Source organism: Carcharodon carcharias, chromosome 1 (assembly GCF_017639515.1).
Source record: "Carcharodon carcharias isolate sCarCar2 chromosome 1, sCarCar2.pri, whole genome shotgun sequence".
NCBI classification, from domain to species: domain Eukaryota; kingdom Metazoa; phylum Chordata; class Chondrichthyes; order Lamniformes; family Lamnidae; genus Carcharodon; species Carcharodon carcharias.
In genome coordinates, this window is record NC_054467.1 from 4,084,498 (window position 1) to 4,156,586 (window position 72,089).

Consider the following 72,089-nt stretch of genomic DNA (forward strand, 5'->3'; position numbering starts at 1 on the left):
CAGAAACCTAACAAGGCCCATTTCCAAAATTCTGCACAAAAACTGTATCTTCTACAGTGAATCCTTTAGCTTTGTTATGAATATCACAATTCAATTTTTGTTCACTCTGATTCTCTTCTAACTTCTCCTTTAAGTTTGGAAACACCAGATTTAACCTTGTACATTGGCGGTATTTCATCAATAACTCAGACAGCATTGAACCCATAGTTGAATGAAGCGTATCCGATAACTGAGAAGAAAGTGGGCAAGCTGAGTTTCTAGAGGACCTTCTGATAACCTCTTCATTCCAGATTTGAAGGTTTGCACAGCTCTCTCAGCTAAACCATTTGATGAGGGATGATATGGGGCTGTTTTAACATGACTGATTCCATTTAAGCTCATGAATCTCTGAAACTCTGTACTAGTAAAGACTGTATCATTATTGGAAACAACGAATTCCAATAAGCCGTGTAAACTAAAACATTGACGCAGCTTTTCGATAGTTGCAATTGATGTCGGTGATCTGGCTTCATATATACCCAGCCATTTAAAATGCGCATCGACAATCAATAAAATCATGGTACCTAAAAATGGTCCTACATAATCAATCTGCAGTCTAACCTAGGGTCAACCAGGCCACTCCCATGGATGCAGTGGAGCTGAAACAGGCAACTTCTGTTGTTGCTGACAGTGGAAACAGTGTTTGACCATGCTTTTAATGTCACCGTCAATGCCTGGCCAGCAGACATAGCTTCGTGCAAGCATTTTCATCTTTGATATGCCTGGATGCACACTGTGGAGCTCTGTCAAGAGTGGTTCTCTACCTTGTGACAGAATGATAACTCTTGATCCCCATAACAAAATTCCACCTTGACAACTTAACTCTGTTTTTCGGGCATACAGGCGAATTTGACCACCCTTGCAGTAGAAGGTCTCTGACTTTCAACAAAATTGGATCTCTGTTCATCCAATTTCAAATTTGCTTCGCACACACAGATGAAGAATCGAAGAAGTTCAGTGCTAGCACAACTTCTTGTGGCACTGAAGCATGTACAATGCTATCTGGTAACAGGAGATGACTGAGTGCATCTGCATTTGCAATGTGTAAGCCAGGACAGTGCATAAAGGTGTACTCATACACAGATAGTATCAGAGCCCAACGTTGTATTCTTGCTTATGCGATTGGCAGAATGACCTTATCCTCACTGAATAAACCCATCAATGGTTTATGGTCCGACACAATGGTGAAATGTTGTCCATGCAGGTACTGGTGGAATTTCTTCACTCCTAATACCAACAATAAACCTTCCTTTCCTAGCTGGGAATAACCCTTCCTGGCAGTGGAGAGGGTTCTTGATACATAGCCAGTGGACCTTTCTGATCTGATTTCTGTCTTTTCTTTTTCTGTTTGCCGTTGAGCTTTATCTCATTTTTCACTTTGATTTCACAGTCGGCCGAATTTCTCTCTGATGAAATCTTAACTTGGTTCAGTCCAGTAGTTGAGCTGCCCTTGGCTTCATTATCCACTCACACCTTGAAAAGTTCAATGACTTTTCCCTCTAACGCCTCTTTTGTTTCATTCAGCTGATTCTTCAATTCTTCAGTCTCTTTCTTGTATCCCTTGGCTTCCTCCTAGAATATTGAACGTTGTTGAATCTTCTCTGCCAACTGGTTCTTCAGTTTGTTCAGATGCTAAATTCGTTTTGTTTCTCTTCATGATTTTCCAGAGGAACCAACACTGACCTGAGAGATCCTTGTAGCATGTGAAGATCCTTCAATTCTCCCAACTCATTCTGAAATATTGAGAACTCCCCCTGTTCTCAAGTGAAATATTTCAGACCAGTTGAGTTTAATGTTTTGTAACCATTCTTGGCCCAGAAGACTCAGTCCTTCACTAGTCACTATTATCACTGGAAGCTGGGCTGTCTGTTGCCTGTAGGACACAGGTACTGTGGCAATGCCCTTTACCTGCATAGATTCCCCAGTGTGTGTCTTCAATTGAGCCATTGCTCGCTCCAAATTCAATGGCTGGGTACCTTCAATTAGGTATTTAAATGTGTGCTCTCCCACCTCTGTGGGTGAAGCTCCCGGATCCACCTCTATTATTAGTGGCTTCCCGTTAACTTGGATTGTGACAGTGATAGGTTCAGTTTTTACAGCGGTGACATTATACAGGGAATGGACATCTGTGTCGGCAGCTTCAGGTTCTGTTATATTATTCACTTCAGACATGTTGGTTTGCTGTTTTATGGGCTGTTTCAACTTTGCCCTGCATTGCCTTACTATGTGACCTTTCTTATGATAGTAAAGGCATTCTGCCTCCCTGAATTTACATGTGTCTGGTCCGTTGTCACCCCCACATCTATAACAGATTTACCTCGGAGTTGCTGCTGAGACGCTTCCACTAGGCCTTTTGGTGTTTCTAGCAGCAGAGACTGCCTCTCTCTTTGTTGCTGTGTCTCTGGTTTTCACTCCACGCCCGGCGGTAGGTTTGTGCCCCACATGCAGAACAACGCCATGTTGTATGTGTTGTGTAGCCAATGAGTCTGTCACCGCACTCTCCACGGTGAGTGATATTTCGAGGGTGCGCTTCAAATCGATGTTGACCTCTGCGAGTAAAACAACGCTGAATGGCATCGTCTTGAACTCCACAAACTAATTGGTCCCGTAGCAGATCAATGAGTGTGTCCCCGAAGTCCCAGTGCTCAGTCAACTGCTTCAACTTCACCACGTAGGTTGTGATAAACTCTCCTGAGGCCCTAACTCTGGAGTTAAACTTAAACCTCTGCGTTATTATGGATGCCTTTGGCTGGTAACATGTCTCCATGAGGTCCACTAATTCATGAAAAGATTTAGAATTGGTTTTGTTCGGGGCTGACAGGCGGTGGGTGAGATTATATGTCTTGCTACCGCAGACACTCAAAAGGATTGCTTTCTGCTTCTCCTCCATGGTAATTTCATTTGACACGGAATAAAATCTGAGGTGCTGTACATACTGACCCCAGTATTCTGTAGTTACGTCATAAGGATTGATTCTGCTGAAGTGTGGCTTGACTGGTGAGTAATCTTTTCTTTTATTCTTCAGGTCTGATGTACTCACATTGACCAGGTGAGGTGCAGCGTCAGAGCCACTTTACCCCCGTCACCAAATGTAACATCTCGACGTACCGGACAGGTTTCAACAAGAAACAGATAAACTTTATTGCAGAGAGCTTTTCAGAAGCCACATGCTTGTACCAGGTCCTCGACTAGAAAACCACGCTCAGGGCTCATAGGCCTGAATCTCCAAGGACGGCCATGTGACCCCTGTTAGGCAGTAGGAAAGACTTTGGGCAGAATATTGCGCTGGTGGGGTGGGCGAGCACCTGACCCAAACAAAGGTAAAATGATGCACGATGCTGTCGGGCGAGTCTCCTGATGTCATTGCGCACTCACGCGATATTTCAGCTGGTGGGCGTGCACAGGAGTCAACAATGTGCCCACCAACAATTAAACAGCCTCTTTAGGCCCTTTTAATGAAGTAATTGATTCAAATTATTCACTGTTCAGTTGGTGGGCGGGTGAAAAGGCCAAGCGGCATTTGTGGTGAAACCTCATCCATGGGCAGGATGATTAAAAAGAAAAACCTTTTTGCACTCATCTCTGACATGTCCCTGCTCACATGACAGAGTCAGGTGAGAGAGCATGTTTTTTTAAACATTTTTAATATCTTTATTTTTAATGTGAAGATTCTTCAGCTCCCTGACGCAGCTCTGTGCCTGAGGGAGCTTTTACTGCGCACACACACCTGCACATGTGGACAGCTCCTCACCTGCACTCCTCCTGCCCTCCACCCCAGCAGCGCTGGGCGCCTGTTTCACACTGGCTGCCCACTAACTGGTCAGCGTGGAATCCATGTCGGGGACCCAATCGGGAGGGTCAGTCGGCTTCACGGTTGCTCTGGGCCCACCTGCTGTGCCCGCCAATGAGGGCAAAATCCTGCCCCACACCTTCCATCACTAGACTGAGATATTGTCATCCAACTGTATTCTGCTCTTCACTTTTATACTAGGCTGTGTTAACAATTCAACTAAAGTTGTGGACATTCTGGTGAAACTATTAAGTGTCCTTAAAACAATAGATTCCAATTGATAGAAAACAGAATTTTCGAATGAGTCAAACTCGACTTCCTTCGAATTCTATCTCAAACCTCCAATTTTGACAGCAGTTAATGGGACTTTTTTTATTGGGAACAGAAAGATTCTCTTCTGAAAAGTGGAAGCAAAAGTTATTGCTCAGGACAATGATTCCATCCAAAGAGAAGACGCACAGGACTCTCTTTAAGATTCTTTCAGTGAGAGAGACCCGAGTGGGAACATTAATTTATTGTCTCCACTGCCAGAGGGTCAGTACTGAAGGAGCGCTACACTGTCGGAGGGAGTGCATTGCTCCCTCAATTCTGACTCTCCAACAGTGCAGCACCCCCTCAGTACTGACCTTTCCAACAGTGGTCTACACAGTAATTGCCCTATCCTAAAATCAGCAGTGATTGGCTCTGTTAACGGATTATAGGCAGGTAATTTCAGTCAAATGATGAATCATCTGCAATGCTGGAGACACCAAATCAATGGCTGTTGAGCAGGGTCGATTGTGAAGCTCTTCATTTACTTTCCCATTAGAGAGGCGCAGGATGACTTCTATTATAAACATTCAGTCCCTAAGGCTTGGTAATTGTCTTCAAGTCGCACTGGGAAAGACAATTGATCAAGATGGTTCTTGGCATAAGTGGGAATATTGAAGTTGGCTGTACATAAAGTAGAAAGCTATCTGTAAACAGATGAGAGTGTCTCTGAAAGAAAGCCGCATCCTGTTTGTGTTCAATTCAGAAAATTGCCAGTCAGCCAATTTGAAAATATATCCCATCGTTTCCCTCAGTTGCTGTCCAATGGGGCAGTGTGAAAGGTCACAAATGGTCTGTCACAACTAGTTCTCTCTTTGTTCCTGATTTGATCATTGTTGCTGGATTCTCATGGCTCATTGCTCCTTTGTTGACTGTAAACTCTGACAGATAATCAGCTCTGTCTTGCTGAGAACTTGGTAAATACAACAGAAGCTTCCCTAAAGAACCACATTTTAACACGTGTCACACACATTCTTAAAGCTTCAGTGTCAGATTTAAATGTCAGCTTGGTCCGGTGTGAGCACTCTCCCCTGCATTCGGAAAATTCTGAGTTCAAGTCTCACACTTTAGCACAGAACCATAGGCTGACATTGCAGTGCAGTACTGACGGAGCGCCGCACTGTCAGAGGGTCAGTACTGAGGGAGTGATGCACTGTCAGAGGGTCAGTACTGAGGGAGTGCTGCACTGTCAGAGGGTCAGTACCAAGGGAGTGCTGGACTGTCAAAGGGTCACTACCGAGGGAGTGCTGCACTATCAGAGGATCAGTACCAAGGGAGTGATGCATTGTCAGAGGGTCAGTACCAAGAGAATGCTGCACTGTCAGAGGGTCAGCACCAAGGCAGTGCTGCACTGTCGGAGGGTCAGTCCTGAGGGAATGCTGCACTGTCAGAGGGTCAGTACTGAGGGAGTGCTGCACTGTCAGAGGGTCAGTACCGAGGGAGTGCTGCACTGTCAGAGGGTCAGTACTGAGGGAGTGCTGCACTGTCAGAGGGTCAGTACTGAGGGAGTGATGCACTGTCGGAGGGTCAGTACTGAGGGAGTGCTAAACTGTCAGAGGGTCAGTACTGAGGGAGCACTGCACTGTTGGAGGGGCAGTACTGAGGTTGTGTTGCACTGTCAGAGGGTCAGTACTGAGGGAGCACTGCACTGTCAGAGGGTCAGTACTGAAGGAGTGCTACACTGTCAGAGGGAGTGCATTGCTCCCTCAATTCTGACTCTCCAACAGTGCAGCACCCCCTCAGTACTGACCCTCCAACAATGTAACACTTCCTCAGTACTGACCCTCTGACAGTGCAGCACTCCTTCAGTACTGACCCTCTGACAGTGCAGCACTCCCTCAGTACTGACCCTCTGACAGTGCAGCACTCCCTCAGTACTGACCCTCTGACAGTGCAGCACTCCCTCAGTACTGACCCTCTGACAGTGCGGCACTCCCTCAGTACTGCACAGGAATTGTTAACCTGGATTATGTGCTCAAATCCCTGGAGGTAACTTAAATGAAGCAATTAATGTAATGCTGTGTTGAACCAGAAGGAATGGTTCAGTTTATCTTGTATAGAAAAGTTGTGGACAGTTTCAGAACGATTGTTTCTACTTTTCTGCTCTGAGTGATGATGGCTGGAGCCAAGCTCATTCATTTTGTAATTCTTTGGACTGAGAAATGGTCAGATTCAATATTTCCCACCTCATTAGGTCCAGACATAGTGCATAGCTCAGAAACCCAGGGTCTAATTGCTCAGAACAGGAAGACAGTTTGATGGAACAATAACTTTTAGTACTTTAAGCACAGCTGATGTGTTTGAGTTTATCATGGACTTGGGAGACTTAATTAGAATTGAAGCTGGATCTCAGCATTCTACAGGGACAAGGGGTTTTATCAGGACAATCCTTACTGCAGCCTTCCTATTTTTATTTAAAAAGGAGTGGTGCACTGTATTCCCACCCCCTCCTCCCCCCTACTGATTTGTTGTAAATCATTTAAACAAAATTTTCCTCTTGGCTGAATGTCAATGGCAAAGATTTCCGGCTGCGATTTATCAGAGGAAGTTCTAAGTTAACCAGGAGTCTTCACTGTTGGTTTCAAACCTTTTCCACCACTCGGTGACCTGCACACCGCTGGTTTCAAAAAGAAAATAACAAGCCTTGACGTCCCTGGATAAAGGCGCCAGAAAATGAGGTCCTGGGCTGTAAGCGTCCTTTTGCTGATATGCTTTTGTCACATGTTTGTCGGTAAGAAACCCTCCCCATTTCTTACTTTGTTTCCTTAGAATCAGATGCGCGTGGCGGTGATTCTCGAAGGTTTTAGGTTGATGGGCTGTTATCGGCCGATCCATCAGATGCGCAGGGTGTACTAAAGGGCAAATCTGAGGATGTTCCCAGATACGAACCAGGAGGTGGACGACCATTAAAAGGGAGTTACCTACAAATCAGGAAAGTTCGGGAGGCACATCTTACAATGAGAGATTTGTACTTGTTCTGCCAGGAAACATTTAAAGTAGAGTTTCAGTTGCCCCTCCCTCCAGTGTTATCAGAAGCAGCTTTAAATAAATCAGCGACAGGCCCTGATATTTGTGATGCTCAGTTGATCATTTCCAGTTGCCAGATGCTGGAATGATGGGCTGCAACAGGACTTAAAGTTGGGAATAATTGTTCCAGGATTTTGCACCAGGAGTTTATGTTTTACACCAGCAGATGTATAGCGATGTTGCTAGTGGAATGTGTTGAGAATGGGATGATCCCAATAGAAAGGCAAGTTGTTAGGGAATAATGTTCTCTAGATTGGGTGAGTAGGCATGTTGGTCTAATGAATTCCTGATAAAGTGTCCACCTTTTCTGTAAGAATTGCAGATATTCAACAAACCGATGACTGGTACACCAATGAGAACCTTTCATACAATCTACTGACCCACCAGGTGTTCATGGTGTAATAATGATGGTGCCTCTTTGTTAGCAGTGACACAGTGGGAAGCACTCTCATCTCTGAGTCAAATGTTCAAGCCTTACTCCAGAGACTTGAGTACAAAATCTAGGCTGATACTTCAGAGCAGTACTGAGAGAGGGCCGCATTGTCAGAAGGTCAGTATTGAGGGAGCGCTGCATCGTCAGAGGGTCAGTACTGAGGGAGTGCTGCACTGTCAGAGGGTCAGTACTGAGGGAGTGCTGCACTGTCGGAGGTGCAACATTAAACTTACACCCCACCTGATACCTCAGAAGTCACTCATCTCTGGTGCTATTTCAATAAATCTATTCCATAAAATCTTCCTAAAGTGTGGTGCCCAGAATTGCACACAATACTCCAGATAAGGCCGAACCAAATGTTCTTTAAGGTTTAGCATGACTTTCTTATTTTTTTAATTCAATGTCTCAATTTACAAAGATGACATTGCCTCTTGTAACTTTCTGGTTTGTATGTTCTGTAGCTGCCTGTGAAATGTGCGTGGCTGAATTATTGACACATTTTAAGGATTCCGGTACAGATGTCTTGAATTGCTGGAAGATTTCACCATGTGCTGCAGACATGGACCATCTGTTACTGCCACTCCCCATTGTCTAAGGCGAATATTTAGTTGTTCATTGCTTACATTGATATTGAGGATGCTCTCGTGGATGTACTTAGAAAGCTGTAATAAAAAAGCCCAGATTCCCCTCAAAATATAAAGTTCTGATTTAATTGGTAAAGAATGGCAGCATTTATCCATCCACACAATGTTTACATTAAATTTAAGGCACAAAAACATTTGGCCCCAGTTGTCTCTGGAGGTCTTTATGCTCCATATGAACCTCCTCTCACCCCTTTTCATCTCCCCCTATCACACCCTTTCTCCCTTGTGCGGCACCTATGCAAGTCGCCTTAACCACTCTCCATTTTGTAGTTAGCTTACTATCTAGTTTGGTGTTTGTCTCCATCTTCACATGAAGTTAGGCATGAGTCTACCAAGCTGTACCTTACTGAAGTCCTTTAGAAAATCTAAATATATTACATCTACTACATTATCCTTCTCTAATCTTCCTGTCACTTCTTCAAAGATTTCAATAAGTTTGGTCAAATGTGACCTTCCCTTTTGAGGTCCGTGCCAGCTCCTATGTTATATTTTGAATTATTAGATGGTTTTAATTACACCTTCCAGTAAAGATTCCATTATTTTGCTGACTTCAACATTAAACTAACTGCTTCATATTACCCTGGATTTGTCCCATATCCCTTTCTAAATTTAAAAATATCATTGGCCGTTTTGCTGATACTTGATATTCAAATTTCTAGTGATTTTTATATACGTACTAGTGCCTCTGCTCCCTTGCTTTTTTTAGTTTGACTGTTCAGCCCAAAGGTTCCTTGTCAGTGTTGAGGATCCACTCAGATCCTGTATCCGCCCTCACACCTTCCTCTCCCTCCCAGAATCATGATAGGGTCTCCCTTATCCTCACTTATCACCCCACCAGCCTCCGCATTCAAAGGATCATCCTCCAACAGGTCATTTCCGCCAACTCCAGCATGATGCCACCACCAAACACATCTTCCCTTCACCACCACGACCACCCGCAACCCCCCCACCCCCCCCCAACCCCCAACCAGTGGCATTCCGCAGGGATTGTTCCCTCCGGGACACCCTGGTCCATTCCTCCATCACCTCCTACACCTCAACCCCTTCCCACAGCACCTTCCCACGCAACCGCAGAAGGTGCAACACCTGCCCCTTTACTTCCCCCCTCCTCACCGTCCAAGGGCCCAAACACTCCTTTCAAGTGAAGCAGCATTTCACTTGCACTTCCCTCAATTTAGTCTACTGCATTCGTTGCTCCCAATGTGGTTTCCTCTACATTGGAGAGACCAAACGCAGACTGGGTGACCGCTTTGCAGAACACCTTCGGTCTGTCCGCAAGCATGGCCCAGACCTCCCTGTCGCTTGCCATTTTAACACTCCATCCTGCTCTCATGCCTACATGTCCGTCCTTGGCCTGCTGCATTGTTCCAGTGAAGCTCAACGCAAACTGGAGGAACAGCACCTCATCTTCCGACTAGGCACTTTACAGCCTTCCGGACTGAATATTGAGTTCAACAACTTTAGATCATGAACTCTCTCCACCATCCTCACCCCTTTTCCAATCCCCCTTTTTCCAATAATTTATAAATTTTTATTTTATATATATTTTTCTTTTCCCACCTATTTCCATTATTTTAAAATTTATTTCAATCTATTGTTTTATCTCTACCTTTTAGCCTATTTCGATCCCTTCCCCCCACCCCAACCCCACTAGGGCTATCTGTCCCTTGCTCGTCCTGCTTTCTACCCTTAATGTCCCCATTAGCACATTCCTTAGCTAATATCACCACCGTCAACACCCCTTTGTCCTTTTGTCTATGACATCTTTGGCAATCTCTTCTTTGCCTCCACCTATCACTGGCCCCCTACCCAGCTCTACCTGTCCCACCCCCCTCTACCAGCTTATATTTCACCACATTTCTCTATTTCCTTAGTTCTGAAGAAGAGTCATACGGACTCGAAATGTTAACTGTACTCCTCTCCGCAGATGCTGTCAGACCGGCTGAGTTTTTCCAGCTATTTTTGTTTTTGTTTCAGATTTCCAGCATCTGCAGTATTTTGCTTTTAGCCCCTATATCTTTGTCTGTTCTCTTTATTTATTTGTGCTTATTATTTGGAAGCTAAACTCGCTGATTCATTTATTCATCTCAATGACCACATGACCCTTGTCGACAGCTACAATTGCTCTCCCATCACCCAATGCTCTCACCCCGGTCAGTCAAAAAATCATGCTCTCTACAGTTAGATTTATTCGTTACTTTGATAATTATGTTCAGGTCTTATTCCCCTAAAACTCTTTTGCAGGACCTTTTTGGGTTATTTTTTTCCACCAACATCGGTGCAATTCAGCCACCACCCCCCAAGCCCACCACCCTAGCCCCCCCCGACCCCCCCAATCCAGGCAGCACTGAATTCTGGTGAAAGGCAAAATCCTTGCTGAGATTGTGTAGCTTTGCACAGGAAGGAGCAGTAATGAGTTTTGAACTCCCACTTAGAACAAGGATGAGTCATGCAAAAGGTTGATATGTGGATATTTTGGAGACAAGTTAGTATTTGTTGGTGAATGGTAATCGGGGACAGATGTGGGCGAATGTGGGGGACATGATCTGATTTCAGTTTTACTGACAATCCCACTCAAACCAGTGGAGAACATAAGAAAATGTGGAGCATAAAAAGATGGAAAGAAATGGAACACGTTGGAATCAAGGATTATCCAAATATTTTTCAAGGACTTTCATCAATGTGACAGAACTAGTAGAGGAAAATCCACAAACCGGAGAATCATAGAATAGAATCATAGACAGAGACAGCACTGAAGGAGACTATTCAGCCCATCAGACCTGTGCTGGCTTTTTCAAAGTGCTTAGTCCCAGTGCACCATTTCTTGTTTTTAACTATGTAAAATTCTCGCCCACCAAAACCTGTCAACTTCTTTTGAAAATGATCTGTGGAATCAGCTCCCAGCGTCTTTTCGGGTCGAGTGTTCCAGATCCCAACAAGTCTGAGTGGAAACAATTCTCCTCATCTCCCCCTAAATCTTTTTTCCAATAATTTTGAATCCGTGACTCCCAGTCATTGACCCACTCTACAGAGGAAAACATTTATCTTGATCCAGTCGATCAAAACATCTCAACATCTTGAAAATCTCTACTTGGTCACCTTTTAACCTTCTCTGTTCCAGGACAGTGGTCTGAACCTTTCCACCCCCTCCCCAGAATTAAAGTTCATTCTTGGAAACATCCTGATAAACTTTGTCTGTACTCCCTCGAATAACTTTACAGAGGAGTTTACAATCAAACATAAGATAGTTCTGCTGCTGTTTCTCATCTCTCATTTCCCACAGCCAAGATGGTTACTCTCAGAGATAATTGAGAGATATAAAAGGACAAATGACAAACATTGATGGAGAACCAGTCCTGTACTTAGAAATCTTTGTGTTTGCTTCGCTTTCTTTTTCAGTCAGCCATGGTTCAGTAGGACCCACACTCAACAGAGTCAGAAAGTCATGAGTTCAGGTCGTATCCTAGAGAGTTGAGTGTAGAATATAAGCTGACACCCAGCGTGTCAGAGGGTCAGCACTGTCAGAGGGTCAGTACTGAGGGAGTGCTGCACTGTCAGAGGGTCAGTACTGAGGGAGTGCTGCACTGTCAGAGGGTCAGTACTGAGGGAGTGTTGAACTGTCGGAGGGTCAGTACTGAGAGAGTGCTGCCCTGTTGGAGGGTCAGCACTGAGGGAGCACTGCACTGTTGGAGGCGCTGCCATTTGAATGAAACATTAAGCCCAGACCCTGTCTGCCCTTTTAAGTCAATGTAAAAAATTCCTGGCACTATTTTAAAGAAGAGTAGGAGAATTCTGCCCTGCGTCCTGACCAATATTTATCCCTCAACAGATAGCACTAAAAGCTGATTATCTATTCATGATTATGATGCTGTTTGTGGGATCTTGCTGTGTGCAAATTGGCTTCCATGTTTCCTACTTTACAACAGTGACTACATTTTTAAAAAGTACTTTATTGGCTGTCACACAATTTGGGACATTCCGTGGTTGTGTACAGTGCTATGGAAATGCGAGTTTTTCTTTATAAATAGTTAAACGTATGTTAGCTAGTTAGTGATTCCGTGTAAATAGTTAAATGTATGTTTTCTTGTTAGTGATTCAGTGCAAATAGTTAAATGTATGTTACCTGGTTAGTGATTCAGTGCAAATAGTTAAATGTATGTTAGCTGGTTAGTGATTCCATGTAAATAGTTAAATGTATGTTAGCTGATTAGTGATTCCATGTAAATAGTTAAATGTATGTTAACTGGTTAGTGATTCTGTGTAAATAGTTAAATGTATGTTAGCTGGTTAGTGATTCAGTGCAAATAGTTAAATGTATGTTACCTGGTTAGTGATTCAGTTTAAATAGTTAAATGTATTCTAGCTGGTTAGTGATTCTGTGTAAATGGTTAAATGTATGTTAGCTGGTTAGTGATTCAGTTTAAATAGTTAAATGTATCTTAGCTGGTTAGTGATTCTGTGTAAATAATTAAATGTATGTTAGCTGGTTAGTGATTCAGTGCAAATAATTAAATGTATGTTAGCTGGTTAGTGATTCCGTGTAAATAGTTAAGTGTATGTTAGCTGGTTAGTGATTCCATGTAAATCGTTAAATGTATGTTAGCTGGTTAGTGATCCAGTGCAAATAGTTAAATGTATGTTACCTGGTTAGTGATTCAGTTTAAATAGTTAATTGTATCCTAGCTGGTTAGTGATTCTGCGTAAATGGTTAAATGTATGTTAGCTGGTTAGTGATTCAGTTTAAATAGTTAAATGTATCTTAGCTGGTTAGTGATTCTGTGTAAATAATCAAAGGTATGTTAGCTGGTTAGTGATTCCGTGTAAATAATTAAATGTATGTTAGCTGGTTAGTGATTCCGTGTAAATAGTTAAATGTATGTTAGCTGGTTAGTGATTCCGTGTTAATAGCTAAATGTATGTTAGCTGGTTAGTGATTCCGTGTAAATAATTAAATGTATGTTTTCTGGTTAGTGATTCCATGTAAATAGTTAAATGTATGTTAGCTGGTTAGTGATTCCGTGTAAATAGTTAAATGTATGTTTTCTGGTTAGTGATTCCGTGTAAATCGTTAAATGTATGTTAGCTGGTTAGTGATTCCGTGTAAATAGTTAAATGTGTGTTAGCTGGTTAGTGATTCTGTGTAAATAGTTAAATGTATGTTTTCTGGTTAGTGATTCAATGTAAATAGTTAAATGTATGTTTTCTGGTTAGTGATTCAATGTAAATAGTTAAATGTATGTTTCCTGGTTAGTGATTCAATGTAAATAGTTAAATGTATGTTAGCTGGTTAGTGATTCTGTGTAAATTGCCAGGGGTCTTGCTGACATTCATGGGAAGTGACTGTTTCCTGTTTTTGGTGACCAAGCACCGGATTTGACCTGGCCAAGGTTTCACTGCACTAGCAAAGATCAAATAAAACTGAACAGATCCACTATCCTAGTCTGTCCCAATTCCCTTATCTGCATATATTCCCATTCGTATAATTTCCTGCATCAGTAACTGGCTTATTTCTGTTGGCTGCTGGTCAGGCCTCTCATCCTTGTTTTCCATTGAGAAATCTGTTTGAATCAAGGATTGGCTGAACGGGAAGGGGGGTGGGACTAATTGGATAGCCCTTTCAAAGAGCTGGCACAGACATGATGGGCCGAATGACCGCCTTCTGTGTTGTAAGATCCTTATAATTTGACTATCATTGTAAGAAGGACACCATTGTCCAACCAGTTCTAACTGGTGGGGCAGCATACTCAGTGGAAATCTGTCTGTCTGCTTAATGGATCTTCACTTCTCTCTCTGAAACTCAGTTCAACTAAGGGATGACTTGTTGAACAATCTCAACCCTTCACATAACTTACTGACTGACCAGCAACTCATTGTCCTGTCTATTTTATTAGGCTAGTAACCTTCTCTGAACTGCTTGCAACGCAATTACATGCTTCCTTAAATAAGGAGACCAAAACTACACACAGTATTCAAGGTGCGGTCTCACCGATGCCCTGTATAACTGAAGCATAACGTCCTTACTTTTATGTTCAATTCCTCTCGTAATAAAGGAGAGCATTCCATTAGCCTTCTCAATTACTTGCTGCACCTGCATACTAACTCTTTGTGACTCATGTATTAGAACACCCAGATCCCTCTTCAGCTCAGAATTCTGCAGCCGTTCACCATTTAACTAATTCTCTGCTTTTTTATCCTTCCTGCCAAAGTGAACAGCTTCACATTTTCCCACATTATATTCCATCTGGCAAATTTTTGCCCACTCACTCAACCTATCTATATCTGTCTGCAACCTCCTTGCATCCTCTTCACAACGTACTTTTCCACCTATCGTTGTGTCATCTGCAAGTTTAGCTACCAAGAGTTCACTCCCCCCAGCTAAACCTTAGACCCACTCTTCTTCCTTTCTAAGTGGATGTAAAATTCAATCATATTGTGGCTGCTGCTACCGAGGGGTGTCTTCAATCTGAGGTCATTAATTAATCATGTTACATGACACAATACCACATCTCTCTATCCAGGATCTGTTTATCATTTCCCAGATTAGTACCTTTCTCTCTTGCCTTGTCTCTACTCTTTGATTTACCACATCCTCCCAAATTTGATTCCCTTGCCCCCACTATTTAGTTTAAAACCTTCTCTACTTCCCCAGTTACCCAGCTCGCTAGAACACCAGCCCCAGTATGGTTCAGACCTCTGCCTTTCCCCAGTGCTGGTGCCAGTGCCTCACGAACTGGAACCCACTTCTCCCACATCGGACTTTGACACGCGTTCATCCCTCTAATTTTACTTGCCCTATGTCAATTTGCACACGGCTCAGGTAATAATCCAGAGATTTGGTTGTGCCTTTGAGGTTGTGCTTTTTAATTTAATGCCTAACTCTGCATACTCTCAATGCAGAACTCCTTTCTTAGTCTTACCTATGTCATTTGGTACCTACATGTACCACGACCACTGGATCCTCCCCCTCCTACTGCAAGTTCATCTTCAGCCCTGAGCAGATATGCTGAGCCCTGGCACCGAGTGGGCACCACAGCTGTCTGTACTCGCACTCTTGACTGCAGAGAACAGTATCTCTCCACCTGTACTGTCTCCTATCACTACCACATTCCTCTTCATTCCCCCCAATTGAGTGGCATCCTTCACCATGGTGCCATAGTCAGTCCACTCATCCACCTTGCAGTCCTTCTCCTCAACCACACAGGTACCAATGTACATCATGTCTGCTGGACAAAGTCAGGGACTGAGCCTCCTCCATCACTGGTGGATCCCCTTACCTACCTGACTCGCAGTCACACCCTCCTGTCCCTGACTACTGACCAACTCTAAAGTCCTGCCTAACATAAAAGGAGTGACTGCCTCCTGGAACAAACTGTCCAGGTAACTCTCACCAGCCCCGACGCTCTCAATGTCTGGAGCTAGGCTCTAGCTCAGCAACTCAGAGCTGAAGTTGCTGAAGCAGCAGATACTCTCTGCGGATGTGGTTCTCTGGGATTGCAGGTGCATTCCCCGGATTCCCACACTCTGCAGTCACACCATGGGATGGGCAGCACGACCACTGCACCTGCTGGATGCTGTGTGGATTTGGGCCTCCAAAAGTGAACTAAGATTCCTGTTGCTCTTAGATTTTGCAGCCCTGGGTGAGAAATCCAGACAGAGATTGGCAGGGCTTCGAGCAGCACCTGAAAAAGGAGGGATATAAGGGGGCAGCAGACTGAAGTGGCAGAGAAAGACAAAGAGGGTAACAATCAGCGGAAGGGCATTGTACCTAAAAGCCCCCAAAATAATGAAGAAAAGGTCACCAGTAGATTCGCTTTGAGCTTTAACCAATTCTGACCCCTTTAAGTAGCACCAGAAATGTCCATTGGGCGGAATCCTAATCAATACAGCCCAGGATTTTGGGAGCAGCATTGGCATGGACACAAAAGTAGTGTTTGGGTTATAACGTTCTCAAATATCCTTCATAATGTTACAATCCCCTTTGTCATGTACATTTTGACCACAGAAAATGATTCATCTTCAAGAACTAAGAACATTCCAGAGGAGTTTGTGTTTTCTCAAGGACACTGTCCATTAAAGGGTAAATGCAAGGACTCTGATGGCTGCTGTTCCTGGAAAAGACAGCATTTTACATGAAAAGGTAATTCAGCAGCTTTAAAGAAGCTGGAAACCTCTTGACCCCAGTGGACTGTTTACAAAAGGCTCACATGGTGGTTTATGGCTTTGAAGAGAAACCCTCATTGGAAAAACCATGTTCCAAAAGCTGGTTTTGGCTTTGCTTTTTGGGAAAAGCAGGATCAGCTGCTGTGGAAAGTCCTTAGCTCTTTGCAGTCCAGAGCTGGCCCAGGGTTGTAAGTGAATGGAATCTGCTCCGTAGTCGCTCTCCATTCTGCAATTGATGCCCCCGAGTTTTCTTCGAGTCCGCCCGAAAAGTCATCGATTGTTCCGCAGAGCGGAGCTGAGGGACCAGCTGTACAACCCGGACACCACTTCAGGAACTCTGCCATCTTATCCTTTTCCCCTGAATCATTGACTTTTAACCCTTTAGCAGAATTCCTCTATTTTGTTTTTTTTTAAGTGTATGGGTGTGTGTCTGAGTTAGGGTATTTAGAAAGAGTTTAAAGCAAAAAATTGCGGATGCTGGAAATCCAAAACAAAAGCAGAAACAGAAATACCTGGAAAAACTCAGCAGGTCTGGCAGCATCGGCGGAGAAGAGCACAGTTAACGTTTCGAGTCCTGTTCAACAGAACTGTTGAAGGGTCATGAGGACTCGAAACGTTAACTGTGCTCTTCTCCGCCGATGCTGCCAGACCTGCTGAGTTTTTCCAGGTATTTCTGTTTCTGTTTTTGTATTTAGAAAGAGTAATCATTCCACTTTCACACTTCATACTGTATTGTTAATAAGCTTTGCCTCTCCACTTGACAACACTGGTTTTATAATAAACGAATAATTCTGTTGTTTGTTGGAGAAACCTGGGCGTTGCATGGTCATTCTGTGATTAATAGATAAAGCACAGATTTGGCTGTATTACCAGCAGGAAACTCATTTAAATATATGTTGTGACCTGTGGAGTGGTGGAACTGGGCTGGGATTTTCTGTGCCTGGCAGTATCGGGCGTGTTCAGTGGCGTGAGTGGACAATATGGTGTGAAACCCGATCAAAATCGTCTGCTCAGCTCAGCCTGCAGATGGTGGGTCACGTTTCCTGTCATTGGATGCTGGGAACCTCATCAGCCTGTCATTATTAGGCCTGCCCAGTGGAATCATTCCTCCCACCCCCCCTCACTGGATCGTCCGCCCACGTCAGTGCGATAACACACCAACATGTTTCAGAACAGCACATAAACCACCTGCACCTGGTGAGCTGCACTTCACTCGGGACTTTGAGGTTTGTTTGCCTACCTTGCTTAAGGCAGCGCTCGCAGTCACCAGCCCCAGGCTTCACAGGCAGCACCACATCACTTTTAGGGGGGCCCACGGGCAGCTCTCTACCTACCAGACCAGCTGTAAGGTGGGAGTGACTTTTCAATGGCTGCAGGGCTGGGGATTGCTTGGGGAAGAGGGAGAAGTGGCCTCGGACAAGGGAAGAGGCTGCAGGGTGGGGTTTGTACTGGGGAAGGAGGGTATCCCAGGGTGTGTTTGGGGCACATGTTGATCTGTGCAAGTGGCTTCAAGATGGTGAGGACTGAGGAGGCAGTCTCCAGAGGAGATGAGGTCAGATGGAGATGTGAGGGTGTGTGTGAGAGAGTGAGTGGTGAGCTGGCAGTGAGTGAGATGCCAGTGAATGTGTGATGGGCTTGTGAGTGGGTGAGTTTAGATGATGAATTGGTTGCCTTACCCTGGTGGCACAGATGAGATCATTCATCATCTATCTGCATTGGATGGCCAACCTCTTCTGTGCACCATTGGCACTGAACACCACTGCCATCACCTGATTGGTCAGGCTGCTGCCCATCCTGCGACCAGAGCAGGGGTAGAGGACATTACAGCAGGCCTCCATGGTGTCCAAAAGGTATTCCAGTGATGTGTTTCTAAACCTGGGGGCTGCAGTCTTTTTGCTTTTCATGGAAATCTTCCCTGCAGTAGTCTTGGGCTAGAAGCACTGAGATGTGTGCGTGTGGCTGGATTTTAAATATGGCGCCCGCCATGATGAAGTGGTGAGGTGATGGTGTGTCGGACGAATGAGAACCTGTCCGCCATGGAAACAGCGCATTTCCCGGGGATGCATAACTAATGTGACGGGTTTGGGACTATACGGTGTGAAAACCTGCCATTGCAACCAACAGGTAAAACATGGTTTTACCTGCCCACTACTGCACTTAGTGTAAATCTGGGACAATTCTGTCCAGACAGCGCACTCCTCCCATCTTGATCGTAACTTTGTAGAGACCAACAACATTTAAGAACAAATTGAAACTTCTGGGTAATAGCTGAAAAGGATGTCACAACAGGATTTCACGTTTTCAGATTCTTACTGTTATGTAACAAATGACTAAAAACGCTTTAGCTAAACACTGTTTTTGTAAGTAACTTATACTTTAAACTACAGAGAGTAATGGTCCACTTTTATACTTAGCACACACCCAACTCACTACAGAATTACAGTCCTTGTAACAAACTGTCCACAGTTACCACCAGCTCCTAGATAAAAGCAAAAAACTGCAGATGCTGGAAATTCAAAACAAAAACAAAAATACCTGGAAAAACTTAGCAGGTCTGACAGCATCTGCAGAGAGGAACACAGTTAATGTTTCAAGTCCGTATGACTCTTCAACAGAACTAAGTAAAAATAGAAAAGAGGTGAAATATAAGCTGGTTTAAGAGGAGGGTGGGAGAAGTAGAGCTGGATAGAGGGTCAGTGATAGGCGGAGATAACCAAAAGATATCATAGACAAAAGGACAAAGAGGTGTTGAAGGTGGTGATATTATCTAAGGAATGTGCTAATTAAGGGTAGAAAGCAGGACAAGCAAGGTACAGATAGCCCTAGTGGGGGTGGGGTGGGGTGAAGGAATTGAAATAGGCTAAAAGGTAGAGATAAAACAATGGATAAAAATACCTTTAAAAATAATGGAAATAGGTGGGAAAAGAAAAATCTATATAAATTATTGGAAAAAAAGCGGGGGGAAGGAATTTCCATCATCATTTTCATGTGGTCCATCTCTGACACTTCCCTTCCCTTCCTTGACCTCTCTGTCTCAATCTCTGGTGATAGACTGTCCACCAATATCCATTACAAACCCACCGACTCCCACAGCTATCTCGACTACAGCTCTTCACACCCTGCTTCCTGTAAGGACTCCATCCCATTCTCTCAGTTCCTTCGCCTCCGTCGCATCTGTTCTGATGATGCTACCTTCAAAAACAGTTCCTCTGACATGTCTTCCTTCTTCCTTAACCGAGGTTTTCCACCCACGGTGGTTGACAGGGCCCTCAACCGTGTCCGGCCCATCTCCCACGCATCCGCCCTCACACCTTCCTCTCCCTCCCAGAAATGAGATAGGGTCCTCCTTGTCCTCACTTATCACCCCACCAGCCTCCACATTCAAAGGATCATCCTCCGCCATTTCTGCCAACTCCAGCATGATGCCACCACCAAACACATCTTCCCTTCACCCCCCCTGGCAGCATTCCGCAGGGATCGCTCCCTCCGGGACACCCTGGTACACTCCTCTATCACCCCCTACACCTCAACCCCTTCCCACAGCACCTTCCCATGCAACCACAGAAGGTGTAACACCTGCCCTTTTACTTCCCCCCTCCTCACCGTCCAAGGGCCCAAACACTCCTTTCAAGTGAAGCAGCATTTCACGCCACTTCCCTCAATTTAGTCTACTGCATTCGCTGCTCCCAATGTGCTTTCCTCTACATTGGAGAGACCAAACGCAGAACGGGTGACCGCTTTGCAGAACACCTGCGGTCTGTCCGCAAGCATGACCCAAACCTCCCTGTCGCTTGCCATTTCAACACTCCACCCTGCTCTCATGCCCACATGTCTGTCCTTGGCCTGCTGCATTGTTCCAGTGAAGCTCAACGCAAACTGGAGGAACAGCACCTCATCTTCCGACTAGGCACTTTACAGCCTTCTGGACTGAATGATGAATTCAACAACTTTAGATCATGAACTCTCTCCTCCATCCCCACCCCCTTTCCGATTCCCAACCCCCCCGTACTTTTTATCTCCTCCACGGAGATTTCATCCCGCCCTGGATCGAGGTCTGAGCAAAAATGGGAATACCGCCTGAGAGAATGGCCCGTCTGCCAACTGTAAATGTGGACCAGCTACGTGAAATCGCTGTTAATTGCGTCGCTAATGGGCTTAATCGCCACTTAATCGTTGGCGGGAGCGCTTCTGACTGTCGTGTGAAATATCGCACGAGTGTGGGATGATGTCTAGAGGCTTGCCCGCGGGATGTACAATTCTGGCCTCAGAGGATCCTTGGCTTTGTAAGCTTTATAAAAAAGACAAAAGCAAGCAATTTATACAAAAGCTGTATAAAAGAAACTGGTCAACCTCAGCTGGAGGATTGTGTCCGGTTCTGGGCTCCACACTTCAAGAAGGATGTTGAGGCCTTGGAGAGGAGATTTATTAGAATGGGACCAGGGATGAGGGACTTCAATCCCTGTGGAGAGATTGGAGAAGCTGGGATTGTTCTCCTTAGAGCAGAGAAGGTTAAGGGGAGATTTAATAGGGGTGCTCAAAATTGTGAAAGGTTTCGACAGAGTAAATAAGGAGAAACTGTTTCCAGTGGCAGGAGGATCAGTAACCTGAGGGACACTGTCAGTAATTGGCCAAAAAAAAAACCATGGGAAATGAAGGGGCAGAAACAATGCATAGAGTTGTGATCTGGAATCTGGTAGGGCGGTGGAAGCAGATTCAATAATAATTTTCCTGAAAAGGAAAAAGTTGCAGGGGTACAGGGAATGAGCAATGGGGGGGGTGGGACTAATTGGATAAAGAGCAGCGTTAAGCATGATGGGCCGAGTGGCTTCCTTTGTGCTGTATCACTTTATGATTCTACCTATTCTTTCCTGCATTCGAAGAAATATGAAGGATGTTAAACAATTACTGAATGCCCAGGATGGTACTAATGTGGAATATTGTACACTGCAGGGGGACAAACAGAATCATCACCATCACCAACAAACAGACCATCATCTGAAGCTGGGACAAGCAGTTTAAATACATCTGATTCTGGGACTACAACACATGGTAATGGTTAGTAATCAATATGCAGAGAGGAAAACATGTGACTAATGACTTGATCAACACTGGTTAACAAGCTATAACTATGCTAACCTGTTCACGGGGTCTAGACAGGCTAGATAGAGAGACACTGGCCCAGATTTTCACTCGGTTGTTGGGTGTACCGGGATGGGGGAATTCCGGGCTCTGAGAACCCAACATTTAAAAATGATGGCCTACAGTTCTAATTTTCACTCAGGGTTCGGGCTGGATTAGAAGTCGGACCAGCTGCCCCTCGAGCCAGTGTGGAGGCTGTTGGGTGCGAGGCTGACTGGGCAGAAGGCTGTCTCTGTGCCCCGGCACTTTATTGAATTAAATAAAAAAAGACTGAAACAAAAAATAACCCTCCAGCCCTTACCCCTCAACCCCCATAAATACCCCATGCTCCATCCATGCCAACCTATGCCACATCATGGCCCCAAACACCCTTCCCATGGCCCCTCATCTCCCATGCCAACCCATGCCTCTCTACCTACCCTCTATGGTGTCTCATAACCCCTATACCCCCCACATCCTCATGGCCCTTTATAGTCCCCATGCCAACTTAGAGCCAACTCATGCCTCCACTCACCACCTTTTGCCATTACCCTCTCAATGCCAACTCACGTAGTATCTTTTGACAGTTCTTGACAGCTTTGACAGTTCCAATGAATTTATGTAATTTTTACACACAATCTTGTTTACTTTTAACAATCCTAAAGGGTACCTTACCTCCCCCAAAGGTTTCCTGGGACCCTATCCAAAGGCGTTCTCTGCCTATCCAAATGAATCCACCAAGTTCAGAGCTCTTCTTGCCTGGTGTTATCTGCATTCTCTGGGTTTCACACTCCCTGTCTACCAAATCCCACTTTAGTGGAAGCAGTTGGTGATTCAAGTGTCTTGTTGCCTCTGTAAACCACATGTGCGTGAACACGGGCTTAACTCCAGTCCCGCTCCCGCGAAAGTAGGAAGCGCCATGTTCAGGGATGGGATCTAGGATTTCAGGGATTCTCTATCATGGCAAAAACCTGGTTTCCTGTTCCTTTTGGTGGAAGGATTGAGAGCCAGGGGGCACAGATTTAAAGTCATTGGCAAAAGAACCAGAAGTGACATTGGGTGAAATCTTTTTCATGCAGCGAGCAGTTAGGATCTGGAAGACACTGCCTGAGAGTGTGGTGGAGGCAGATTCAATCGTGGCTTCTAAAATAGAATTGGATAATTAGCTGAAGAGAAGAACTTTGTAGAGTTATGGGGAAAAGGCGGAAGAGTGGGACAAGGTGAGTTTGTCCTGTAGCGAGCCAGCACAGGCTCAATGGGTTTGAATGGCTCCTTCTGAACTTTACTAGTTCTATGATTCTATTTAAAGACAGCCCCACAGTGGCTTTGTGTTTAATTAGCAGTTTAACATAGGCTGCAAACACTGGTGCCCACACTTTGATGAATATTGAATGGTTGGTCACAAAGCAATGTGAACAGTCACCGTTTTACCATACATCCCACACTACTCGACAACAAAACCCAAATTCCTTCATTCATTTGGCCGAGAAGCGTTGTTGGACTTTGATGACCGAGGAATTCTATTAGAAAATCTTAATTTACAAAATGTAAAAATGTTTTTTGGAACATTAGATACACAATTCACAAGACTCTGTGTCCCTGTCTCTGTCTCTCTCTCTCTAACTCTGTCTCTGCCTGTCTGTTTATCTCTCTCTCTCTCTCTCTATCTCTCTGTCCCTGCCTGTCTGTTTATCTCTCTCTCTCTCTATCTCTGTCTCTGCCTGTCTCTCTCTATCTCTCTGTCCCTGCCTGTCTGTTTATCTCTCTTTCTCTCTCTCTCTCTATCTCTCTGTCCCTGCCTGTCTGTTTATCTCTCCCTCTCTCTCTCTCTATCTCTCTGTCCCTGCCTGTCTGTTTATCTCTCTCTCTCTCTATCTCTCTGTCTCTGCCTGTCTATCTCTCTGTGTCTTTCTCTCTCAGGGAGCTTTGACCAAGAATGAATTACATAATGTTTCTTATCCTCAGTGTGAAGCCTTGGAGTTTTTTTTGAAAAATATACTTTATTCATAAAATACCTGGAAGAACATTCCAAATGATTTCAAAATCACCATCACAAATGTACAATCAGATTCAACTTTTACACATGGATCACAAAGTGCATCAGTACAATCAATGAATATTACAATCATTTCAATATGGTCATTGCAGACAATCAGACAATGGGATTGGAGTTATCAACATACATCATGTTGCACTCTGAGGTGCTTCAATATAATTATAATACAATTAGTATTCACTGCATACATTTATTGTGAGCTGTACAGCCTGAGGGGCTCTCAACAGTTCCCAGTCCCTCAGTGCACTGTAGCAGAAAGGTCTTAGACAGCGACCCTTCCCCGTTGCGCCTTTGCGGCGGCTGCCCCAAGCTTTAGTGCATCCCTCAGCACGTAGTCCTGGACCTTGGAATGTGCCAGTCTGCACCACTCGGTCGGGGACAACTCTTTGCGCTGGAAAACCAACAAGTTTCGGGCAGACCAAAGAGCGTCTTTCACCGAGTTGATGATCCTCCAGCTGCAGTTGATGTTTGTCTTGGTGTGTGTCCCTGGGAACAGCCCGTAGAGCACAGAGTCCTCTGTCACAGAACTGCTCGGGATGAACCTCGACAGAAACCACTGCATCTCTCTCCAGACCTTCTTCGCAAAGGCACAATCCACAAGGAGGTGAACAACGGTCTCTTCCCCACCACAGCCACCTCGAGGGCAACGTACAGAGGGGGTGAGACTCCTGGCATGTAGGAAGGATCTTACAGGGAGGGCCTTTCTCACCACCAGCCAAGCTACATCTTGGTGTTTGTTGGAAAGTTCTGGCGATGAGGCATTCTGCCAAATGACTTTGTCAGTCTGCTCAGGGAACCATCCCACAGGATCCACCCTCTCCTTTTCCCTCAGGGCCTTTAAGACGTTACGTGCCGACCACTGCCTGACGGACTTGTGGTCAAAGGTGTTTCTCTGCATAAATTTTCCCACGAGGGACAGGTGGTACGGCACGGTCCAACTACTTGGAGCGTTCCGCGGCATCGTGGCCAGACCCATCCTTCATAACACTGGGGACAGGTAGAACCTCAGCATGTAGTGACACTTGGTGTTTGCGTACTGAGGGTCTACGCACAGCTTGATGCAGCCATACACAAAGGTGGCCATCAGTATGAGGGCGATGTTGGGCACGTTTTTTCCCCCTTTATCTAGAGGCTTGTACATCATGTCCCTGCGGACATGATCCATTTTCAACCTCCAGATAAAGCGGAAGATGGCTCGGGTGATCGCCACCACACAGGAGTCTGGAATGGGCCAGACCTGTGCCACGTACAGCAACAGCGAGAGTGCCTCACACCTGATGACCAGGTTCTTACCCGCAATGGAGAGGGAGCGTCGCTCCCACATGCCCAGTTTCGTTTTCACCATAGACACTCGCTCCTTCCAGTTTCTAACGAGTGCCCTGGCCCCTCCGAACCATATCCCCAGCACCTTCAGGCCGTCAGCTCTGACAGTGAAGGGGACAAAGCCTTGGAGTTCAAGTTAAAAAAAAGCCTGTAGCATTGACGCTTTCTTTCTGAATATAGGCTCGGGTTCACCCCGTGATACTCGGCTGACTCCACTTTAACAGCCTGTCAAGTGTTACAGAAAGATGTGCTGTAAAAAGGGAAATAGGCAGAGGATCAGCCAGGGCAGAATACATTTTATTTTAAAAAATTTACTCAGGTATTCAGGACAGCGTCCACATGTTACCTTCACTGCTCCCAGTTAAAAGACGCTTTTCCTTGTTATTCAAATGAGCAGCCCAATGTTAACTATTCACCTCTCATAACCTCCTGTGTATACTGTGCTCCATCTACTGGAGTCTGGCTGGGAAATCATTTAAGATTTACTCAATCTCACAATGCAAAAGGAGAACATTTAGCCCATCATGCCTGTTCTGGCTCTGTAAATGATCTATCCAATTAGTCCCACTGCCCCCACTCTTTACCCCACAGTCCTACAAGTTTTTCCCCCTTCAAGTATTCACCCAATTCCCTTTTGAAAGTTCCTATTGAATCTGCTTCCACCGCCCTTTCAGGCAGCGCCTTCCAGATCACAGCAACGCACTGTGTAAAAAAAGAAATTTTTCATCTCCTCTTTAGTTCAACAATCTGTGTCCTCTAGATATTGACCCCCCTGCCAACGGAAAATTGTTTCTCCTTATTTATTCTTATCAATACACTTCATAATTTCAAAACCTCTAATAAATCTCCCTTCAATCTTCTGCTCCAAGGAAAACAATCCCAGCTTCCCCAGTCTTTCCACGTTAACTGAAGTCCCTCATCGCGAGGACCAGTCTAGTAAATATCCTCTGCATCCTCTCCAGGCTGAGAACTGCATGTTCTACCTCCAGAGGTCCAGAACTCAAACCCATGCATCCCTCAGTAACCAATGAACTGCTTCCACCATTAACTTGTTCATTAGAAATTTCCTTTGATGTTACTGCATTAGGTTAAGTAGAAAGGACTTTAAACATTTCAGCAAGTGTTGGACTAATGTATGCTGTACCATAGGAGAAAACATTGATTCACAACCAGAGTCTCCAACAAGCTCAGGATTTCCATCGGCTGCCAGCTCAACAACAAAATCTGATAACCTGGGAGTAGCTTCCGATTCCACAGCACATTCTGCAACTGAAGCACCCACAACTGGTAAGATTTTTGCATAGGATTACAGAACTAGAATATTACTGAAAAGAGAGACATGTTGTCAAAGCTTTTCATCTTGCACTCATCAGGACACAGGCAAGAATGCCAAATTTTGAACAATCACAACTATTTCTACTACAGGAGAAAAGGGATGTTGATTGGTTGGCAAGTTGGCTATGATTGGCCAAGTTGTTGACATGGAGAAAATAGTATGGAACTATAGGCTCCCCAAGCTCCCGGGTAATACAAATAAGGCACAAGGCTTAAGCATGTTCCTTTTGTTTGCAGAGAACAGATCCCTGTGTATGAATGTATGTCACTTCTAGCATGTGTAAATGAGCCACATTATGAGCTTAACTGATTAGCTTAAATTGGTTAGGTATAGCTATTGGTGCACTCAGGATTGTCCATCAAGTGCTGCCCAATTGTGGAATCACACCAAAACATCTAAGGTGTTTCATTTTGGGCTTTGCAAGTGCAGGCTGGCTGAGTATGGTCTGTACTCTGCCTATTGTGAACAACTAAAAGAACATGTAGTTTGATTGGGCCGTATGACTTATGTACATGGCATTGCACTGGCACTGAAATTTACATAGGATTACATGGGATGTATGACACTAAAACAGGCCATTTGCCCAACAAGTCCATGCGGATGTTTATTCTCCATTCGAGTCTCCTCCCATCTTTCCTCACCTAAATCCACTTTTGTAACCCTCTACTCCCTTCTCCCTCGTGTGTTTGTCCAGCTTCCCCTTAACTGTATCTACGCTATTCACTTCAGCAGCTCCCTGTGGTAGCGAGTTCCACATTCTCACCTCTCTCTGGGTAAAGAAGTTTCTACTGAATTCCCCATTGGATTTCTTGCTGACTATCTTATATTGACGGCCTCTAGTCAGCCTCTTCCACATTTGCATTGGAAATCTCACTGGGTTTCTTTCCCCAGGGGTTTATTGCTCACAGCCTGGGTATGTTTGTAAAGCTATAAAGAGGGCTTCAAAATACCTCTGCCCAAAAAAAGTGTCTTAACCCGGCAAGAATCTATGGTTGGAATCATCCTAGATTTGCACTAAGTGTGGTAGCAGGAGCGTAAAAGGACATTTTACCACCCCCAGCCTCTATGGCAGCCTTTCACACCGTATCGCCCCAATCTCGCCTCATTAATGATGCAGCCACAGGAAACACGCCGTCTGGCCAGCAGGCGGCCTCTGAATTGCCCGCCATGCCATTACCTCACCGTTTCCTCACTCCGGGGGCCATATCTAAACTGCAGCCGCGCACACAGTTCTCAATGCTGCAGCCCAGGACAGCTCCAGTGAAGACATGGCCCTGAAAGGCCAGAGGAGTTCAGTGACCTGTCACTGGAATGCCTTTTGTCTTCCACCTCTGCTCTGGCTGCAGGAGGTCCAGCAACCTCACCAGTCCGGCCTGGGAGGCGGTGACTATGGTGGGCAGTGCCAATGCTGCACAGGAGAGGTTGGCCATCCAGTGCAGAGAGAGGTTGAATGATCTCACCCATACCGCCAGGGTAAGGCAACCACCTCATCACTCTAAACTCACACACTCACCCTCACATCTCCATCTGGCCTCATCTCCTCTGGAGATGCCTCCTCAGCCCTCACCCTCTTGATGCCAATTGCACAGATCAACATGTGCCCCCCCCACACACACCCTGGGATACCCACCTTTCCCAGTACAACCCTCGCCCTGCAGCCTCTTCCCTTGCCTGGGGCCGCTTCTCCCCCTTCCCCAAACAAGCCCTAGCCCTGCAGCCATTGAAAAGCCTCCCCTGCCTTACTCTGGTAGGTAGAAACCTGCCTGTGAGCCCCCCTAAAAGTGATGTGGTGCTGCCTGTGAAGCCTGGCGCTGAGACTGCGAGCGCTGCCTGAAGCAAGGTCGGCAAATAAATCTCAAAGTCCCGAGTGAAGTGCAAGCTCACCAGGTGCACGTGGCTTAGGTACAGTTGTGAAACACATCAGCCTGATTGCTCGGATGATCCAGTGTTGGGGGCTGATTCCAGCAAACTGGACTTATAATGATACGAGAGAGACAGAGGCTGGGAGTTTAAGTGGAGTCGGTGGGGTTACTCACCAAGGCTGAGCACATGTCTACCGGCCTGCAAACTACAACTCAGTTTTACATTGCCCAGGCAATTAATTGCCTCCAGTTGTGTCTTATGCCCCTCTTGAGGCAGGATGTCCCACCCTTAGGATCCTCCAGGAACAGTGACCACTGCAGCAAGCCTAGCCTGGTGATAATGGAGCTGGCCAGGAGTGCAGGTAAGTGGGGTTGGGGCTCGCTGTGGCTGATCAGGCCGGCCCTGGTGAGAGCTGGGGCTTGATCACGAGGGAAGAGGTGGTTTTCCAGTGGGTGTGGCTCTTTCCACTGGGGGCCCCTGAATGGGACACATGGTGTTCAACCAGGTGCTCTTGTGCCCCCAGTACCCAAGAACCTGTGAGGAGCCCACTATCCCCCACTGGGAAAATACCAGCTGTGGTGGGTAGGCGATGAGTGTGGCACCTCCTGCCGCCCCACCTAATTATAGACGCCCCCCCCATAACCCCTAACCAGCCAACTCCCAGGAGTTGGGGAAAGATACAGGGAGAAGAGGGAAGCTATTGGTGTATAATCCCACTCAAATGGAAATTAGACAGGTTTCTCTCAGAAAAGGACATTTTGGAATTAATTTAGAAACATGGGCCTGAATTTATCAGATGACAGGGTTCCCCGCCCCACCTCCGAGTGCCCCGCAGCCACTCTCCCTCTCTCACACACTCTCCCTCACTAACACACACTCTCCCTCTCACACTCACTCTCCCTCTCACACACACTCTCCCTCTCTCTTGCTCACTCTCCCTCTCTCACATACTCTCCCTCTCTCACACTCACTCTCCCTCTCTCACACACTCTCCCTCTCTCACATACACACCCACAGTCATTCTCCCTCTCTCACACTCATTCTCCCTCTCTGACATTCACTCTCCCTCTCTCACGCTCACTCTCACACTCTCACACTCACTCTCCCTCTCTCACACACTCTCCCTCTCTCACACACACACCCACACTCATTCTCCCTCTCTCACACTCACTCTCCCTCTCTCACATTCACTCTCCCTCTCTCACACTCATTCTCCCTCTCTCACACTCACTCTCCCTCTCTCACGCTCACTCCCCCTCACTAACACTCACTCTCCCACTCTCACACTCACTCTCCCTCTCTCACACACTCTCCCTCTCTCACACACACTTTCCCTTTCTCACACTCAGTCTTCCTCTCTCACACACTCTCCCTCTCTCACGCTTACCCTCTCTCACACACACTCTCCCTCTCTCACACACACTCTCCCTCTCTCACACACTCCCTCTCTCACACACACTCTCCTTCTCTCACACACACTCTCCCTCTCTAACACACTCCCTCTCTCATGCTTACCCTATTTCACACTCACTCTCCCTTTCTCATATGCACTCTTCCTCTCTCATGCTCACTCTCCCTCTCTCACACACTCTCCCTCTCTCACGCTCACTCTCCCTCTCTCAGGCTCACTCTCGCTCTCTCACACACTCTCCCTCTCTCACACAGTCACCCTCTCACCCTCACTCTCCCTCTCTCACACACTCTCCCTCTCACACTCACTTTCCCTCTCTCACACTCACTTTCCCTCTCTCACACTCACTCTCACTCTCTCACACACTCTCTCCCTCTCTCACACTCACTCTCCCTCTCTCACACTCACTCTCCCTCTCACACTCACTCTCCCTCTCTCACACACTCTCCCTCTCTCACACACACTCTCCCTCTCACACTCAGTCTTCCTCCCTCACTCACTCTCCCTCTCTCACACACACTCTCCCTCTCTCACACACTCTCTCTCATGCTTACCCTCTCTCACACTCACTCTCCCTTTCTCATATGCACTCTCCCTCTCTCACACACTCTCCCTCTCACACACACTCTCCCTCTCACACTCACTCTCCCTCTCTCACACACTCTCTCTCACACACACTCTCCCTCTCTCGCACGCACACCCACACTCACTCTCCCTCTTCACACTCACTCTCCGTCTCTCACGCTCACTCTCCCTCTCTCACACACTCTTCCTCTCTCACACTCACGCTCCCTCTCTCACACACACACCCACACTCACTCTCCCTCTCTCACACACTCTTCCTCTCTCACACTCACTCTCCCTCTCTCACACACACTCTCCCTCTCTCACACACTCTCCCTCTCACACTCACGCTCCCTCTCTCACACTCACTCTCCCTCTCACCCTCACTCTCCCTCTCTCACACACTCTGCCTCTCACACTCACTTTCCCTCTCTCACACTCACTCTCCCTCTCTTACACACTCACTCTCCCTCTCTCACACACACTCTCCCTCTCTCACACACTCCCTCTCTCACACACACTCTCCTTCTCTCACACACACTCTCCCTCTCTCACACACTCCCTCTCTCATGCTTACCCTATTTCACACTCACTCTCCCTTTCTCATATGCACTCTTCCTCTCTCATGCTCACTCTCCCTCTCTCACACACTCTCCCTCTCTCACGCTCACTCTCCCTCTCTCAGGCTCACTCTCGCTCTCTCACACACTCTCCCTCTCTCACACAGTCACCTCTCACCCTCACTCTCCCTCTCTCACACACTCTCCCTCTCACACTCACTTTCCCTCTCTCATACTCACTTTCCCTCTCTCACACTCACTCTCCCTCTCTCACACACTCTCTCCCTCTCTCACATTCACTCTCCCTCTCTCACACACTCTCTCCCTCTCTCACACTCACTCTCCCTCTCTCACACTCACTCTCCCTCTCACACTCACTCTCCCTCTCTCACACACTCTCCCTCTCTCACACACACTCTCCCTCTCACACTCAGTCTTCCTCCCTCACTCACTCTCCCTCTCTCACACACACTCTCCCTCTCTCACACACTCTCTCTCATGCTTACCCTCTCTCACACTCACTCTCCCTTTCTCATATGCACTCTCCCTCTCTCACACACTCTCCCTCTCACACACACTCTCCCTCTCACACTCACTCTCCCTCTCTCACACACTCTCCCTCTCACACTCACTCTCCCTCTCTCACACGCACACCCACACTCACACTCCCTCTTCACACTCACTCTCCGTCTCTCACGCTCACTCTCCCTCTCTCACACACTCTTCCTCTCTCACACTCACGCTCCCTCTCTCACACACACACCCACACTCACTCTCCCTCTCTCACACACTCTTCCTCTCTCACACTCACTCTCCCTCTCTCACACACACTCTCCCTCTCTCACACACTCTCCCTCTCACACTCACGCTCCCTCTCTCACACACTCTCCCTCTCACCCTCACTCTCCCTCTCTCACACACTCTGCCTCTCACACTCACTTTCCCTCTCTCACACTCACTCTCCCTCTCTTACACACTCACTCTCCCTCTCTCACACACACTCTCCCTCTCTCACACACTCTCTCTCTCATGCTTACCCTCTCTCACACTCACTCTCCCTTTCTCATATGCACTCTCCCTCTCTCACGCTCACTCTCCCTCTCTCACACACTCTCCCTCTCTCATGCTCACTCTCCCTCTCTCACACACTCTCTCTCTCACACACACTCTCCCTCTCTCACACACACACCCACACTCACTCTCCCTCTTCACACTCACTCTCCCTCTCTCACACACTCTCCCGCTCACACACACTCTCCCTCTCACACTCACTCTCCCTCTCTCACACACTCTCTCTCTCACACACACTCTCCCTCTCTCACACACACTCCCACACTCACTCTCCCTCTTCACACTCACTCTCCCTCTCTCACACACTCTTCCTCTCTCACACTCACGCTCCCTCTCTCACACACACACCCACACTCACTCTCCCTCTCTCACACACTCTCCCTCTCACACTCACTCTCCCTCTCTCACACACTCTCCCTCTCTCACACACACTCTTCCTTTCTCATACTCAGTTTTCCTCTCTCACACACTCTCCCTCTCTCACGCTTACCCTCTCTCACACACACTCTCCCTCTCTCACACACACTCTCCCTCTCTCACACACTCTCTCTCTCACACTCACTCTCCCTCTGTCACACTCACTCTCCCTCTTACATTCACTCTCCCTCTCTCACACACTCTCCCTCTCTCACACACTCTCCCTCTCTCACGCTTACCCTCTCTCACACTCACTCTCCCTCTCTCACACACACTCTCCCTCTCTCACACACTCCCTCTCTCATGCTTACCCTCTCTCACACTCACTCTCCCTTTCTCATATGCACTCTCCCTCTCTCACACACTCTCCCTCTCACACACACTCTCCCTCTCACACTCACTCTCCCTCTCTCACACACTCTCTCTCTCACACACACTCTCCCTCTCTCACACGCACACCCACACTCACTCTCCCTCTTCACACTCACTCTCCGTCTCACACGCTCACTCTCCCTCTCTCACACACTCTTCCTCTCTCACACTCACGCTCCCTCTCTCACACACTCTTCCTCTCTCACACTCACTCTCCCTCTCTCACACACACTCTCCCTCTCTCACACACTCCCTCTCTCATGCTTACCCTCTCTCACACTCACTCTCCCTTTCTCATACGCACTCTCCCTCTCTCATGCTCACTCTCCCTCTCTCACACACTCTCCCTCTCTCACGCTCCCTCTCATCCTCTCTCACACACTCTGCCTCTCACACTCACGCTCCCTCTCTCACACACTCTCCCTCTCACCCTCACTCTCCCTCTCTCACACACTCTCCCTCTCACACTCACGCTCCCTCTCTCACACACTCTCCCTCTCACCCTCACTCTCCCTCTCTCACACACTCTGCCTCTCACACTCACTTTCCCTCTCTCACACTCACTCTCCCTCTCTTACACACTCACTCTCCCTCTCTCACACACACTCTCCCTCTCTCACACACTCTCTCTCTCATGCTTACCCTCTCTCACACTCACTCTCCCTTTCTCATATGCACTCTCCCTCTCTCATGCTCTCTCTCCCTCTCTCATACACTCTCCCTCTCTCATGCTCACTCTCCCTCTCTCACACACTCTCCCTCTCACACACACTCTCCCTCTCACACTCACTCTCCCTCTCTCACACACTCTCTCTCTCACACACACTCTCCCTCTCTCACACACACACCTACACTCACTCTCCCTCTTCACACTCACTCTCCCTCTCTCACACACTCTCCCGCTCACACTCACTCTCCCTCTCTCACGCTCACTCTCCCTCTCTCACACACTCTTCCTCTCTCACACTCACGCTCCCTCTCTCACACACACACCCACACTCACTCTCCCTCTCTCACACACTCTCCCTCTCACACTCACTCTCCCTCTCTCACACATCCTCCCTCTCACACACTCTCTCCCTCTCTCACACTCACTCTCCCTCTCTCACACACTCTCCCTCTCTCACACACACTCTCCCTTTCTCACACTCAGTCTTCCTCTCTCACACACTCTCCCTCTGTCACACTCACTCTCCCTCTTACATTCACTCTCCCTCTCTCACACACTCTCCCTCTCTCACACACTCTCCTTCTCTCACGCTTACCCTCTCTCACACTCACTCTCCCTTTCTCATACGCACTCTCCCTCTCTCATGCTCACTCTCCCTCTCTCACACACTCTCCCTCTCTCACGCTCCCTCTCATCCTCTCTCACACACTCTGCCTCTCACACTCACGCTCCCTCTCTCACACACTCTCCCTCTCACCCTCACTCTCCCTCTCTCACACACTCTCCCTCTCACCCTCACTCTCCCTCTCTCACACACTCTGCCTCTCACACTCACTTTCCCTCTCTCACACTCACTCTCCCTCTCTTACACACTCACTCTCCCTCTCTCACACACACTCTCCCTCTCTCACACACTCTCTCTCTCTCATGCTTACCCTCTCTCACACTCACTCTCCCTTTCTCATATGCACTCTCCCTCTCTCACGCTCACTCTCCCTCTCTCACACACTCTCCCTCTCTCACACACTCTCTCTCTCACATTCACTCTCCCTCTCTCACACACTCTGCCTCTCACACTCACTCTCCCTCTCTCACACACTCTCTCTCTCACATTCACTCTCCCTCTCTCACACACTCTGCCTCTCACACTCACTCTCCCTCTCTCACACTCACTCGCCCTCTCTCACACACTCTCTCTCACACACTCACTCTCCCTCTCTCACACACACTCTCCCTCTCTCACACACTCTCTCTCCCTTTCTCATATGCACTCTCCCTCTCTCACGCTCACTCTCCCTCTCTCACACACTCTCCCTCTTTCATGCTCACACTCCCTCTCTCACACAATCTCCCTCTCACATTCACTCTCCCTCTCTCACACACTCTCCATCTCACACTCACTCTCCCTCTCTCACACACCCTCCCTCTCACACACACTCTCCCTCTCTCACACACTCTCTCTCTCTCATGCTTACCCTCTCTCACACTCATTCTCCCTTTCTCATATGCATTCTCCCTCTCTCACGCTCACTCTCCCTCTCTCACACACTCTCCCTCTCTCATGCTCACTCTCCCTCTCTCACACACTCTCCCTCTCTCACACACTCTCCCTCTCACACTCACTCTCCCTCTCTCACACTCACTCTCCCTCTCTCACACACTCTCTCTCTCACACTCACTCTCCCTCTCTCACACACTCTCCCTCTCTCACACACTCTCTCCCTTTCTCACACTCACTCTCCCTCTCTCACACACTCTCTCTCTCACACTCACTCTCCCTCTCTCACACACTCTCCCTCTCTCACACACTCTCCCTTCTCATGCTTACCCTCTCTCACATTCACTCTCCCTCTCTCACACACACTCTCCCTCTCACACTCACTCTCCCTCTCTCACACTCACTCTCCCTCTCTCACACACTCTCTCTCTCACACTCACTCTCCCTCTCTCACACACTCTCCCTCTCTCACACTCACTCTCCCTCTCTCACACACACACCCACACTCACTCTCCCTCTCTCACACTCACTCTCCCTCTCTCACACACTGTCCCTCTCACACTCACTCTCCCTCTCTCACGCTCACTCTCCCTCTCTCACACACTCTCTCTCTCACACTCACTTTCCTTCTCTCACACTCACTCTCCCTCTCTCACACACTCACTCTCCCTCTCTCACATGCACTCTCCCTCTCTCACACACTCTCTCTCTCATGCTTACCCTCTCTCACACTCACTCTCCCTTTCTCATATGCACTTTCCCTCTCTCACGCTAACTATCCCTCTCTCACACACTCTCCCTCTCACACTCACTCTCCCTCTCTCACACTCACTCTGCCTCTCTCACACACTCTCCCTCTCACACTCACTCTCCCTCTCTCACACACTCTCCCTCTCACACTCACTCTCCCTCTCTCACACACTCTCCCTCTCACACTCACTCTCCCTCTCTTGCACTCACTCTCCCTCTCACACACTCTCCCTCTCTCACACTCACTCTCCCTCTCTCATGCTCACTCTCCCTCTCTCACACACTCTCCCTCTATCACACACTCTCCCTCTCACACTCACTCTCCCTCTCTCACACTCACTCTCCCTCTCTCACACACTCTCCCTCTCACACTCACTCTCCCTCTCTCACACTCACTCTCCCTCTCTCACACACTCTCTCTCTCACACTTTACCTCTCTCACACTCACTCTCCCTCTCACACTCACTCTCCCTCTCTCACACACTCTCCCTCTCACACACTCACTCTCCCTCTCTCACACACTCTCCCTCTCACACTCACTCTCCCTCTCTCACACTCACTCTCCCTCTCTCACACACTCTCTCTCACACTTTACCTCTCTCACACTCACTCTCCCTCTCCCACACACTCTCCCTCTCTCACACTCACTCTCCCTCTCTCTCACACTCTCTCCCTCTCTCACACACTCTCCCTCTCTCACACTCACTCTCCCTCTTTCACACTCACTCTCCCTCACTCACACACTCTCCCTCTCTCACACACACTCCCACACTCATTCTCTCTCTCACACTCACTCTCCCTCTCTCACACTCATTCTCCCTCTCTCACACTCACTCTCCCTCTCTCACACTCAATCCACCTCACTAACACTCACTCTCCCTCTCACGCTCACCCTCCCTCTCTCACACACTCTCCCTCTAACACTCACGCTCCCTCTCTCACACACACACCCACACTCACTCTCCCTCGCTCACATACCCTCCATCTCTCACACACACTCTCCCTTTCTCACACTCAGTCTTCCTCTCTCACACACTCTCCCTCTCTCACACTCATTCTCCCTCTCACACTCACTCTCCCTCTCTCACACACTCTGCCTCTCTCACGCTTTCCCTCTCTCACACTCACTCTCCCTCTCTCACACACACTCTCCCTCTCTCACACACTCCCTCTCTCATGCTTACCCTCTCTCACACTCACTCTCCCTTTCTCATATGCACTCTCCCTCTCTCACACTCACTCTCCCTCTCTCACACACTCACTCTCCCTCTCTCACACACTCTCCCTCTCACACTCACTCTCCCTCTCTCACACACTCTCCCTCTCACACTCACTCTCCCTCTCTCACACTCACGCTCCCTCTCTCACACACTCTCCCTCTCATCCTCACTCCCTCTCTCACACACTCTCCCTCTCACACTCACTTTCCCTCTCTCACACTCACTCTCCCTCTCTCACACACTCACTCTCCCTCTCTCACACACACTCTCCCTCTCTCACACTCACTCACCCTCTCTCACAATCACTCTCCCTCTCTCACACTCTCTCTCCCTCACACTCTCACTCTCCCTCTCTCACACTCACTCTTCCTCTCTCACACACTCTCCCCCTCTCACACTCACCCTCTGGCCAGGATTTTACAGCCTCACTGTAGTGTATCTCCCCCCACCTTCCGATAGACGTGTTGAGCCATTTAAATCTCCATTCAGTTTGGCGGAGCCATAATATTCCACTGGACAGGAGGGGCTATGCATCATTGGACTAGTAATCCAGAGGCCCAAGCTAACGCTCTGGGGACATGGATTCAAATCCCATCATGGCAGCTGGTGGAATTTAAATTCAATTAATAAATCTGGAATTGAAAGCTAGTCTCAGTAATATTCACCACAGATTGTTGTAAAAAACCCATCTAGTTCACTAATGTCCTTTAGGGAAGGAAATCTGCCCTCCTTACCCAGTCTGGCCTACATGTGACTCCAGACCCACAACAATGTGGTTGACTGTTAACTGCCCTCTGAAATGACCGAGCCAAACCACTCAGTTCAATTAGAGCAATTAGAGATGGGCAACAAATTCTGGCCTTGCCAGCAACACACACATCCCATGAAAGAATAAAAAAAGTTAAGTACAGACTCCGGAGTGAGTACAATGTGGAATAGGCAGGTTGAAAATGCTGCAGCGGATCAAGAGGAAGCTGGGATGATGTTTGTAGAAAAGAGAATTGGGTGGGTTAAATGGGCGGCCCATTCCCTATCAAACACTTCTCTACCAACACAAAAAATTCGCATTCTCCCAGGCTTCCACATTGAAGAATGTTACTGGCTGCTGTGTGTTCCTACATTACAGGGCTTTGAAAACACCGCATTGGCTGTAAAAGGATTTGGAATGACTTGAGCTGGTGGAAGGCACGTTAGAAAATGCACGTTCTGCCTTAATGTCCAATCTTCCTCCCTATTTGAACTTGAGAGAGCTGCCAAGGTTCAACACTAGCCTTAAGATAAAAGCAAAACACTGCGGATGCTGGAAACCTGAATCAAACACAGAAAATGCTGGAAAAACTCAGCAGGTCTGACAGCCTCTGTAGAGAGAGAAACAGAGTTAACATTTCGAGTCCGTATGGTTCTTCGTCAGAGTTCACAGACTCGAAATGTTAACTCTGTTTCTCTCTCCACAGAGGCTGTCAGACCTGTTGAGTTTTCCCAGCATTTTCTGTGTTTGTTTCAGATTTCCAGCATCCGCAGTGTTTCCCCCTTTCGCAACTGAGGAACACTCTGAAAGTGTCCAAACAAATATTGATTGATTTGCATCTTGTCACAGTGCCTGGCACCAACACTGTAGTTAGAACGAAACATCAGCTAGGAGCTGGAGTCAGGATCTTTAGAAGCTTCGGAAATTTGATTTCACTTCACACGGAGCCAGACATCTGATTTTCAGGCTGGTGTCAGCACACCGAGTCAAAACTGCATGAAATCAACTCAAAATGTACAGCGTAAAGAGGAGCCTATGGTGCTGAGGTGAGATAAAACAAGCTGGGAAGAAGATTTATAGGGAGCATCAATCCCAGCATGGATTAGCTGGGCTGAAGAGCCTGTCTGTGTGCTGTATGCTCCTTCATTGCAGTTAATTAATAACTGCACCTTTATATGATTGGCAGCATTAAAGAATTTTCATTTTAACGACGGGGCATTTAATAACATTTTCATCTCAAAAATGGTTAAATTAAACAAACCCAATAATATAATAGGTATAAAGATCGTCACTATCATCAGTAACATTATTGCTATGATATTAAACCTTTATGATTAATGGAAATATCGGAAGGGCCAGTTTAAATTTAAAAAATTTCATTGCTTTACTCCCCAGGTCTCTGGTTCTCTTTCCCTCCATCATCTTGTTGCTCATTTTCTCCACGTATTTCTATTATTGTAACTTTTCTCCTGCACATACCCCTGCCAGAGACATACAGACCAGCATGAAACTCTCTGCGCAGTACCGAGGGAGTTTTTAAAAATTCATTCATGGAATGTGAGCTTCACTGGCTAGGCCAGCATTTATTGCCCATCCCTAATTGCCCTTGAGAGGGTGGTGGTGAGCTGCCTTCTTGAACCGCTGCAGTCCATGTGGTGTAGGTATACCCACAGTGCTGTTAGGGAGGGAGTTCCAGGATTTTGACCCAGCTGAGCGAGCACTACACTGGGTTCATGTGGAAGCTGATCTCACATTTGGATTGATGCTTCTGAGGAGCAGCATGTGATTGAGGAGGAGGCTGAAGATAGATCCTTGACAGATGCCTGAGGTTAGGGATTCTGGGAGGGTCCCAGAGAATTGGAAAACTATAATGTGACGCCCCTGTTCAAGAAGGGAGGGAGACAAAAAGCAGGAAAGTATAGGTCAGTCAGCCTAACATCTGTCATTGGGAAAATGCTAGAGTCCATTATTAACGAAGAAATAACAGGACATTTAGAAAAGCTTAACACAATCAAACAGAGTCAACATGGAATTGTGAAAAGGAAATCATGTTTGACAAATTTCCTAGAGTTCTTTGAGGATATAACAAGCAGTGTTGATAAAGGGGAACCATTAGATGTAGTGTATTTGGATTTCCAGAAGGCATTCGATAAAGTGCCACATAAAAGGCTATTGCACAAGATAGGAGCTCACGGTATTGGGGGTAATGTGTTAGCATGGATTGATGATTGGTTACCACACAGAAGACAGAGAATCAGAATTAATGGGTCTTTTTCAGGTTGGAAAGACGTAACTAGTGGAGTGCCCCAAGGATCAGTCCTAGGGCCTCGATTATTTACTAACTATATTAATGATTTGGAGGAGGGGGCAGAGTGTAATGTCTCCAGATTTGCTGATGCTACAAAAAGAGATTGAAGGCCATGTTGTGGTAACTGTTGGTATAAGCCTGGAGGAACCATCTGAAGTTTGTGATTTAAGCTGCATTTTTGGATGGTTCCCAGCGCAGGGAAACTGTCCAGAGGAAGTGTGCACATCTGGGCAATCGCTGTGCAAACTCTTACCTGGGAACTTCCCAGAGGGATTCCCCAGCTCATCTTTGAGGGACCACCCGAAATCCAACGCTGGGGAGCACAGAGGCTATTGGTCAATGTCAATAAACTCCCAACAATGTCTCCCTGCCTATGGCTCCTTGTTCTGATGAGCAGTGTTCTTGTCACTCAGATGTGAAACCTTTCTGCACAAGATAAAGGCAGGTGTCTCAGTCCAGGGCTTCTTCCCTGTACAGTGTGTAACCTTCAGACCACAGTGATGGTCCAGCCTCTCACTGCCTGGACACATTACTGATGCCTGCACCGTGGTGGTGCTGGTCATTGCTGCCAGGATATCTTGGGCAGGCATCACAGAGTTCCCTCATTCTCTCTGTCTGCTCTCAGAAACTTTAAGGTGGGGCTGGCCCCCATCTCTTCATCATCTGTGACCTGTGACACTGTGCTCCTGAAGGGGACAGGTGCTGAAGGTGAACAAAGGATCAGATGCTTTTAAAGTTTCATGGCTGCGACTTTATGATATGATCTTGATCACGGAGCATAAGTGAGCTGCTCTCGGCCAGAAAGGTATCAGACATTCAGAGTCTGTGTGAAGATCTATGCAGTGTCCTCACTGCAGGTCGTCATCATCCTCCTGCAATCAAGCGACTACCAGGGCTTCCATTGCCTCTCCACGACAGGAGCATTCTCACAGAGGGTATTTGTGCTGCCATAAGCCAGATTGGAGTCAAACATTCACACATCTGCAAGTATGATGTCATTGCTGTCACAGAGACATGGCTGAGAGAGGAACAGGATGGGCAGCTCAATATTCCAGGATATAGGGTCTTCAGGCGAAACAGGGAAGGAGGTAAAAGAGGAGGGGTTATCACAATATTGATCAAGGAATCAATTACAGCTGTAAGGAGGGATGACATCTTAGAAGGCTCCTCAAATGAAGCCATATGGGTAGAACTGAAAAATAAAAAAGGAGAATCACATTCTGGGAGTGTACTGTAGGCCCCCAAACAGTCAGAGAGAAATAGAAGAACAGATATGTAGGCAAATTTCAGAGAAGTGTAAAAATAATAGGGTAGTAATAGTGGGAGATTTCAACTTCCCCAACATTAACTGGGTTCGTCATAGTGTGATAGGTTTAGAGGGAGTGGAATTCTTAAAATGCATCCAGGAGAGCTTTTTAAGCCAGTACGTAGAAGGTCTTACAAGAGAGGTCCTGGACTTAATTTTAGGGAATGAAGCAGGGCAAGTGGTAGAGGTATCAGTGGGGGAGCATTTTGCAGATAGTGATCATAACTCTGTTAGATTCAAGATTGTCATGGAAAAGGACAAGGATGGGCCAGAAATCAGAGTTCTAAATTGGGGGAAGGCCCCGATTTTAATAAGATTGGATATGATTTGGCCAGAGTGGACTGGGAGCAGCTATTTTTAGGTAAATCTGTATCAGAACAGTGGGACTCATTTAAGAAGGAAATAGGGAGAGTACAGGGCCAACATATTCCAGTAAAGACAAAGGGTGGGACCAACAAATCCAGGGAACCCTGGATGTCGAGGGATATACAGGATTGGATAAAGAGAAAAAGGGAGGCTTATGGCAGATACCGAGGGCTCAAAACAGCGGAAGCCCTAGAGGAGTATAGATTGTATAGGGAGAACTTAAAAAGGAAATTAGGAGGGCAAAAAGGGGGCATGAGAAAATACTGGCAGGTAAAATAAAGGAAAATCCAAAGTTATTTTACAAGTACGTTAAGATTAAGAGGATAACTAGGGAAAGAGTAGGGCCCATTAAGGACCATAATGGTAATTTGTGTATGGAGCTGGAAGAAGTAGGTAGGGTTCTAAATGAACACTTTGTGTCGGTGTTCACAAGTGAGAGGGACGACTTGGGTATGGAAATCAGGCAGAAGGACTGTGATATAATTAAAGAAATTAGCATAGAAAAGGAGGAGGTTCTAAGTGGTCTGGCAGGCTTAAAAGTAGATAAATCTCCAGGCCCGGATGAAATGTATCCCAGGCTGTTGATTGAGGCAAGGGAGGAGATAGCCCTTGTCCCCAAGGAGCCAACCCTGCAGACTGTCCCTGGTACCCGGCGAAATGCACAAAGCTGTGTTGCCCTCGCAAAGCTGTCATGAATGTATTTGTGGGTGGAGGCTTGTGATATCCCAGGGGTCACCTGTGGAGCCCAGAAATTGAGTGCTGCGGTCACTCTCATAGCCACTGGCAGTGGATGGCCCTCCATTTCCCTGTGGCACCAAATCCTACACCAGGTGGCGGAGGTGACCGACCAGTTCCTAGACATGCGCAATCTTTGGCAACACTGGTTCTCAGTTATCTGCAGGAATGAAAGGCGACCTTGAGAGTCGCTAGACACCGGCCTGTGACAACTCGCTGTGGCTCTTTGTGTGCGGGAGCCCCAGTCAACCCTTCTTCCAGAGGGTGCTGCTCCTCCCTCTGCACAGCCAGGCACCTCCATCACTCTCTCCTCCATCGTGTCTGCTCTCTGTAAGCCATGAGGCACACAACTAGGTTACCAGGCATGCATTCCTCCTGTAGGATGAAAGAGAGAGACAGGAGGGTTAGCATGGGTGCACTAAGAACTTCTCTTGGTTAAGTCTGAAGGCCCCTTAACACATCCTAGAGAGTGCTGGCCAGAGATTAGTGCGCTGCCTGGCTGCTCGAAACCCCACCCACCTCCACCTACTCCACCTGACCGATTGGCAGCAGCTTTGCCCATTGGACTGCACGCTGTGCTCTCAGCTCAGGTACAGACATTCTCCTAACCTGCACTGCAAGGCTGCACTGTTAGCTTCAACCATGGGGGAGACTGGTCCAAACGGGGATGATGACATTGCAAAGGGTCGTGAGTGCCTCCAGCACTGACTGCTCCATGGCCAGCTTTAGCAAGTAGATTATACAACGTGCCCAGTCATCTAACTATTTTGCAGTCCACTAAAACACTCATTAGTTTGCAGTAAGTGCCCAAGGGGTGAAAGGCTCTGGAGCACTTGATGGCATTTTGATGCCTCTGCATTGCTTGAGTGGGCAGAGAAGCTAGAGGCCGGAATCCAATCATATCAATGTGGCTGCGTCTGAACTGTCCCAGCTGCAGATCAATGGTCATTACAAGGTGTCCCTAATGCATGGCCACTTCCCTCATCTATACCGCCCACCCCAATCCTGTTCACTACATTCAACCGCAGGGATGTCTTTGCCACCCTTGACCCTGCCCCACCAAGGTTGCCTCAACTGCAGGGCAACCTTTGCCACCCCCAACCCCACCCCCCAACCCCGCCCCAACACGCTTCAACCTTGAAGTCTGACAGGCGTCCCTCGTGAGTGCTCCACAGCGTTACTGTGCCCTCACCTCTGAGTTCCCCTCAAAGTGCAGCCCGCCCAGTGCATGCCTTGTATATGCGGTTGTGAAACACATTGGTGTGCGATTGTGCCGATATGGGTGGATGATCCAGTGGGGGGGGGTTCAGTCTGGTGGGCTGGCCTTATAATGATATGCTGATGTATTACAATGAGGTTCCCAACGTCCGATAGTGGGAAAGGCAGCTGGCCATCGCTAGGCTGAGGGGATAGTCACAAACTGGTTTCACAACAACGTGACACCAATATTTGGCCTTCCCGCTATATTGTCTGCTCATGATGCCAACGAGCACAGACGATTCTGCCCAATATCTGATATTCCCACTGACAGAGGTTTACAGCAGCAAGTTACTAACTTAGACTATGGAATAAAACTCAGTTGTAATAATATAGCTACTTGATTAATTACTAATTCTTCAATTACACATTAACTGAGGTACACTACCTAGTGAATCAACTGTTTCTGGCTGGTTGCTAATTATGCAGTAATTCTTAAGTAATACATGTGCTTGATTATTTTTCAAGGGATGTGGGCTTCGCTGGCTGGGTCAGCATCTGTTGCCCATCCCTAATTGCCCTTGAGAAGGTGGTGGGTGAGCCGTCTTCTTGAACCACTGCAGTCCACGTGGTGTAGGTACACCCACAGTGCTGTTAGGGAGGGAGTTCCAGGATTTTGACCCAGCGACAGTGAAGGAACGGCCGATATATTTCCAAGTCAGGGTGGTGAGTGACTTGGAGGGGAAGTTCCAGGTGGTGGTGTTCCCATCTATCTGCTGCCCTTGTCCTTCTTGATGGTAGTGGTTGTGGGTTTGGAAGGTGTTGTCGAAGGAGCCTTGGTGAATTCCTGCAGTGCATCTTGTGGATGATACACACACTGCTACTACTGTGCATCGGTGGTGGAGGGAGTGAATGTTTGTGGATGGGGTGCCAATCAAGCAGGCTGCTTTGTCCTGGATGGTGTTGAGCTTCTTGAGTGTTGTGGGAGCTGCACTTATCCAGGCAAGTGGGGAATATTCCATCACACTCCTGACTTGTGCCTTGTAGATGATGGACAAACTTTGGGGAGTCAAGAGGTGAGTTACTCACGGCAGATTTCCCAGCCTCTGACCTGCTCTTGTAGCCACAGTATTTATATGGCTAGTCCAGTTCAGTTTCTGGTCAATGGTAACCCCCAGGATGTTGATAGTGGGGGATTCAGCAATGGTAATGCCATTGGACGCCAATGTTATAAAGTACAAAATGGGGTCTTGACCTTGTTGCCTTACTACAGTGAATACAATATGAAAATAATCTATAAATGGCCAAGTTATACTAAAAACCTACTATCCCGGTCTACTTACAATATACACAAAAGCTTGAATGGCTTCCTGCAATGTATGATTGTATGATTCTTCTTTATTGACCATGAATATATTTTGTCAGGAACACCTCAGTCCCTGTGGGTTAACTTTAATTGATTTGTGGTTGTGTTTATGAATTTTTTGATACTGATTCACAGAGTCAGGGTAGGTTTCTCTTAAAGTAAAATTGAATGCGAGTTACCTCAAGGCTGTGTTGACCCTAACATTCCAAGTCCTGCTCCCTCTTGTGATGACCTATGTCTTAAGATTTTATTATTTTTACATATCACTAGGACCGTCTCTATCTTTGAAAGACAATCCCAGGAATGGCTCAGCTACAAATGGAGCTCCACTTGGAGATTTTTCAACTGCCAGTAAGAACCATTCATTTCACCCGCGGTTCTGTACTAGTGGGGGGTAGGGAGGATGAGGTCATTTTTGTGTGTTGAACAACAGCTAAAACAATACATGGGAGCAGGAGGAAGCCATTCAGCCCCTCTAGCCTGTTCTGCCATTCAATAAGGCCATGGCCGTTGTATATCCTATCTCCATTTACCCATCTTGGCTCTGTATCCTTTGCATATCCTTAATGGCAAAACTCAATCAATCAATCACAGCTTTAAAATTACTCCTTGAACAATCATCTATGGTGGGAGAGTTCCACACTTCTACCACCCTTTGTGAGATGAAGCGTTTCCAAACGTCTCTCCTGAATGGTCTGGCTCTGAGTTTAAGGTTATGTCCCTTGTCCCAGACTGCTTCGCCCACAGACAAAGTTTCTCTCTTCTACTCTATCAGTTCCTTTCAAAATCCTAAAAACCTCAGCCAAATCACCCCTTAACTTTCTATATTCCAGAGAGTACAAGCTTAGTTTCTGTTATCTCTGCTCATGATCTAACTCCTGAAGCTGATCCTCAGGTTGAGGTTGGGTGGGTGGGGGGCAGGGTTGGGGGTGCAGTTCAAGCTACTTTTTCCAAGGCTAATGTAAGCAGCCGTGTCAACATACAATCTCCTGATAATAAATCTTTTATAAGTGAGATTCTATCGATACCAATCTCCTGTGCAATATAAGGGTTTTGTTTATATCATATCATCGACTCAATTTAATATAAAAAAATTAACCAGATACTTTGGAGTTTCCCAGAGTTCGAACTTGTTTATAGATAAAGGATGTATGGCAACGTCCTAACATGCCCCACATAAGGGCAGTAGGGATGTACGATAATAAGGCTACATGACAATATTCTGTACAAACCCATCAGAGACCAGTAATGGCCTCGGCCAATTGCATTGCCTCCTTGGTTCCTACACGATCAACTAGGACCAAGTATAAGATTATGTCGTGGAAGCTGAGTTTCTTGAATGAAGATATTGACTCCCAGGCTCCACTTTGCAAACTCTTTCCTGTTGTATCAATTCTTGCTTTGCCGTCACCTCCATTGGCTTGCAATGCAGCTGGGATAGAATAAGCACTGCTCTCTCTGTGTGTGTGAAATACATAAATAAAATTGTGAGAACTCTGTGAGAATGGAATAAGCCACAAATAAAGAGATAGGTGTTGTCAAATGATGAAGATTAATGGACAGAAAGTGAGACAGGCTGTGAGATGTTGGGACAAAGCAACAGATCTTATATTCTGATATTGTTCTCAACACAGTGCCTCATGTGGGGGCTCTCGTTTATATAATACACTGTTAACTATCGCTAATTCAGCACATTTGGAAATGGTCTCAGCTTGGTGCTGTACAAATTAGATTGCAAGGATCCCAGAATGGAATTGTTATAAGTAAGATGTGCCTGACAGAGTTAATGGTGCTTTTCAGGAAGTGATCCCTGTGGTATTGGGGTTCATATCAATGATCATTAAGTTATTGAGATGCATATGTATTATCACTGTTATAGGGGTTCTCATCAATAATTATTGTGATTCATGTTAATAATCACCATGTTATTGGGGTCCAGGTTAATGATCATTGTGTTATAGTGGTGCAGTTTAACCCTTATTGGGGATCATATTTAGCATTTGAATTAAGCATATAATCATAAAACTCAGAAGGAGGCCACTCAACACATTGTGCATGTGCCAGCACTTTGAAAGAACTTTCCAATTAGTCCCACTCCCACTGTTCTTTCCCCCATAGCCCTACAATCCAGATTGTAATAACACACCACATAAAAACAATTCTCATTTCACCTCGAGTTCTTCTGTCAATTCTCTTCAACCTGTGTCCCTCTGGTTACCTACCCTCCTGCCACTGGAAACAGTTTCTCCTTAGTTACTCCACCCAAACTCTTCATGATTTGGACACCTCTATCAAATCTCCCTTTAACCCTTTCTGCTCCATGGAGAACGATCCCAGCTCCTCCAGTCTCTCCACATAACTGAAGTCCCTCATCCCTGACCCCTTTCTAGTAAATCTCCTCCGCACCCTTTCCAAAGCTTTGAATCCGAGTCTTCTCAGGTGGATGCTAAAGACCCCGTGGCGCTATTTCGAAAAGGAGTGGGAAGTTCCCCCTGGGTGTCCTGGTGTCAATATTTATCCCTCAATCAACATCACTAAAACTGACTATATACTCATTATCACATTGTTTGTGGGATCTTGTTGTGCACAGATTTCCTACATTGAACCAGTGACTATTTCAGAAAGTACTTCATTGGCTGTACAGTGCTTTGGAATGTCCTGTGTTTGTACAATGTGCTATTGATATAGAGGTGGTTTATTTTATTTTCTTTACAAGGATTCATGGTAAAGATACTATTTTCACTCAGCCCTTTCAAGTTGTCATTTGTCAGCTGCTTTGCTCTAACTATTGCCCCCAATTTCTCTTATTTTAGAAAACCTAGTCCTGGTTCTGCTCCTTATCGTTGCAATGATGGTTCTCATCAGCCTCATTGTTCTGAGATTCAAATGCAGAAATTATCGGAAGCACAAGCGAGGTAAAGTAAGACTACTTTTTTCACTATTTGTTCAAAAATAAAGATGGTCAGAAATAGAGGCTCTGGTCTGTGCAGCCTGTGCAATAGGGGTTTTGAATCCTTCCTGAATCTAGTTAGTTTCCATATACCCCTGAAAACCTGGAATCTCAAACATATCTCTCCTCCATCCTTCTTTTCTTGAGGGAGTGCATTTATTTCTCTCTTAGGAGATCACATGCCTCTGGGAGGGATGGAGGGGGCGGGGGGAATTCATTGACTGTGATGCACAGGCTGCACTGACCACAGCCTCTATTCCTGACCATCTTTATTCAGATGTTGTTATAAATTAACGCACTTCTGAAGCTGTGTCAGCTTCAGCCAGACTTGTTCCAATAACTCTGTTCGTTCTGTAACACGGGGACTAAATCTGAACGGGGGTGCTTTCCCACTAAGGCCAGATACAACTTCAAAATCACTTTCTTCAGCTTATCATTCACAGCCCAATGGCAGCAAACTCTGCAGCACCCAGAGTATTTACCTTGTACTGTGAACTCAGAACCACAGAGCACAAGTTGAAAATGAACAAACTTTAAATGAGACTGGAAGTTAGAAAGGAAATTGTCCCCTCAAACACAGATTAACCAAACAGACAGCTAGGTGGAGAATACAAACTCTTGTTTAAAAAAAGGAGCTGGATAAATATTGATCAGGAATGTGACTGGGTGTTAGAGGGATGATCAAATATGATATAAAATTCAATGGTTTCTTTGGAGATATGAACAACAACCAAAGTATAAACTTGTGTAGGAAAAAAGAATGAAATTTTCCAAGTTGGTATTTTTGGTGCACTTTTTAAAATTCATTCATGGGATGTGGGTGTCACTGGCTGGGCCAGCATTTGTTGCCCATCCCTAATTGCCCTTGAGAAGGTGGTGGTGAGCTGCCTTCTTGAACCGCTGCAGTCCATGTGGTGTAGGTACACCCACAGTGCTGTTAGGGAGGGAGTTCCAGGATTTTGACCCAATGACAGAGAAGGAATGGCCGATATATTTCCAAGTCAGGATGTTGAGTGACTTGGAGGGGAACTTCCAGGTGGTGGTGTCCCCATCTATCTGCTGCCTCTTGTCCTTCTAGATGGTAGAGGTCGTGGGTTTGGAAGATGCTGCTGAAGGAGCCTTGGTGAGTTCCTGCAGTGTGTTTTGTAGATGGTACACACTGCTGCAACTGTGCGTCAGTGGTGGAGGGAGTGAATGTTTGTGGATGGGGCTGCTTTGTCCTGGATGGTGTCAAGCTTCTTGAGTGTTGTTGGAGCTGCACTCATCCAGGGAAGTGTGTGCAGGAATGGAAATGCAAGCACTCACCTCACGCCTCCACAATAGTCCAGTACGTATCTTCAGTGAGTGAGGCCCCCAGGGGATTTTATGCTTGCTCGGGGTCTGCGACCCCCTGCGTTATTGTTGGGAGCAAGTTCACTCCTGCTCTGGTGGGCCCAAGGAGGAACTGGACCTTGACCCCACCTTGCTGGCCACAGGCCTGAGCAGGAGGAGCTGCTGGGCTTCACACTTGGCCCTGACCTCTGACCTCTACCTGCCGCGGGAAAACTTGCTGTCCGGAGAGGGAGAGGCCCTTAAGTGGCAATTAATTGGCCGTTTGAGGGCCTCAATTGGCCCATGGCGGGGGGTGGTGGCGGGGGGTGGTGGTGGGAGGAGGCGGATGGGTGTGGACTGGTGCTGTCCAACACCTCTCCTGTCCCACCCACACTTGTGGTGGGGAGGGTCTGGAAGGTAGGCGTTTTGCCCAATTTTACACTCCTGCCTGCTTGCCAACCCACTCCCAGGGGTGGGGGAAATTCAGCCCCAAGGGTATTAATTATCAAATTAAACCGGTGCAGATGAATCTCCCATATTGCTTGTGAGTGAAGCAGCCTCGGACTCTGCATCACCATTTCGACCCGATCACAATGTGTCAGGAGCTCAGTTGGGTTTAAGTGGAAAATCTAGTGGATGGAGCAGCTCGCATTCAAGACAAAGATCAGCTCTATTTATCATTTCCACAGTTCAAGTAATTTTATTTCTGTTATTTGAACAGAGGCAAAAGACAGCACATCAGACCAGTGAGTATAATTTATTAAAATAAATGACTCTATGTTGATGGTTTGGATGCAGATGTTTAATCTCATGTTTCAGAATCTCACTCCACAGGTCGTTCGTGGTCAACTTGTTACAAATTGACAAGTCAGAGGTGAAGAGATCCTCCGGCATATATTCAGCTATGGTTAACAATCATACACTTCCTGTCATTTATTCCCAAAATAGACTGATGGTTGTGTGAAACTCTTACGGTGAATGTTTATTTGGAGAATCTATAAAGGCAGTGCGATGTTGGCTGGCGAATTGTAACAACTCTGTAATGGTGGCTTGCGATTCTTCATCACTTAATACAGAGCGAAGCATATTACAGTGACATCCTTGTTTCACTAACTGTACCTGTCCCATTACAAACTCACCACTGTTGAAATCTCTTTTAAAGGAAGAAATGTCTGTAATATTACTCCATTCCACCCTTACCACCGAAAAGCTCATTCCTGTTTTTGTTACTTCTAGGTGTGACTATTCAAACTCCTATTTTCCAACTTCCACAAGCACTACTAACTTGCATCACGTCCAGTTCAGCCATCAGTCCCTGTGCTCACTGACCTCCATTGCCTCTCGATGAAGCAATGCATCAGTTTTAAAATTTTCAGCCCTGTTTTCAAATTCCTCTATGTCCCTGCGCGCGCACCCCCCCCCCCCCCACCAACCCCTTATCCCTGTAATCTCCTCTAGACTCACAACTCCGAGATCTCTGTACTTCCCTAACTCTGGCATCTTCAGTGTACTCAATTTCAATCTAGAATTCTCGGAGTGTGTTCCCATTGAACAGAGATCGGTTTTAGGACTAACCCTGCCTCACAGCTAAAGCTGGTTCAAAACACAAACATTCTATTGCCGGATGAGGGAAGATGGTGGCATAGTGGTGATGTTACTGAAGTAGTAATCCAGAGACCCTGGTGACAGGGGATCAAATCCCACCGTGGCAGTTGGTGGAATTTAAATTTAATTAATAAAATCTGGAATTTTAATGTCCCTTTAGGGAAGGAAATCTGCCGTTCTTATCCGGTCTGGCCTACATGTGACCCACAGCGATGTGGTTGACTCTTAACTGCCCCCTGAAATGGCCTAGCAAGCCACTCAGTTCAAGGGCAATTAGGGATGGGCAATAAATGCTGGTAATACCCACATCCCATGAGAGAGCTGCTCTCACTTACAACTATTGGGGGTAACTAAGCTTAATGCCTTGACAAGATGTAATATTTGGAACAAAAACAGAATTACCTGGAAAAACACAGCAGGTCTGGCAGCATTGGTGGAGAAGAAAAGAGTTGACGTTTCGAGTCCTCATGACCCTTGACTCGAAACGTCAACTTTATTCTTCTCCGCCGATGCTGCCAGACCTGCTGAGTTTTTCCAGGTAATTCTGTTTTTGTTTTTGTTTTGGATTTCCAACATCCGCAGTTTTTTTGTTTTTATCTCTGTAATATTTGGATTTTGAAATTAAGGGATTACCTCCTAATTGTGCTTCTCTTTTCCATGAAATTGATGCAGGACCACTGCAGATAAAGACCAAGTGACCCTCATCTCTATAAAGTCAACTGATACGGATGCTGGTATAATACAGTTCTTGTATACATTTTTTAATCTGAACCATTCACAATTCAACAATTCTGAATAACTAAAGTAAAAAGTCGGATTGGAGTTTGTGTGGGAATGCTTAGCTCCAGTAGATTAGTACAGTTGGTGTGGCCCACATCTGGAAACCAGCACAGAGCTTGGTAGCATCCAGATGGGTATTGTCTCTTCCTTTTGTATTTTGAATCTGAATCTATTGATTATTGAATTCCTGTTCTTCAGCCGAGAAAGTGGGAGAAGCTCTTTCTATGGTAACCAGGTGAGCTCTCCATCAAACAGACCAGCAGTCTCCATGTGAGTGGCAAGCAGGAGATTTTTCATCCTGCACAGTAAATGTATTGAAAGCATGAGATGTCCTCCCATAAGCTGCAGCCTGTGGTGAATGGTCACTGAACATCATGAGGAGGCTTCTGAACAAAGCTAAAAATTGCTGACAGCTTGGGAAAGAAATAAGAATTGGAGACATGATGCTGCAGAAGATTGGATATTAGAATCATAGAATGACTCTGTACACAATAGGCCATTTGGCTCACTATACCTGTGCTGGCTCTTTGAAAGAGCTAAGCAATTAGTTCTTGTCCCCATAGACCTTAAAATATTTCCCCTTCAACTATTTATCCAATTCTGTTTTACCACATGGATTGTAATTTGTCAGACAGATAGTCTGCACATTGGCCCTTCTCAATATACCTGAGATTATTATTTTTTTAAATTTATTTTTTCATGGGATGTGGGTGACACTGGGAAGGCCAGCATTTGTTGCCCATCCCTAGTTGCCCTTGAACTGAGTGACTTGCTAGGCTATTTCAGGGGGCTGTTAAGAGTCAACCACATTGCTGTGGGTCTGGAGTCACATGTAAGCCAGACCAGGTAAGGATGGCAAATTTCCTTCCCTAAAGGGCATTAATGAAGGAGATGGGTTTTTACGACAATCGATGATAGTTGCCATGTTCTCTATTACTGAGACTACCTTTATATTCCAAATTAATGTTGATAGATTGAAAATCAGATGGGTTGTATCACAGTGGGTGAACTGCCCAGTTACATTACTGCCCCCTGTGGTGAGGGGAGGAATTTACCCCTTTGTGTTTTCATCTCTCGGTTCAAACTCAGCCAAAGGCAATTGAGAGGAAATCTTCTCTGTTGTGTTCAATTTTCCTATGTGAAATGGAGTTATTTGCTTAGACTTACTTTCTGTGGTTCCGTACAGGACAGTGCACAGCAAGACTCCGCCACCGGCCCCGGTCCATCTTAATTTCTTTCGCTCCAGCCCCTGCTCTTTAAGTTCTTGAAATGGACTGGGGCAGTCTTAACTCAAATCCTAAAGCACATGAGCAACTTAAGCACTGCTCTTAACATGGCACTGATTTACATTCATTGTCAATCTAGCTCACAGAATCTCCACCAAGCAGGAGTCTGAATTTGTAAAAATGTTTTAATTTTTATTTTCTAGTTGCTCCCATCACATTCAGAACTGTCCGTGGACCATCATCCAACTTATAAGATCGAAAGGTAGAATTAGAGCTCCCAGATCAACTAGAGCAGGGCAGAGAGGCCCCAGATATGTCATTAATTAGAATTAACTCCATTTGCACCGGTTTGACATTTATATTTCTCGCACCATCTCTTGTAAGTCTCTGCAACTGAAGGTTCCAGTTTATGACAAACTGTGGCCAATTTTTCTGATAGGGAGACACACTCACTATGAATATATTGAACCTTTTCCAAACTCATTTCATAATGGGAGCAGGGAGTGGAGATTGTGGGCAGAACGTTCAGGTCACTGGGGTGGGTGCAGTGGGTGGGCCTGGGAGGGGCCGGGAAATGGGCAGCCACCTGCGATTGCACCCCCCACCCCCCACACCCAACCCCGACCACAATTCCATGCTGGCTGGCAAATTGAGAAGCTCAGTGCTGCCGGGACAGGGGGTGGGGGGGTGGTGGGGAGGGAGCAGGGCAAATGCTGGCGTCAGCGCAGGCGCTGGGGGCGGGGGGGGGGCGGCGGTGGGGGGGTGTGGGGGTGGGGAGTGCACAGTGAAAGGTCTCTGAAGGCAGAGAGCTGCTTCAGGGAGCTGGAGAACTTTAAAATCAAAAATAAAAGATTTGTAAATTCTGAACAAGATGTACACCGCCCCCCCCCCACTTCTCCATTGGACTCACTCACGTGAACATATACATAATAAAAATTATGTCAAACATTTTTACTTTTTTCTTAATTAATATCGGAAACATCAAACTGCCCGTAGATGAGGTTTCCTCAAATATCCGAAGGCCGTCTGGCCAATTCACCCGCCCGCCAACCATAACGTTGGATGGGCAGTGAAAAATCTCTCCTAATTAATGAATTAATTTTAATTCGTTATATATATTCATTATCAATAGGCTTCTTAATTGTCGGCGGGTGCACTGCCGATTCTCACACGCGCCCACCAACTGAAATATCGCACAAGTGAGTGATGACATCGGAGTGCTCGCCTCACATCATCACCCGGGTTGGGTGTGCATCCGTCCGCGAGCTGTAAAATTCTGCCCCATAGTCCCTATTGAACCGGCTTGGTTAAAGCCCACAGAATCATGGCAATGTCACCAGCCTCGCAATCCAGACACCGAGGCTAATGCTCTGGGGACACAGATTCAAACCCCGCCATAACAGCTGGTGGAATTAATTAAATTCATGACTAATTCTGAAATTGAAAGCTATGAAACTATCATCGATTGTCATAAACTCCCACCATCTGGTTCGCTAATGTCCTTTAGGGAAGGGAGTCTTCCATCCTTACCTGATCTGACCTACAAATAACTCCCGCAGCAATGTGGTTGATTCTTAACTTCCCCAGCAAGCCTCTCAGTTCAAGGGACACTTAAGGATGGGCAGCAAAGGTTGGCCATGCCAGTGACATGCACAGTCTCCCATGAGAGGCCAAAGGACAGTTTGTTAACCAAGGCTGTCACCCAGGTCTCTTACAACAGCTTCAATAAATAATATTTAAGTTGTCACCATTTCATGTCCTTATCTTGGATGTTTTTCTGACCAATTATAGGTGAACCATCTTTTGGGAAGCATGATGCTGTGGAAAATGGGAAGGTTGAGGATCTTGCTCAGGCTCAGTACGTACAATGAATGTCCTGTTTACTGCATTTATCAATGGGCTGGTATAAAATGCTTAGCATAAGGAATCATGCACCAAGTTAATCTATTGCTCCATAAAGTGTTGAACACAGGGACCGATATCCCTAAGGGATCAAGACTGGATTGAAAGTGTTGTGGGGGGTCATGGGTTTCAGCTGGGGAGGGGGCAAGAGGAAGGGGAATCCGCTGAAGCAGCTGAGCAGATTCTGTATCTTGCCGATGAGGAAATCCATGACTTCCTCATAATGTAGCAGAGGTAAGACCAAAGAGTGCAGGAAACAGCAGTTTAAAGTGTCCAGACCTGGGAGGAAAGGAACCTCCCATTATCCATGTTCCCCAGGATGATGCTGCTGGACTGGGAGAATTTGGGGAGGACAGGAAGGTTTAGGGGACTTTAACATGGCCAGATCAGATCAGCTGATGAATAGATAAGCTAATTGAATACAGTTCAGACTTGTATATTTATGATGAAATGAATTTACGATTTAATCTTTATTTTCTGTCTTTGTGCATTTTAATGTATTTTTTATTTTGTTGCAGGATCCACAATCAGCAAAGACCTTCTCTAAACTGACCATCAAGCACAACAATCTATCGTGTGCAGAGACTGCCATATAAGGATCTTTATTCAGAATTGAGATTCTGCACTGTACAATGGTGCAGTGATTAATGGATTTAGTGTGACTACCCCCCACAACTGAATTTTGATTACGAGTTGTGAGGTTGTTGAGTGTTTTCAGAAATCTCATATTTAACAGCGAATGACAGAATTTGAGTTGCATTCTGAAATGCAGATCCTTCAGGATAAAGGGCAATTAATAATTAATTGAGCAACTGTTGTCTGTTGGGGCGCCAAAGCAACAAGGTTGTCTGTTAGGGCTCTAAGTGACAAGTCTTATCCTCATTCTGATGATTTCATTAGTAAAGCATAAATAATTCTATTAGCAATTACCTCAAGTTATTTCCAGAGCCCTTTCTGTGTTTTCTGCTGTCGCATTGTGATTAGCCTCATTCTCCTGACTTTCATTATATCAAGGGTACAGCCCTGGAGTAGGCTATTCATCCCAACTGGCCCATGCCAGTGTTTATGATCCAAACAAGCTTCCTCGCTCCCACTCCACACACCCTACCAACAAATGTTGCTCTTCCTTTCTCCCTCATGTGTTTATCTAGCTTACTCTTAAAGGTATCCACACTATCCATTTCCCTGTGGTTGTGAGGTCCGCACACTCTCTGGATAATTCCCCAGTTGAATTTATTAATGACTGTCCTATACCTGTTTTGGGCTTCCCAAAATTGGAAGCACCTTCTCCCTTATTAAAATTCTTCATACTCGTAAAGACCTTCAAAATCTATCACAAAACTGGTTGTCATTTCTTCCAATGAGTTGTGTGAGAAATTATTCAGCTGTTCAGAATGCACAGGCTTCTCAGTAAGGACACATGATACAATAATGCAAGAATGCAATCAGAAAAGATGTTGGCTGGGAACTGTGATTGTGTTGTGCTCTGTATTGTGGCATTACTCAGTAAAGTGCAGATTTAATAGGAACCACAACCATTGGTGTCAGAATTCACGTGTTTTTTTAAGCACCGTTCTCTTTTATGCTTTCAGAGTTTACACATACAATGTTTGCCCCTATGAACATAACAAGAAAAATATTTCCAGGGACTAACATGCAGGATATGAATGAGTACAGAATGCTTTGAACAAAGCAATTATTATATTTTTAAAAAAAGAATTAAGATAGAAGCACAAATGAGAAGTGACATATGAGAGCACAAAACTGACAAACACGCAATGATCAGCCAGATCATCAAGCCTGCCCCACACTATAAAGGCCAGAGTATTGTGTCTAAACATTCCTTCCCTTCCCCATACCCACCCACCCCACCCCATCTTCCACAGTCATGTAATCTCCTGGGAGAGACAGAAAATCCATGGCCCATAAATAGAGTAGATGCTGAGATTGTTTCCACTGGTCGGGGAATCTAGAACATGGGGTCACAGTCACAGGATATGGGGCTGATCATTTAGGACTGAGATGGGGAGAAATTTCTTTACTCAAAGGGCTGTGAATATTTGGAATTCTCTACCCCACAGAGTTGTGGATCCTGCAATGTTGAATAAATTTAAGGCTGGGACAGACAGATTTTTAATCTAAAAGATAAAAAAAAACTGCGGATGCTGGAAATCCAAAACAAAAACAGAATAACCTGGAAAAACTTGGCAGGTCTGGCAGCATCGGCGGAGAAGAAAAGAGTTGACGTTTTGAGTCCTCATGACCCTTCCACAAGTTCTGTCGAAGGGTCATGAGGACTTGAAACGTCAACTCTTTTCTTCTCTGCCGATGCTGCCAGACCTGTTGAGTTTTTCCAGATTTTTAATCTCTCTGGGAATTACGGGATATGGGAAGTGAGCAGGAAAATGGAGTTGAAGCCCGAGATCAGCCATGATCGTATTGGACAGAGGAGCAGACTCGATGGGCCGAGTGGTCTACTCCTGCTCCTATTTCTTGTGTTCTAAGGCTTGGAAAATTCCATTCCGACACCCTCGGGTGATTGAAACCAGTCCAGGCCGATGTTATGTCTAAAGCTTTTAAATGATGTGATCTCTGCCTCAGTGAGAAACCAGTCCAGCTCCCTGTTGAGGATAGAAAATTCACAGAATGAATTCAGGACTCGTGGTTTGTTAGAGCAAATTGCTGGGATTCAACTATTTCTTCTCAAATATCTTACATTTTTATTAAATTAAAACATGTGATTTTCAAATATTTGGAATATTTTTCCTCCAACTCCTTCCACATAGACTTCACGTTCAGCAGAACAATGGGACAATCAGAGCAGCAACTGGTCTGGTGAAAGTGCTGAACAAGTGCCTCGTATTGAACAAGCTCGCCAATGAATGGAGGTGTGGGACTATATAATGGGACTTAGAAGTTGCATTCAAAAGTCAAACATACCATGTGGACTAACCGTGCTGAGGCAACAGTAGAAAATTCAATGTGATTATTGCTATTGGGTGCTGACTATGATCGTGAATTTCCCCAATTTCTGCCTATTATGCGGGAATCATTACAATCGTTAAACAGTTAATTCCTCATTTTCTTCAGGTGAGACACGTAGTTTTATATCAGCATTTAAAATTGAAAAAAACCAGATTATCTTGTCATTATCTCATTGCTGTTTGTGGGAGCTTGAGAAAACTGGGTGTCATGTTCCCTACTTAACAACCGTGATTACTGCTGTGCCCGGTATAAACAGCTCATATTATGAACTTTCAGTCAATACTTTTAAAAATTGAACACAAGCAAGCTGTTAAGATGGCTGCCACAAATCATGTAACATTTGGCATTTAGACTACAGAGAGTATCAAGTCTCTGGTGAATAACTAATTAATTATGGACATAAGTGAGGGCTCCTTACAGCCATTTGTGGAATTCACACATATCATTGTTTAAGGATGGGCCAAATGACTAAAGACTATGGAATTTCCAGACTGCTTGTCTTCATGTTTGATACTGGACAAAAGGGAAGATTGAAACTCACTGGTCATTTCAACCTCATAATGACCAGTATATCACGATGGCCTTCCCCATCCAAACTAGACTGTGTGGACCTCAGAAGTGTTAATCCAGTGTGGTCATGTGATTGAAGCTGGTTTCAGGGACCGCACCCTTATTACCCCAGGATCCAGAAAATCCATCAGAACAATCAATCATCAGACAGTCTGAGAAACAGACTCTGAAGCTAGCTGCAGGTCATCAAACTGCCAAAGTACTTAACCTGTTCCAGTTTTCAGTTCACCTGAGAACCAACCTCGTAGATATTTGACTACAAGAAACCTTGCATCCTGCTGACCTCACTTCAACTTTAAATCATCGAACCCATTCAAGAAACCACGTGGGAGACCGTAAATAATAAATCAGAGACTGAATTAACGTTAATCTGTAAAAGTGCACTATACTTACCTGTATCCAATCTATCGGTGTGTGTGTGAGACCAAATGTGTGACATTGTGTTAATTTGAGGTAAATGTGTGAGAATGAATAATGCTCTTCATTTTAAACTTATAAAAGCTAGCCCCTGAATCATTGAATTAGAATACACACTCCAAGGGTAAGAAAAGACACACCTCGTTCCATACAAAACATGCCGATCACGGATAGTAAGAGAACAAATACATTCTGTTATAAAAACAAAAAAACAAAAAAACAAAAAAACTGCGGATGCTGGAAATCCAAAACAAAACCGAATTACCTGGAAGAACTCAGCAGGTCTGGCAGCATCGGCGGAGAAGAAAAGAGTTGACGTTTCGAGTCCTCATGACCCTTCGACAGAACTTGAGTTCGAGTCCAAGAAAGAGTTGAAATATAAGCTGGTTTAAGGTGTGTGTGGCGGGGGGGGGGGCTGAGAGAGAGAGAGAGAGAGAAGTGGAGGGGGGGGTGTGGTTGTAGGGACAAACAAGCAGTGATAGAAGCAGATCATCAGATACATTCTGTACTTGACTCCACACTTCAAAAAGTACTTCATTAGCTGTAATTGTGAAAGGCACTGTATAAATACAAGTTCTTTCTCTGTATGACAGTGGCATAACAAAGAAGGATTGTTAAGTTTATTATTGAATAAACTATTTGGCTGAGTATTCCCGATGTTGACCAACTTATTAAGTGAGCTTCCTGTAAATACAGTAGCTATTCAGATCTATATACACATGTACATACAGTAGCTATTCAGATCTATATACATATGTAAATATGGTAGCTATTCAGATCTATACACATATGTTTGTGCAGGTTGTTTATAAATTCATTGTACAACTTTAAACTTAAATAACTTTTGGTGTGGACATGATGGATGTAAACTGTAAATGACCATGAAAGCATCATTCACCCAATTTCTGTAACCTTAATAACATTGCTACTGTGTTAACAACATTGAAACTGATTGAAAACAGGAGAGCCGAAGAAAAGATAGACTGTTGGAAAATTGAAGATTGTATACTGTAACACAAATGATAGCACTCATATTGAAGCCTAGAAATTTGAATTATATTGTCTAAAAACTTGATGAATGATGCTTTCATTTATGTTTACGGTTTGTCTGTAATGTCTGCACATTCAAAGTTATTATTAAGGTTAAAGTCGCCTACAATAATTTTGCAAACATGCTGGAATATTTCTAACTCTCCAATTCATCTCCAATTGCATCTTCTCCCCAAGACACATTCAGCCAGAATGATCAATATCAGAGTGACCAATATCAGGGGACTAATATCAGAGGGACCAATATCAGAGTATCAATATCAGAGGGACCAATATCAGAGGGACCAAGATCAGAGTGCTTAATATCAGAGGGACCAATATCAGAGTGCTCAATATCAGAGTGATCAATATCAGAGGGACCAATATCAGAGGGACCAATATCAGAGTGATCAATATCAGAGTGATCAATATCAGAGGGACCAATATCAGATTGATCAATATCAGAGTGGTCAATATCAGAGTGATCAATATCAGAGTGATCAATATCAGAGGGACCAATATCAGAGTGATCAATATCAGAGTGATCAATATCAGAGGGACCAATATCAGATTGATCAATATCAGAGTGGTCAATATCAGAGGGACCAATATCAGACTGCTCAATATCAGAGTGATCAATAAAAGAGGGACCAATATCAGAGTGATCAATATCAGAGTGATCAATATCAGAGGGACCAATATCAGATTGATCAATATCAGAGTGGTCAATATCGTGCCTTCCCAAACCAATGAGCTCCACTCACTTTGGACTAGGGCTGCCAACTGATAACCTGCAGCTAGTTGCTGAGTCTGGTTCTCAGACTGGCTGATGATTGAGTGTTCTGATGTATTCCTGGAGGTTTCACCACATGACTTGCCTCCCCTCTCCACCCACACGTTCCAGCCAATGATGGCCAACACATCCAAACTTGTGACATACTGCCTTTCTATGCCAATTGGAAAGCAAAAAGACTCATTACCCAAATGCATGATGCTTGTCTGTCAGCCAAACAGCCCTTTCCCCTCTTACAATATTTTTATGTCTGGTAAAGAGAAATGTTCAAAGAAAATAACAAAAAAAAAATGGTTTTAATGTCCTAATGATTTTCCTCCAGGGTTGTGCACAGCAAGTGTCCTGGAGATTGATCGTCAATTCCTAGAAACTCCAGGTCAATCCTGGAGAGTTGGCCACCCTACTTTGGACCCATTTTAGGTGCAAGTTGAATTTCTGCTCTCTATGTGTGACAGTGCCTTTCAATAGGTGAGTTGCTCCATTGCGAGCTTAAACCCAGTCCCATCATCACACTTAAAGCCAGTTACTCGTTAATTTACTCACAGAAGACTTGTGACTGTACTGGGCTTCACTCTTGACGAGGGCTGTCCTTATTATCAACTCAACTATTTAAAATAACAAAAACAAAAATATCTTTTAGCTAATGTCACCACCGTCAACACCCCTTTGACCTTTTGTCTATGACATCTTTGGCAATCTCTCCTTTGCCTCCACCTATCACTGGCCATCATCCAGCTTCACCTGTCCCATCCCCCCTTAAACCAGCTTATATTTTACCTCATTTCTATTTCTCTTTAGTTCTGGTGAAGAGTCATACGGACTCGAAACGTTAACTCTGTGTTCCTCTCCGCAAATACTGTCAGACCTGCTGAGCTTTTCCAGCAGCTTTTGTTTTTGTTCCAGATTTCCAGCATCCGCAGTATTTTGCTTTTATTTAAAATAACAGTTAGCTTGTTAGTGCTTATTTCTGTGAAAATTATAAATAGTGATAGACTGGGATTTTTATGTAAGATGACATAAGGTGACAAGTGCCTGCCCTTTGATCTGCAACTGGAGCACACTTTGATGGTTTCCAGTCGGTCCTTCCATCTATTTAACTTGAATGAACAGAAAATTGCAGGAATGTGAATTGTGTAGTTTTAGAATCAGCTGCTCCCTTCCCCTGTCCAGGAGCGGCTCCACTGGTTCCATTGCACTGCACTATCTACACGTGTCCCTTCTTTTCCCTTAAGAATACTGGGGGACCCAGTCTGCCCCTGTTGGTTGGATTACTTCTGAGAGATGTGATCGGTCTAAACGCAGGTTTTGTGAGTTATTGGAATTCTGTGCTGTAGTTTTAGACTCAGTTGCCACTAGGTGGTGTAGCTGTTGCCCAGTGGAGAGTCTTTACACTGAAGAATAACTTCCCAATTGGAAAGTTTTCTCTTTTGAATGATGGACTTGGTCTCAAGTTGATACTTACACTTAAGGCAAATAACTTGGCACAAACTATTTTCTACTCTTTGGAGTTTTAATGGTGAACCCCTGTGTTTCAGATATATCTGGTTAGTGCTGCAATGTACATATAAGTTTGATATATTGAGCCTGAAGCAATACAGTAAGGACATTTTGTAATTTATTTACGATGTCTAAATATTTTGCAATTGCTTTTAAGGATGTTTGAAAAGGACTTTTCAGAATATGTATCATTTATAAAGGGATCAATTGCAATTTTCTTGGATGATAAGAAACGCTGGTCCATGTGAGCTGGCGACCCTTGACCTGGAAGCAGTACCAACAGGAAGGTAATTCAAAAAAGAAGCCATATGGATGGCAGATACAAAGGAGAGCTTTAGCCATAAAGGAGAGCTACAAGCAGAGGAACTGGGGAGTGGAGGCGATCAGTGCACAGATGCAGACACAAAGAGAAAGCAGACAAAGACATAAAGAGGACACAGAATCCTTGTGAGGAGAAGCAAATCACCCTCAGGAGAGGTTAGTTCTTCTGTTTGGCAGAAAAGGAGGCGGGGATCTTGGAGGTAGTGTGCGAGCTGGCTAATGAGATCTAAAACACTGGAAAGATGTATGAATAGCTCAGGGAGGCTGAGGTATTTTCCCAAAGTGGCCAAACCATTAACTAGGTGTTATTGTTGGTTGGTTAAAAAGGAACTCTGGAAAGCTACAGCATCAGGACTGAAGTGGCCCGAGGGAGAGAGAGTTTGTAGAAGTGTGCTTTACTGAAGATAATACTACCATAAAACTCTAAGGTTAAAACCATGGTCAGCTGAACTCCTGACCTGCCCTGCATGAATAAGGAACAGTATATTGTGGAACTGTGCAGCTATGTAATGCCACATTTATGCAGGGTGTGATGTAAGTCCTTGTGGCTGTGTCAGATGTATCTTTGTTGTATAAGCTATTCAAAGTGAAATTTACCATTTTATCTGAGGTATCACTTGCCTGTGAATTCATGTGTAATTTGCATTGGCTCTGATTTGTTTTAAAATAGAAGTTACAAAAAGTGGAACTTTTTTTCATTCATTCATGGGATGTGGGCGTCGCTGACTGGGCCAGCATTTATTGCCCATCCCTAATTGCCCTTGAGAAGGTGGGGGTGAGCTGCCTTCTTGAATCACTGCAGTCCATGTGGTGTAGATACACCCACAGTGCTGTTAGGGAGGGAGTTCCAGGATTTTGACCCAGCGACAGTGAAGGAACAGCGCTATATTTCCAAGTCAGGATGGTGAGTAATTTCTTCATTTGGGGTCATTCAATAAATTTGGTTATTTTGGTTTCCAGTTTGCCTAATGAGATGTAACATTATACGGTGTCAGTATCTACATTATGGGCAACATTTTCCCCTCGTAGCAAAACAGCTTCTTCTATCTGAGGCCAAGTGCTGCCTCAGGGAAATCGGCTTCGATTGAAAACTTCAAATAAAGGTGATAAAAAAATTTCCCTGCCATGCTCCCTCATGTGACGCTGTCACGAGTTGGGACATGTCCATAATTTTTATTGAAACATTTCATAGAAATTTAAATACCCTCGTGAAAGCTCATCCCGCCTGTGGATGAGGTTTGATGTTTTTTCTGAAGCCCGCCAAGGCTCCCGGCCTGTCCTCCAGCCTTAAGGTTGGACGGGCAGGTCCATTAATCGTCTCAATTAGTTTTTTAATGGCCTTAATAGGCCATTGACAGCTCGGCGGGCGCAGGGCCGATTCGGCTGCGCTCCTGCCAAACTGCAAATCTAAATGACGCGGGGTGATGTCAGGATGCACGCCTGACCTATCCCCGTGTCACTTAACATGTTAGTGAGTGGGCGTCGCCCTCGCTCGCTGACCGGAAGATGCCACCCTATCTGCATCTTGTGGAAATTCTAAAGTTATACGCTGAGTAAAACTTTGTAAAAAAAACTTCAACAACTGTGTTTACATATGTGTGTATATATAATATATATAATTTTTATTCTTTCACGGGCTTTAGGCTTTGCTGGCAAGACCAGCTTTTATTGCCCATCGCTAATTGCCCTTGAGAAGGCGGTGGTGAGCCGCCTTCTTGAACATGTATATTTATAGAAAATATTCCCACATTATCCTTCTCATTGAGACAATTATAAAGCTATCTCCGTTGTGTACTCCTTGGAGAGGGTTGACTTGGAGGCTCTTAATTCTGGTATGGACCAGCCTTTCACAACCTTTTCCATTACACTGATTAGTGTCCTGCACAGTGGAAGAATCTATTAATTGGAGGAAGCTGAGGAGTTTGTCTAATATCTCACAGTGTGTGTTACTGTCTTGATGCATCGTTACTTAATTCAATCTTTCTACCTATCATGCTGCAATTCCTCTTCTATCATCTCCCTCATACACTTTGCAAAGTCATCTTTGCTGAAGTCATCTCTCCATCAGCTCCCTGATCCCCTCTACTGGTGAGATTCCCCATCTCACTGCTGTCTTCTACTTTGTACCTTCCACAAAACTTCCCATAAGTTTTCTCATTCATTTCTGTTGAATATCTTATCTCTGTGCTAAGGTAAAAGCAAAATACTGCGGATGCTGGAAGTCTGAAACAAAAACAAAAATACTTGGAAAAGCTCAGCAGGTCTGACAGCATCTGTGGAGAGTAACTCAGTTAACGTTTCAAGTCCGTATGACTCTTCGACAGAATTTCTACTTCTTATGGTGTCCACGGACAGTCTATACATGGCCCAGCCAGAATTGGACACATTTTTGTGCTTTGTTGTTGAATTCGGCAAGACCTGCAACAGTACAGGGTTCCTCTAGCGATAGGCATTGCAGGAGATGTTGCATAGTCTGTGGCTCAGTTCCACATTCACAAGTTGTCAGGCAGGTTGTATATCCCCATTTGCTTAGTGACATCTTTGAACGACTTACACCAGTCCTAAGTCTGTTAAGGCACTTCCAGGTTGCCCAGTTGCAATTAGCTCCTGGGGGAAAGGCTTCCATCTGGTAGAATTTCCATCGCTGGGGGTTGTTTGAGACTGGCAAGCTGGTCTTTCCACAAGGCCATGCGGACTTCAGATGGGGTTGATGTAATGGAACAACACTGTTCATGAAGCTCTTCCTTGACTTTAGGCGGCTGGGTGTAGGTGTATGACCATGTAGAGGGTGCCTCTCATCTGATGTTTGACGGAGTCGCTCTTTCTTGCTGGCTACCGTTCTTCTTATATCAGGGGGAGCGATACACATCAGGATATATAGGCTGTTGGTGTTTCTTGGTTTTAAACAACCTGTTCATCAGAAGGAAAGAGAAATAGAAATGTGGTGAAATATAAGCTGGTAGAGGGGGGTGGGACAGGTAGAGCTGGATAGAGGGCCAGTGATAGGTGGAGGCAAAGAAGAGATTGCCAAAGATGTCATAGACAAAAGGACAAAGGGGTGTTGACAGTGGTGATATTAGCTAAGGAATGTGCTAATGGGGACATTAATATCACTGCTGTCAATCCCCCTTTGGCCTTTTGTTTGTGACATCATTGGCAATCTCTTCTTTGCCTCCATCTATCACTGGCTCTCTATCCAGCTCCACCTGTCCCACCCCCCTCTACCAGCTTATATTTCACCTCTCTTCTATTTTTACTTAGTTCTGTTGAAGAGTCATACGGACTCGAAACATTAACTCTGTCTTCCTCTCCGCAGATGCTGTCAGACCTGTTGAGTTTTCCCAGCTATTTTTGTTTTTGTTATCTCGGTACTAGTTGTCTCTCTGTGGAGATGTGTGTGCTGCTGTAGGGTTCTTGGTGGCCCAGGACGAGAGTCCATTTAGAACTGCTTTCACCTGAACCTGTTGTAGTTTCAGAAACAAATTCATCCTCAATGTGATTGATTGTTCCAAGTAACCATGGCAGCTGCCCTAGGTTGAACTCTGGATGCATCAGTGATTTAAGCAAGAACTCATTAACGCCAAATAGATAATTGACCACCCAGAACACTTTATACAAAGTCTAATTGTCTGTCACACAGAATAATCACACAAAAAACACAAAACCACCAACTAAATAGTAAAAATAAAATACCGCAGATGCTGAAAATCCGAAATAATAAACAGGAAATGCTGGAAAATCTCAGCAGGTCTGGCAGGATCTGTGGGGAGAGGCACAGAGGGTGGAATTTTCTGCCTGTTGGTCGGGCGGGTGGAGCAGGAGTGGGAGCGGGATTGGGAGTGGGATTGGGAGTGGGATTGGGATTAGGAGTGGGATTGGGAGTGGGACTGGGATTGGGAGTGGGATTGGGAGTGGAATTGGGAGTGGGATGGGATTGGGAGTGGGATTGGGATGGGATTGGGATTGGAATTGGGAGTGGGTTTGGGTGTGGGATGGGATTGGGTGTGGGAGTGGGAGCGGGAGTGGGATTGGGAGTGGGAGTGGGATTGGGATGGGATTGGGATTGGGAGTGGGAGTGGGATTGGGAGTGGAATTGGGAGTGGGATGGGATTGGGAGTGGGATTGGGATGGGATTGGGATTGGGAGTGGGAGTGGGATTAGGAGTGGGTGCGGGATTGGGAGTGGGATTGGGATGGGATTGGGATTGGAATTGGGAGTGGGTTTGGGTGTGGGATGGGATTGGGTGTGGGAGTGGGAGCGGGAGTGGGATTGGGAGTGGGAGTGGGATTGGGTGTGGGAGTGGGAGCGGGAGTGGGATTGGGATGGGATTGGGATTGGGAGTGGGAGCAGGAGTGGGAGCGGAATTGGGGGTGGGAGTGGGAGCAGGAGTGGGATTGGGATTGGGATTGGGATTGGGATTGGGAGTGGGTGTGGGATTGGGAGCGGGATTGGGAGTGGGATGGGATTGGGATTGGGAGTGGGAGCAGGAGTGGGATTGGGTGTGGGAGTGGGAGCGGGAGTGGGATTGGGAGTGGGAGTGGGTTTGGGATTGGGATTGGGATTGGGAGTGGGTGTGGGATTGGGAGTGGGAGTGGGATTGGGATTGGGAGTGGGTGTGGGATTGGGAGTGGGAGTGGGATTGGGATGGGATTGGGAGTGGGTGTGGGATTGGGAGTGGGAGTGGGATTGGGATTGGGAATGGGATTGGGATGGGATTGGGAGTGGGTGTGGGATTGTGAGTGGGAGCGGGATTGGGACTGGGAGTGGGATTGGGAGTGGGAGTGGGATTGGGAGTGAGAGTGGGATTGGGATGGGATTGGGAGCGGGAGTGGGATTGGGATTGGGAGTGGGATTGGGAGTGGGAGTGGGATTGGGACTGGGAGTGGGATTGGGAGTGGGAGTGGGATTGGGACTGGGAGTGGGATTGGGACTGGGAGTGGGATTGGGAGTGGGATTGGGACTGGGAGTGGGATTGGGACTGGGAGTGGGATTGGGAGTGGGATTGGGACTGGGAGTGGGATTGGGAGTGGGATTGGGAGTGAGAGTGGGATTGGGATGGGATTGGGAGTGGGAGTGGGAGTGGGAGTGGGATTGGGACTGGGAGTGGGATTGGGACTGGGAGTGGGATTGGGAGTGGGATTGGGACTGGGAGTGGGATTGGGACTGGGAGTGGGATTGGGAGTGGGATTGGGACTGGGAGTGGGATTGGGAGTGGGATTGGGAGTGAGAGTGGGATTGGGATGGGATTGGGAGTGGGAGTGGGAGTGGGAGCGGGAGTGGGAGTGGGAGTGGGAGTGGGAGTGGGATTGGGAGTGGGAGTGGGAGTGGGATTGGGACTGGGAGTGGGATTGGGAGTGGGATTGGGAGTGAGAGTGGGATTGGGATGGGATTGGGAGCGGGAGTGGGAGTGGGAGCGGGAGTGGGAGTGGGAGTGGGATTGGGATTGGAATTGGGAGTGGGATGGGATTGGGATGGGATTGGGATTGGAATTGGGAGTGGGAGTGGGATTGGGAGTGGGATTGGGATTGGAATTGGGAGTGGGATGGGATTGGGATGGGATTGGGATTGGAATTGGGAGTGGGATGGGATTGGGATGGGATTGGGATTGGAATTGGGAGTGGGATGGGATTGGGAGTGGGATTGGGATGGGATTGGGATTGGAATTGGGAGTGGGTTTGGGTGTGGGATGGGATTGGGTGTGGGAGTGGGAGTGGGAGTGGGAGTGGGAGTGGGAGTGGGAGCGGGATTGGGATTGGGATGGGATTGGGATTGGGATTGGGAATGGGATTGTGAGTGGGAGTGGGATTGGGAGCAGGAGTGGGAGTGGGATTGGGAGTGAGAGTGGGATTGGGATGGGATTGGGATTGGGAGTGGGAATGGGAGTGGGATTGGGAGTGAGAGTGGGATTGGGAATGGGATTGGGATGGGATTGGGAGTGGGATTGGGATTGGGAGTGGGATTGGGAGTGGGATTGGGAGTGGGAGTGAGAGTGGGATTGGGATGGGATTGGGATTGGGATTGGGAATGGGATTGGGATGGGTTTGGGATTGGGAGTGGGATTGCGAGTGGGATTGGGATTGGGATTGGGATTGGGATTGGGATTGGGAGCGGGATGGGATTGGGATTGTGAGTGGGAGTGTGAGTGGGAGTGGGGTTGGGATTGGGAGTGGGATTGGGATTGGGATTGGGATGGGATTGGGATTGGGATTGGGAGTGGGATTGGGAGTGGGATTGGGATGGGATTGGGAGTGGGAGTGGGATTGGGATGGGATTGGGATTGGGATTGGGATTGGGAGTGGGTGTGGGATTGGGAGTGGGAGTGGGATTGGGAGTGGGATTGGGATTGGGAATGGGATTGGGATGGGATTGGGAGTGGAATTGGGAGTGGGATGGGATTGGGAGTGGGATTGGGATGGGATTGGGATTGGGAGTGGGATTGGGATGGGATTGGGATTGGAATTGGGAGTGGGATTGGGAGTGGGAGTGGGATTGGGTGTGGGAGTGGGAGTGGGAGTGGGATTGGGATGGGATTGGGATTGGGAGTGGGAGCAGGAGTGGGATTGGGTGTGGGAGTGGGAGCGGGAGTGGGATTGGGATTGGGAGTGGGATGGGATTGGGATGGGATTGGGATTGGGAGTGGGATTGGGATTGGGAGTGGGATTGGGAGTGGGAATGGGAGTGGGATTGGGAGTGGGATTGGGAGTGGGAATGGGAGTGGGATTGGGAGTGGGAGTGGGATTGGGAGTGGGAGTGAGAGTGGGATTGGGAATGGGATTGGGAGTGGGAGTGAGAGTGGGATTGGGAATGGGATTGGGAGTGGGAATGGGAGTGGGATTGGGAATGGGATTGGGAGTGGGAATGGGAGTGGGATTGGGATTGGGATGGGATTGGGATTGGGAGTGGGAATGGGAGTGGGATTGGGAGTGGGAGTGGGATTGGGATTGGGAGTGGGATGGGATTGGGAGTGGGAGCGGGATTGGGATTGGGAGTGGGAGCAGGAGTGGGAGTGGGAGTGAGAGTGGGATTGGGATGGGATTGGGATGGGATTGGGATTGGGAGTGGGATTGGGATTGGGAGTGGGATTGGGAGTGGGAATGGGAGTGGGATTGGGAGTGGGAGTGGGAGTGGGAGCGGGATTGGGAGTGGGATTGGGAGTGGGATTGGGAGTGGGAGTGAGAGTGGGATTGGGAGTGGGATTGGGATTGGGAGTGGGAGTGGGATTGGGATTGGGAGTGGGAGTGGGAGTGGGAGTGGGATTGGGAGTGGGAGTGGGAGTGGGAGTGGGATTGGGAGTGGGAGTGGGAGTGGGAGTGGGATTGGGAGTGGGAGTGGGATTGGGATTGGGATTGGGAGTGGGAGTGGGATTGGGATTGGGATTGGGATTGGGATTGGGAGTGGGATTGGGATGGGATTGGGAGTGGGAGTGGGATTGGGAGTGGGAGTGGGATTGGGATTGGGAATGGGATTGGGATGGGATTGGGAGTGGGAGTGGGATTGGGATTGGGAATGGGATTGGGATGGGATTGGGAGTGGGAGTGGGATTGGGATTGGGAATGGGATTGGGATGGGATTGGGAGTGGGAGTGGGATTGGGATTGGGAGTGGGAGTGGGAGTAGGAGTGGGATTGGGAGTGGGAGTGGGAGTAGGAGTGGGATTGGGAGTGGGAGTGGGATTGGGATGGGATTGGGAGTAGGAGTGGGATTGGGAGTGGGAGCGGGTTTGGGAGTGGGAGTGGGAATGGGAGTGGAATTGGGATTGGGATTGGGAGTGGGTGTGGGATTGGGAGTGGGAGTGGGATTGGGATTGGGAGTGGGAGCAGGAGTGGGATTGGGTGTGGGAGTGGGAGCGGGAGTGGGATTGGGAATGGGAGTGGGTTTGGGATTGGGATTGGGATTGGGAGTGGGTGTGGGATTGGGATTGGGATTGGGATTGGGAGTGGGTGTGGGATTGGGAGCGGGATTGGGAGTGGGATGGGATTGGGATGGGATTGGGATTGGGAGTGGGATTGGGATTGGGAGTGGGATTGGGAGTGGGAATGGGAGTGGGATTGGGAGTGGGAGTGGGATTGGGAGTGGGTGTGAGAGTGGGATTGGGAATGGGATTGGGAGTGGGAGTGAGAGTGGGATTGGGAATGGGATTGGGAGTGGGAATGGGAGTGGGATTGGGAATGGGATTGGGAGTGGGAATGGGAGTGGGATTGGGATTGGGATGGGATTGGGATTGGGAGTGGGAATGGGAGTGGGATTGGGAGTGGGAGTGGGATTGGGATTGGGAGTGGGAGTGGGATTGTGAGTGGGAGCGGGATTGGGAGTGGGATGGGATTGGGAGTGGGAGCGGGATTGGGATTGGGAGTGGGAGCAGGAGTGGGAGTGGGAGTGAGAGTGGGATTGGGATGGGATTGGGATGGGATTGGGATTGGGAGTGGGATTGGGATTGGGAGTGGGATTGGGAGTGGGAATGGGAGTGGGATTGGGAGTGGGAGTGGGAGTGGGAGCGGGATTGGGAGTGGGATTGGGAGTGGGATTGGGAGTGGGAGTGAGAGTGAGATTGGGAGTGAGATTGGGATTGGGAGTGGGAGTGGGAGCAGGAGTGGGAGCGGAATTGGGAGTGGGAGTGGGAGTGGGAGTGGGATTGGGAGTGGGAGTGAGAGTGGGATTGGGAGTGGGAGTGGGAGCAGGAGTGGGAGCGGAATTGGGAGTGGGAGTGGGAGTGGGAGTGGGATTGGGAGTGGGATTGGGAGTGGGATTGGGAGTGGGATTGGGATTGGGAATGGGATTGCGAGTGGGAGTGGGATTGGGATGGGATTGCGAGTGGGAGCGGGATTGTGAGTGGGAGTGGGGTTGGGATTGGGATTGGGAGTGGGTGTGGGATTGGGAGTGGGAGTGGGGTTGGGATTGGGATTGGGAGTGGGTGTGGGATTGGGAGTGGGAGTGGGAGCGGGAGTGGGATTGGGATTGGGATTGGGATTGGGATTGGGAGTGGGAGTGGGAGTGGGAGTGGGATTGGGATTGGGAGTGGGTGTGGGATTGGGAGTGGGAGTGGGAGTGGGAGTGGGAGTGGGATTGGGATTGGGAGTGGGTGTGGGATTGGGAGTGGGATTGGGATTGGGATTGGGAGTGGGTGTGGGATTGGGAGTGGGAGTGGGAGTGGGAGTGGGAGTGGGAGTGGGAGTGGGAGCGGGAGTGGGATTGGGAGTGGGAGTGGGAGTGGGATTGGGATTGGGATTGGGATTGGGATTGGGAGTGGGATTGGGATGGGATTGGGAGTGGGAGTGGGATTGGGAGTGGGAGTGGAATTGGGATTGGGAGTGGGAGTGGGATTGGGATTGGGAATGGGATTGGGATGGGATTGGGAGTGGGATTGGGATTGGGAGTGGGAGTGGGAGTGGGAGTGGGATTGGGAGTGGGAGTGGGATTGGGATTGGGAATGGGATTGGGATGGGATTGGGAGTGGGAGTGGGATTGGGATTGGGAATGGGATTGGGATGGGATTGGGAGTGGGATTGGGAGTGGGAGTGGGAGTAGGAGTGGGATTGGGAGTGGGAGTGGGAGTAGGAGTGGGATTGGGAGTGGGAGTGGGATTGGGATGGGATTGGGAGTAGGAGTGGGATTGGGAGTGGGAGCGGGTTTGGGAGTGGGAGTGGGAATGGGAGTGGAATTGGGATTGGGATTGGGAGTGGGTGTGGGATTGGGAGTGGGAGTGGGATTGGGATTGGGATTGGGAGTGGGTGTGGGATTGGGAGTGGGAGTGGGATTGGGATTGGGAGTGGGAGCAGGAGTGGGATTGGGTGTGGGAGTGGGAGCGGGAGTGGGATTGGGAATGGGAGTGGGTTTGGGATTGGGATTGGGATTGGGAGTGGGTGTGGGATTGGGATTGGGATTGGGATTGGGAGTGGGTGTGGGATTGGGAGCGGGATTGGGAGTGGGATGGGATTGGGATTGGGAATGGGATTGGGATGGGATTGGGAGTGGGAGTGGGATTGGGATTGGGATTGGGAGTGGGAGTGGGATTGGGATTGGGAGTGGGAGCGGGATTGGGATGGGATT

At 46.7% G+C, this 72,089-nt stretch overlaps 1 protein-coding gene across 3 annotated transcripts; it reads left to right on the forward strand.

Annotated features, from left to right (window-relative positions):
* Window positions 1-6,662: 6,662 nt before the first annotated feature.
* LOC121280417 lies at window positions 6,663-55,966 on the forward strand. Of its 3 annotated transcripts, none has more exons than XM_041192396.1 (9): window positions 6,663-6,869; window positions 21,353-21,457; window positions 26,049-26,186; window positions 44,928-45,008; window positions 47,471-47,572; window positions 49,640-49,664; window positions 51,196-51,257; window positions 54,321-54,387; window positions 54,950-55,966. In XM_041192396.1, the coding sequence occupies exons 1-9, from the start codon at window positions 6,812-6,814 to the stop codon at window positions 54,981-54,983; spliced, it is 672 nt and encodes a 223-aa protein (XP_041048330.1). In that variant the 5' UTR covers window positions 6,663-6,811; the 3' UTR covers window positions 54,984-55,966. The 3 variants fall into 3 exon arrangements, with proteins under 3 accessions (XP_041048330.1, XP_041048339.1, XP_041048347.1); XM_041192405.1 differs by having other exon boundaries at window positions 21,353-21,451; XM_041192413.1 differs by lacking the exon at window positions 44,928-45,008.
* The last annotated feature ends 16,123 nt before the right edge of the window (window positions 55,967-72,089 follow it).

What these genes read in the sequence shown, in the direction of transcription:
- LOC121280417 (XM_041192396.1), top strand. Translation starts at nt 6,812, where the DNA reads ATGAGGTCCTGGGCTGTAAGCGTCCTTTTGCTGATATGCTTTTGTCAC. An exon ending in TGGAGATTTTTCAACTGCCA is followed by an intron (nt 45,009 to 47,470) that starts GTAAGAACCATT and finishes CTCTTATTTTAG; the next exon opens with AAAACCTAGTCCTGGTTCTG. An exon ending in TTATCGGAAGCACAAGCGAG is followed by an intron (nt 47,573 to 49,639) that starts GTAAAGTAAGAC and finishes TTATTTGAACAG; the next exon opens with AGGCAAAAGACAGCACATCA.